Source organism: Gadus morhua, chromosome 16 (assembly GCF_902167405.1).
Source record: "Gadus morhua chromosome 16, gadMor3.0, whole genome shotgun sequence".
Lineage (NCBI taxonomy): Eukaryota > Metazoa > Chordata > Actinopteri > Gadiformes > Gadidae > Gadus > Gadus morhua.
The window spans coordinates 12,847,841-12,918,583 of NC_044063.1; the positions used below are offsets into that span (position 1 = coordinate 12,847,841).

At 46.0% G+C, this 70,743-nt stretch overlaps 6 protein-coding genes across 10 annotated transcripts in view; 3 read left to right on the forward strand and 3 right to left on the reverse strand.

Annotated features, from left to right (window-relative positions):
• The first annotated feature begins 15,655 nt into the window (after positions 1-15,655).
• esamb (endothelial cell adhesion molecule b) lies at positions 15,656-29,367 on the forward strand. Its single transcript, XM_030381802.1, has 8 exons — positions 15,656-15,800; positions 17,237-17,382; positions 19,932-20,155; positions 21,827-21,984; positions 24,152-24,196; positions 26,713-26,835; positions 27,457-27,586; positions 28,067-29,367. Exons 1-8 carry the CDS (start codon positions 15,707-15,709, stop codon positions 28,542-28,544), a joined length of 1,398 nt encoding a protein of 465 aa, XP_030237662.1. The 5' UTR covers positions 15,656-15,706; the 3' UTR covers positions 28,545-29,367.
• Positions 29,368-29,505: 138 nt separating this feature from the next.
• acad8 (acyl-CoA dehydrogenase family, member 8) lies at positions 29,506-37,559 on the reverse strand. The gene is made up of 11 exons (XM_030381801.1): positions 37,403-37,559; positions 36,323-36,423; positions 35,624-35,793; positions 35,050-35,159; positions 34,553-34,629; positions 34,303-34,440; positions 33,905-34,040; positions 32,586-32,683; positions 31,427-31,579; positions 29,965-30,067; positions 29,506-29,863 (listed from the first exon to the last, which is right to left on the reverse strand). The coding sequence occupies exons 1-11, from the start codon at positions 37,512-37,514 to the stop codon at positions 29,808-29,810; spliced, it is 1,254 nt and encodes a 417-aa protein (XP_030237661.1). The 5' UTR covers positions 37,515-37,559; the 3' UTR covers positions 29,506-29,807.
• A 755-nt stretch (positions 37,560-38,314) lies between these two features.
• Positions 38,315-40,857, forward strand: thyn1 (thymocyte nuclear protein 1). The gene is made up of 8 exons (XM_030381412.1): positions 38,315-38,464; positions 38,880-38,942; positions 39,030-39,226; positions 39,313-39,381; positions 39,629-39,721; positions 39,808-39,903; positions 40,374-40,524; positions 40,656-40,857. The coding sequence occupies exons 2-8, from the start codon at positions 38,894-38,896 to the stop codon at positions 40,700-40,702; spliced, it is 702 nt and encodes a 233-aa protein (XP_030237272.1). The 5' UTR covers positions 38,315-38,464; positions 38,880-38,893; the 3' UTR covers positions 40,703-40,857.
• Positions 40,858-40,980: 123 nt separating this feature from the next.
• Positions 40,981-44,984, reverse strand: vps26b (VPS26, retromer complex component B). Its single transcript, XM_030381410.1, has 6 exons — positions 44,271-44,984; positions 43,951-44,107; positions 43,587-43,751; positions 43,185-43,360; positions 42,549-42,691; positions 40,981-42,093 (listed from the first exon to the last, which is right to left on the reverse strand). The coding sequence occupies exons 1-6, from the start codon at positions 44,491-44,493 to the stop codon at positions 41,956-41,958; spliced, it is 1,002 nt and encodes a 333-aa protein (XP_030237270.1). The 5' UTR covers positions 44,494-44,984; the 3' UTR covers positions 40,981-41,955.
• A 543-nt stretch (positions 44,985-45,527) lies between these two features.
• jam3a (junctional adhesion molecule 3a) lies at positions 45,528-56,413 on the reverse strand. Its single transcript, XM_030381411.1, has 9 exons — positions 56,163-56,413; positions 50,943-51,011; positions 50,702-50,815; positions 50,324-50,476; positions 49,694-49,896; positions 48,998-49,097; positions 47,587-47,716; positions 47,137-47,188; positions 45,528-47,027 (listed from the first exon to the last, which is right to left on the reverse strand). The coding sequence occupies exons 1-9, from the start codon at positions 56,278-56,280 to the stop codon at positions 46,992-46,994; spliced, it is 975 nt and encodes a 324-aa protein (XP_030237271.1). The 5' UTR covers positions 56,281-56,413; the 3' UTR covers positions 45,528-46,991.
• A 6,621-nt stretch (positions 56,414-63,034) lies between these two features.
• The window catches only part of igsf9ba (immunoglobulin superfamily, member 9Ba), a 56,750-nt gene continuing 49,041 nt past the window's right edge, over positions 63,035-70,743 (forward strand). For 4 of the 5 annotated variants that reach the window (XM_030382042.1, XM_030382044.1, XM_030382043.1 and 1 more), the window contains exon 1: positions 63,035-63,393. In XM_030382042.1, the coding sequence (XP_030237902.1) occupies positions 63,330-63,393 (64 nt within the window). In that variant the 5' untranslated portion in view covers positions 63,035-63,329. The remainder of the gene's footprint in view (positions 63,394-70,743) is intronic. The other variant, XM_030382046.1, reaches the window with a different exon arrangement.

Genomic DNA, 70,743 nt, shown 5'->3' on the forward strand with positions numbered 1-70,743 from the left:
AATGGCAATCTAAAAACCTGCATAGCGTCTTCCATCATTAAAACATTGCGGATGAAATTTAAATTGACTATTTAGCAGATGCTATCATGCAAAGAGACTTGGCGATTATCATGTCATTAATGAGCGTTTTGGGGTTCGGCTTCTCGCCTTAAAGATGCCTGCAGGTACACGGCTGATGCCGGGAAGCGAACCCAGAGTCGAACCCCATAACCACTAGAATATCCTGCCCTACATTCCCATCATCATTTACCGGAAGCGCAATGCAAAATCATGAAGCTTCTGATATGTACTCCACATTGCTTTCTCATTGCTCCTCAGCAGGCCATATTCCAACTAGCTTACCGTAAGCCTGGCCCTATCTACTAATGCCATTGTCTGCCAAAATCAAACAACACAATGGTGCTATTATTGCATGTTCCTGCGGTCTCCTCCCTGTGTATCCCCGTCTCCTCCCTCGCAAAGCCAGCTTGGTCCGGTAATAAGATTAAGGCGTAGAGAGTCGGCTTAGAGGCCTGGCCCAAGGAAACAGAGAGCGATGTCGAGTGTCCTTTATCTCTGAGAGAGCAGCAGAAAGGAGAGAGGAGGCCAGGGAGATGGCTGGGGGGCTTGGAGGAGAGCGAGTGGGTGTCGGTGCTTGGGAGGTGAAAGGGTTAAAGGCCAATGGTAGCTTCGCTAAACTTTGGCACTGGTGCATCTTGCCGATCTTTGTGATCATGGTTGGTTTACAACCACGTACCCAGAAGCATTACGAGTTACACTGACACACACGTGGATGTAAGCACACGCACAGACGCACGCACACACCATCGCACGCAAACAGACGTAAAATAACATTCAGGACAGCGGTTGTATACTTGCATTCACACACCACCATGGCAAATGATTCTATTTGTGTCACTGTAAGCAGGCACACACTCACACACACTCCATCATCCTCGCCTCGGAAGACACGTTCGCAAACACTGAGCTCCGCCCCCAGGGACCCCTGAGTGGCCCCATGACAGCCCCACATCCATCCCAGCTAATCAATGCATCGTCGCAGAATTAAAGGCTTAGTCCCTTCGCAGCCAACTCTCGACTGAGCTCCACAGAGCTGTACAGGTGCATGGCTGGGTAAAGTAGGGGCACGCAAGCGGCGATTGAGGTTCTTAAAAGGGTTGTGTCACCCGGTAAGCCTTAGGTGAGAGCAGGCTTGATTCGAGAACATGCTGACGCTTTTTTAGGAAGCGTTTGAGGTTAAATCAAAAGCCACCTAACCTCAAACTGTAACGGGGGGGTTAGGCAGAACCCAAGTGCACAGACAGACGACAGTTGTAGGACAGTTTCAAGGATTTATTCTGGTACAGGATCGGGCAGGCAGAGAGCAGAAAGTAAAGTCACCGACAGGTGGGCAGGGAATCGTCGGTGGGTCAGCAGGCGAGGAGTAGGCAACGGGAGGGCAGAAGAGCAGATCGGGAGTCGGGAACTGGAGAGCAGACAGAACGACTGGGACTTGACGTCGGGCGGGAGGTCAGGCAGACGAAGGTTCGATAACAGGAAGTCAGGCAGGTGGATCAGGAGACGGGGACCGAGGAGCAGACAGACCGACAGGGACTGGGCGGCAGGCAGGAGGTCAGACAGGCGAGGGTTCGTTAACAGGCAGAGTGGCTTAGACGAAGTCAATCGGGAGTTGCGGGAAAGCTCTGAATGAAACAAGAGACAATCTGGCAAGGACTGAGTGAAAGGAGAGGACTGTTATAGGGGGAGCACAGATGAAGGTGGTTGGGTTAATTAGGGGAGATCAGGGTGGCAGGCAGGTGAATGGGAAAACCAGGGGCGGACCCTGACACAAAAGGCACCTAGAATTACTTTGTAATCGAACATGGCATTCAGAAGATACACAGGTTTTCATTCGAAACACCTAAAAACTTACGTATTTTGCGTGCCACTTTGTAAACGAACGTGGCCCCAGAAAATATAAAGGTTTTTAGTTTGATAAAAAATCGATCAAAATGTAGTTGAAATACCACTTGTGGATGTCGACTAAAAGAGAGACAAAGAACTAAACTCCTGTTTGTTGTTGTCCAGTCCACACACACTTTCCCCACAGTTGTTTTTCTTACAACCATCTTATCCATTCCAATCCTTTGGTATTTTCCTCTTTCGCTGCAAACCTATAACCTATTGACCTAAAGCCCAAGGTGAAGTTAATAATCAAAGAATAAAACAGATTTTGATTGGCAGCTTGAACAATCCATCTCTTATCTGCTAAGAGGAAATCCCCATGCCTTGATGAATTTAAATGAGTCAGCAAGATGTTGCAGCAATATTTCGATTTATTGGAAAATAAATCACGTAATAGGCAAAGATAACAAATGTAATATTTGTTATCTTATATAACTTCATCTTTATATTTTATTTAAATGAAGAAGTTCTATGCAATGCCGTTTGCTTTGATGTACTATGCAAGGTCTTTATGCCCTAATTCCTTCATTGACAGTGATTAGTGTTCAAATGACATTATTCCTAAGTGTTTTTCAAGTGTTTTTCTCCAAGATTGTACAAACACAATATCTAATTTTAATAGATGAGGCACAAGCTTAGACCACAACTGTTGTTTGTATACTTCAGAATTCACAGGGAAGAATTTGTAAACACGGGGACCCAGGGTTAATACAATCAAAGTCCCAATTCCTCCTCTAAATGACCAGAGTGTGTGTGTGCGTGTGTGTTTATGTGTGTGTGTGTGTGTGTGCGTGCGTGTGTTTGTGTGTGTACGTGGGTGTGTGTGTTTTAATTTGTGTGTGTGTGTGTGTTTGTCTGAGTTTGTTTTGTGTGTGTGTGTGTGTGTCTATGTATTTTTGTGTACGTGCGTGCGTGCATGCGTGTGTGTGTGTGTGGGTCCCTCACATCGACATCAGAGAGGAATGGTTGAGGATGGGGTGAAGTAGGCTGTGTGGAGTTAAGACACTGGAGAGGATTACACAGTAGATGCAAGAAAGAATCAGTTGTTGGAGCTGTGAAGTCGAGCAGGTGAACGTATCCATGCATGTCTCATCCAGGAGGTTGTTTTATAAGAGCCTTAGTCTCGTTGTGGTGGAGTGGTCCGTGTGTGGCGTGCCATGTGCCCCGGAGGCCTCTAATGGCCAGCTCACTAAACGCATCGTGACAGGGTGTGGGAACCATTTAAGCCTTTTACACTTTGACATAAGCCGTGCTGATTGCACTTCTCCACCCACTTTGAATTAGCAATCGCCCACAACAATGAAATGACACTGTAAGCGCCTGTTTTAAGGCTCTCTGTTTGTTTCAATCTTTAAAATGTTAATTATTTCATTATTTTGTTTCTAAACGAAGTCTGTACAGTGCACTTGCCACTTAGTATCGTTTGTTTGAATGAGCATTACAGTAGAACTAAGTATACATGCCTATAGACTATAGACTATAAGCCTATGCAGCTCTATTCTTACAGTTGTGTTGCTCATAAGATTCACTCTACACCACAGACACACAAAAGACCCAACATCCGGGCTATCGAGGGAATGGAATAACACACAAAATACAAGAAACCAGCCAGGTTTATCGGGAGCCAGCCATCAAACGCACTTAGCCCTCGGTCCAAGGACCCTGCAAAGTGTACACGCTGCAGAAACGTCCCTGCGCGGGGAAACGACTGAACCCCTTTAATAACATCAAGGTGACTGCTGCGAGACACGCCCGGCACTCACCACCGCCTTCCCACTGGAAGCCGGCGAACGAGAAACCGTCCCCACAGATCAATTAAAGCGCCGCATTAGCGCGGTGAGGCACCCTCGGAGAACAGGTCAAGAAACGGTTTTACCGGCGAATGAAATGACACGGCTCGCGGTTCCGGGGAGGTCATCTGTCAGCGGAACAATTAAGAGCACTACAGGTCCCTTAACGAGGCCCGGGCGACAAAGGGTTCCTCCTCGCTGAACACTGAGGCCTGTAATGGAGGAGGGACTGCCTGAGGCGGGGGGGGGGGGGGCAAGATAAGGGTAATAATTATATTTTAGATCATGAGTGATGTCTCATCCTGGGACTGAGTGGGAGATTTTTAGATTGGCCTGGCGTCTCACCTTCTCTGAGGTGAACCTGCGTAAGGATCACCAAACGACAGTAATTTAATGCCGTTCATCTTATCGCCGTGTTCCTCACAAAGTGAGGCAGACAATGCACAGAAATGTTCCTTGGATTTGAATGTCGTTTTAGAGCAAGAATATTAATGAAGCCACAATGCCCGACAATAGCTGTACTTATCGTCCCACGTCGAGCGGTTTCTACACTAAACAGCCAGCAGGGCAGTCACAGGTCAGACATCAGAGCTTTCGCAAACCTATCCTCGAGCAATCTGTCAGCAGGAGGAAGACCGCCACCGCTGTCGACTCAACCATCACCATCACAACAACTTAGCCTTGAGGTGGGCTGTGGTTACTGGTGGTGCATTAAACAGGCTGGAGGCTGGTGGATGTAAGGGCCCTTAGGAGCAGCAGCGGCGGTGACCAGGCTAGTCGCAACACGCTGCTGGGCTCAGTTGGGGGCCACACACTTCCTAAGTATTTCCTATGGACTGGGCTCCCCTGTGCACTCCTCTCTGTGAGTGTGTTGGCCTGTGCGTGCGTGTGTGTGAATGTGACTGTGTGTTTGTGTGTGTGTGTTTGTGTTTTTGTGTGTGTTTGTTTGGATACGTGTGTGTGTGTGTGTGTGTGTGTGTGTGTGTGTGAGTGTGTGTCTTTGTGTGTGTGTGTGAGTGTGTGTCTTTGTGTGTGTGTGTGTCTTTGAATATGTGTTTGTCGATTTGTGTGTTTAGGTAGGAAAGTAAGTGCGTGTGTGCGTTAGTGTGTGTGTGTGTCTCCTGGGTGCGTACATGCAGGTATTAGAACTGACTAATGTGTGGGGAGCAATCGCAGGACATTGGCCGTCATCATTGGCCATCTGAGCCCACTAGTGCTCCGAATAATAATACGGCTCTTCTCCATGACTCCATGGCAAAGTGTGTTCTATCCAGGCAAAGCCCAAGCCTTGTTCTACAGTTCTCCACGAACACTAGACACACCAGTCGGACTTGAATGTGTTATTCTTGTTTAGTTAATGGCCTTTAATTGATCATTTGATTGTTCTCAGCCTCACTTGGATAATTGTAAATGTGATTGCGTAAGGGTTTTAATCGCACACAGTTAGAGCCTTCTTTCCTAAAGTGACTTCCTCTGTTGCAGAGCTTGCATTTATACATAACAACTCTGGATCCAGGGAACCATATTAGGATTCTACATTTGAATATTTTAACATGGTTCATATATATCTGTCTATCCGGCTGAATCCCATGTGAGCTAGGCATGTTACATTTTTAATGACCTAATTTCCGTGGTTAAGGTATGGGTCATGGGTTGGATTTTTGGCCTAATTAATATTGTCAGTCATGACTTTGAGGTTCAACTTAAGATACAGAAAAAATACAAAACTTTTTAAACAAAATATGAAGAAAGGAAAATATATTTATATACTATTTATGTATGCATTGGTGGTTTTCCTGTAAAATGTGTGTACATTTCTTGTAACCAAGACCTCCAATGGGGGTCCGCAATATTTAAAAGTCATGGTTTTGAAAACAGCAGCGCAGACTCGTCGTTGTTGTTGATGAACTCAGACCACCGTCAACGGCGGTCCATCCACCCCACGCCCAGGCGCCTCTCTGCTCCGCTCTCTGTCTAATTCAGACCCATGAATGGTGGTGGGGCCGGTCCAGGCCAGTCGAGGCCAGTCCAGGCTCCTCAGCACCTCGACCGCCTCCACAGTCGATCCCTGGTGGGACTCACTCTCCCCCACTGCTTCGGCAGCCGCCCTATCCTCCCCGTCTCTGTCACTCTGTCACCAGCGCTTCCCCTCTTCCTGCACGGAGACAGGCGTCAGATCTTGGAGATAAGGCCGCGTCCGCCCGCGCCCTGCTTCCACACTAATGGTTTATAAATATCCCCTTCAAAGGGCCCAGAGACGGCGTGGCGCGGGGTTGGCGCTCCGTGTTGTGGTGTAACATCGCAGACCCATTTAGGCTCATAGTTTCCCTTTCATTCCCTGCCAGCGCGCCCTGCCACAGGGAGCCCGGCGTTAACCGGGGGGGAGGGGGGGGGGGGCGGTTATGATGGACAGCTGTACTACCGAGGCCTTTGAGCTCCACCAGATTGAGATCAGCGACGGCCTCGCTCACGTGCGCTGCTGCAGCTGTGTGTGATGTCTTCGGTGACAAATAGCACCTGTTTCCCGAACTTTTACACGTGTTGCGGTATTTAAAAATAAAAGCGTGTAGACATTGCTTTTGTCTCCGTCTAACTCTCGCTCTTAGACACACTTCCTCTATGTCGATACTATAAGAAACTACAAGCAACAAAAACAAGATCCAAGCGTCTCTCTCTCTCTGGCACGCTCTGTCTCTCCCGCTCACACTCTCTCGCTCTCTCTCCGTGTCTCTCCCGCTCTCTCACCAACACACACAGAAACACACACAGAAACACACATTCTCGCTCTAACACACACAAACAGACACCTTTCCTCTATGTTTCCGCCTCTCGTGTCTGATGAAAGCATCAGGTATTTCTGACGAGCACATCACGACTCGCCATCAATCAGCCTTTGTTTTCCATCACAAACGATGGGCAATCTGTTGTATTTTCTGTCGCTTCGCCTGCGATCAAAGCCTCAGTGGAGCAGGCCTCCCCCACCTACTCTCCCCTCCCCTCCCCTGCATCTCATCAAAGTGTTTGCTTTGGGTTCTGTGATGCGTTCAGCAAGCCGGTCCACGGAGCTGGCCTCGGTGTTAGAAGTCAACGCGAGCTGTAAACCTGCCAGGCATCTGGCAGCGAGACACAAGCCAGAGAGGCTTCACACACTAGGGTGTTTGTTGTTGCTGCCGATGCATAATGATTCACATCCAGCAGCAACCTGTTAAGAGGAGGCAGCACTTACATCTCTGAGCGGCATAGCGCCCAGTTTAATGAGAATCAGAGCTAAACGGGCACTTTGTAGTCACGGAAAAGCATACCGCACACGAGCGCGCACACAAGCGTCCGTGCATACATATAGCGCAGGACCACATGCAGACATGATTACTTACAGTAGTGCACAGATTAATGTACACACAGACACTCACAAAGAAGCTAATCACACACACATAAATCAATCTCCCCCACTCACAGACACACACACACACACACACACACACCAACCTGCGCACGCCAAACACAAACACACACACCAGAAAGACACACACACACACACACACGCACACACACACACACACACACACACAGCGTATTCATTCACAAACACTGCATGCAACACACACATGCACACACACACACAAATATGTTCACAGTGTCACACACACCACGCACACACACACTTGCTCACCTACCCACCAACACACATGTATGTATGTATGATGCATGAGTGAGGTGCGTGCACTCCTCCCCACCCCTCACCCCCCATCCCATCACGTCACTCCGCCGCCCGTTACCAAGATAAGTGGGGCTGAGACCCACGGCGCAGGACGGTGATCAATGAAAAGATGATTATCAGAGGTTGTATTGTTAATGACCGTGTCACGGGTGATTTAACGGCGATGAGATCACACTGGTTATAAATATCACCACACACAACCCCCCCCACCCCCCTCCCTTTCAGAACAAATTCAAAACGAAGAAGATTCTCTTTTTGAACGTTGACGGGGGGCCCGATCGCGATCCATCACTCCCCCGCGCAGTGCCTTGCTCAAGGCCATATATCTAACTAGAGATGCACCGATCAACCGGCCGCCGATTAAAAAAGCCGGTTTTGTATCCAATCGGCCACAATCGGTGACCTGCCGGTCACTGTCGTAATTTCCGGTTTTCGGCCGATCAAACTCACCCGCATGCGCGGTGCGTAGCAGCTCAAGGCGCCCAGAGCGCGGGAAGAAAAACATGTCGCTGATTTGGACTTATTTCACTGTGTGCCAGGACGACCCAAAACACGCTGTTTGTAATGCTTGCAAGTCAAAAATAAGCCGTGGGGGATCATGTTGCTAGGTACGCGTCCTGCGTCCCTGACGCATTCAAATCTGAAAGGACGCACTAAACTCACTATCCATGCGTCCCGGGGACGCATCTAATTTTCCCCATGAAAAACGATACATTGTGAACATTAAACAACTCGTGTTTAATCACAGTAACTGGCCAAAGAAACCTTCTTGTGAGCAGACCAGACAAGCACTGTTTCAACCCTCTGCGCATCTACTCGGCGCAGACGTGATCCCCTGTTCAAAGTATCGCGACATGCTAATTTAGCCGCTACCAAAACAACTAGCTCGTCACCGCTGATTTCATTTCAACAATTAAAAATACAAACTTCATAGTAAATAAACCCACGTTTCCACTGCTCGATGCTGTGCTCATTCGTGTCGATTATGTTGTAACGTTTAGGGGACGTGCTGTAATGAAATAAATGAAACATAATCCGGTGGTGGTGATGAAAACTACATTGAACGGCAGCCTACATATTGTTATGCCCAAACGGCGCCTGCGCATACATCGCGCTTCCAACGAGATCCCGTTTTTCTCGAGAAACAGGCAGAGAAGAGAGAACGCAAAAATACCACCAAAGAAGAAGATGAAACCTATTGCAGGTCAGCAAACTATTGCAGCTGCATTTTCTGTCCCCACTACCTCTGCACTCCTCCCTGACTCTGATCAGCCTAGAGAGAGTACCTCAACATTGCCTGTACCTACTTCTGCCTCCCCCTCTACTGAGCCTGATGAGCCCACTGCAGAAGAATTGCCTCAACCTTCTACATGTTCCTCCCAAAAAAAGCGAACTTTTCTGAAGCAGTGGCTCACCACATACAAATGGCTGCGCTTTTCAGATGACAATTTCATGTATTGAGTTTAACACTATTAATTTCATTTAAGAAATAGAATAATAATAAAAAAGAAACACATTTTTTAAACTGGGGAGTCGGGACCCATTGAATTTCTCAGGGACCCACCCAACTCGCCACCTGTGGGTCCCGGGGACTCACTACATTGAAAACCTATCAACATATTATATGATTATAATTATTTCTTAGAAAATCGGTATCGGAAAAACCGGTTTTGGCAGGTCAGACCTCCTTAAAAACCGGAAATCGGTATCGGCCAAGAATTTTGCAATCGGTGCATCTCTATATCTAACTCATCGTCGGGGCGCCTGTCTGCGTCAGGGAAGGGCGCTGGTGGATGGGCTGCGGCTGAGGCACCGTGGCCGTCGCTCCACCACGGTGCCTGCGGCCACCGGAGAGGCTTTCTCATTTCCTCGCTGCCTCCGTCAAAGGTGACTTTGAATGGAGGAGTCTCCTCCTCGCGAGTTCATGTCTTTGCGGAACATGAAACAGGCACGGGGAGCATGAGATGTGGGCAACAGGGGCTGGGTCATTGGACGACAATAACGTGAACAGGTGAAGTGAGTTTGAGCTTGAAGTCTGTGTCGGTGGTGTGACGTGCGTCTCCGACGTGTCTTTTTTTACATGTTTTTCCCGTTACTTAATGACCTGCCAACCCTGAACCTGGGGAGGATCTTAAAACCGAAACACTTTTCTACCCCACTACTGCCGTTTGTTTGGAATGAGAACCAAATGATGAGTGGACCTTATTTGTGACAGTATTTGTTTGGCACCACTACATCCACAATGAATCTCTGTAGATTGTCAGTGTCGTGTGTTTAATCCTAAAAGTGATTCATTCCTGTGAATCTTCGTGTGTCTCTTGTTCTCATCCCTGCTCATATGTGAACGCTTGCGCTGATTTCTCTTTAACAAAGCTTAAGTGTCTAAGTCAAATCTTGAATGTGCCCATAGAGAATCAATTAGAAAGCGGTTTAAAGTGAAGGAGACATATAGTACGACGGCGTCACCATGGCTCAGAATAGCTCCTGAATATCTAACACTAATGTATTCCGATTTAAATGACCCATCTCCAAATATTCATTATTGAAGCACCATCTGTTTGAAGCCTTCAGGGTTCAGTCCAATTTGCACTTTTAGCTCCGAGAAGCCTTTGTGTGTGCCCAATACCCTATCACGTCCTGGCTGTCAACAAAACCCAGAGAACACAACCAGCGACATCGTCTTGAACTCATATCCTTTCTTCGTAACCGCTTTGTCCTCCTTTGAAACTGAAATCTGGGTCAGATTTCACATTTCAACCAAGACCACCATTCCCCACTGGGATGCTATACCGTGTTGGCTTACACCCTAGAACAACAATGCAGAATCTGTGGGGCTACACTCCACGTGATGATGCTGCCAGCATGAATATTAACCACAGCAAGGTAAACGAGAGGTATTTAAATAATAAGTCATATTTTATTCATTACATTTCTTTGTGTTCATAATTGTATAGCGTCACGTTTTTCTCCCAGCCCAATCGTCGTTGACAAATATAACGGAATAGAAAAGTGCCGGAATAAGTTGATTTGAAAAAAAGAGCTGATTGAAACTGAGTCGAACACAATCCAGAAGCGACTGAGGTTAACTAAAATAATAATGAACTACGCGGGTAAGAGCCACACCAACCACTTACTTCTTCTACTCCTGTTCTGGATAACACTAGTGGAAACACTGAAAACAGCCAGTAAAGATCTAGTGACTTATACCGTGTTGCACTGTGTTTAAGTGTTTGTCCCTTTGTTTAATACTGAACTGTGAGGCTGCAGCTCTAATGAGCACAGATCCATACAGTAGTCGCTGCTTTTCTCTTGTCTTGGTTTTCCTCGCAGGGCTAATGCTACCACACAGCAGATCATTAAGATAGCAGCTTCTTCTGTCTGTATTAATTATGAACCAAATCACTTCAAAGACCTGAGCGAGCTCCTAATTAAAGTCGACGTTGTGCACCAGAAATGACTGTGTGATGTAAGCGGTATTAAAACATGACATCACATTTAATTAAAAGTACCACGCAAGGAACACAATCTAAGCATTCTGACCAATGACCCGGCACATTTGAATGGAAGTCGCTGCGTTCATATGTTGTGGATAAGCAGCTTAACGAAAGGCGGCATATCCTCTTTGATAAGCAAGCAGGTGTATGTGGGTGTGTGTGTATGTGTCTGTATGTGAGCGTGGGTGTTTGTGTGTGTGTTTGTGTATTTGAGCTTGGGTGTTTTTGTGTGGTTTTTTGTTTGTGCATGTGAGCGTGGATGTTTGTGTGTGTACGCATGTTTGTGTTGACACTTGAGTGTGTGTTTGTGTATGTATGTGGGCGTGCGTGTTTGTGTGCATGTGTGGGTTTGTGCATGTTTGTGTTCCCACTTGCCTGTGTGTGTGTGTGTGTGTGCGTGTGAGTGTGGGAGCACGACGAGGACGAGGTGGTGGTAGACAGACAGCTGACGCGGGTGAGAGGAGATCATGTACAGACAGATACATGACGGTGAACGTGCCTTGTCTCCCCGTACCGCTGTAGGCCCGCCTGTTGAACACAGGAACACCTGTCTCCACCTGGTTACACCGTAGAGGCCACGGCTCATCTGAACCGTCTAATTAAACACGTGAATCCACTGAATCCCGTCTCTGTAGAGGTGAGCGAACAGAGTGAACTCCGATGCTGCTGAGATTTCCCCATTCCCGTTTTCTTATGCCGCTTTTCCACCGCACATGTAGCTCGACTCGACTCGACTCGACTCGACACGACTCGACACGGTAGCAGCACGGGTCATTTTCCACCGCAAATAGTACCTCCGGGACGTGGGCGGGGTCGGTTGCGGTAAAGGGCCGTGACGTATTTTTGTACGCGACGCAAACAACACCTACGCAACCCACACATGGACAGAACCCACATAACAACAATGGAGGACATCGATGCGATGGTATTCGTGTTCGTATTATTAGCTGGCATGTTGAAGAAGTTGAAGAAGTGGAATATGTTGGCTGCGGCGCTGCTATGGCTGTTACCAGCATGGTTGCCATGTCGCTCTCGTGACTTCGTCACACTCTCTGGCCAATCAGTGGCCGGCCGTCTGCCGACGTCACCTTTTAGCATCGGCTCAGATCGTTTGGAACCTAGAGCGAGGCGGTACTAAAAAAAGCAGCCACTTCAGGTACCAGATACCATGTTTTCGCGGTGGAAACGCCAAAAATGCGAGCTGAGTCGAGTCGAGTCGAGTCGAGTCGAGCTGGTACCATGCAGTGGAAAAGCGGCATTAGAATTAGAATATACCATTTAACTATATTCCTTTTTACCTTTGACACTATACTTTGTAATATATAGTTGGTCATTTCAAGTGTATAATAACTTTGAAGAAACGGTTTGTTACCATTTTATATTTTCTTTGCGCCAGGCATACAGTGTGTTAAACTAGTGATTGAGGAATCATGGTCTTGGGTTCAACGCCCACACCTGGGATCCCCCCCCGATATTATGACCCCCTAACCTGGGATCCCTCCCCTCTCATGACCCCACATCTGGGATCCCTCCCATAGTATGAACCCCCACACTTGGCCTGGGATCCCTCCCATAGTAGGACTCCTACACCAGGGATCTCTCCCATTTCATGACCCCACACCTGGGATCTCACAGAGTGTCCTCCCCCTGTCCAAACAGATGTCTTCCCTCCCTATGTCTCCTCTCCTCTCAAAACAAGTATATGTTCCTACTCTCCTGCTTGAAGACACTAAGTGGCTGTGAAGTGATGTGTGTAATGTGTGAATTTGCTGCCCTCTATGGATCCTCTATAACACTACACTCACTGCCCCCCAACGCACCTCTGAGCTCATAATTGAGAACAGGCCCATGTGCATTGTGGGCGTTTAGTGGATGACAACCCCATTGCTTTCAGTGTGTGCTGTGTGCTTTTCTCTTGGAGGACATCAGGTCACTAGGAGATCAAAAAAACGTTACAGACAGAAAACAATGAAAGGAGCTGAACCGTTTACAGACACAATAGTATCATGTCTAAAGCTTAATGAAGTTCACTTCTGTGCGGCCCTTCTGGTGCGGGGCGGGGCTTTTGAGACGCAATCCGTAGAGACGTCTTAAATGGCGTGTCTCTCGTCTTTCTCTGAACCCAGATGGGCAGAAACGGACGGATTAAGGACGATTTTCCCCCTGCGTCTCATAAACAATGGAATGACAGCTCTGGGGGATAAACCCAGGCCGAGACGCGCAGGAACAGCTCTTAAGAGAAGGTGAAGGCAGCCCCCTTACGTGCACATTACTCCTGTTGCATTTACGGCCGTCCACACATCCATCAGACAAACCCAGGTGTGCATTCATAGGGGGCTCCTGTGTTGCGCTGGGGAGCCGTGCGACAGCGTGGAGTCTACATAGCCTTGTGTGTGTGTCACTCTGCCACCATCCCTTTCGATTGATATTCTTGAGTACGCCTTGACTATTCATCTACCGACTGCCGCTGCTCAGAACGCAGACGGCCACGGGGTCATCCACGCTTATTTTCCTCGATTTGTCTGTTTGGATCTTGTTTACTTGTCTCCCTTATTGGGTTTTAAAACACATTTGTCTCCCTTGAATGAAAGAAGGGATTTCTGCAGGTTTTGACTGATGGAAATGTGTGAAGAGGAGTTATGAGGGATTTGACGTCCTCATGACTTGGGGGTCTCGTAGGGAGGACTGGCGGTGCTGGGGACGGCCCCGCTGCTCCTGGGGTGGAGGGGGGTGGTGGTGCTGGTGGTGGCGGTGGGTGGCGGTGGTGGTGGTGGTGGTGATGGAGGGTGGTGGTGGTGGTAGTGGAGGGTGGTGGTGGTGGAGGGTGGTGGTGGTGGTGGTAGTGGAGGGTGGTGGTGGTGGTGGTAGTGGAGGGTGGTGGTGGTGGTGGTAGTGGAGGGTGGTGGTGGTGGTTGTGGTGGTGGTGGCGGTGGTGGTGGCGGTGGCGGTGATGGTGGGGGTGGTGGTGGTGGTGGTATATAGTAGGGATGTACATAGTCATTTTTAATCTTGTGCAGGCATGGCATGGGGGGTATTCCGCCCCGCTTCACCCTAACATAAGCTGGCCCTGGTGCATCAGAGCAGGCTTTGCGATTAGAAAGGATAAGATTTTGTATTTAAAAAACGGGTTGCACACTCATGCATATATACAGACCAACACGCACACACTCACTCACCCACACTCTCACACCACCATACAGCTCATGAGTAAATGTGTTGATTATACAGACTCTGTGTGCTGACTCTGTGAACGCTGTGGGGATGTTCTAGAAAAATGGGATGGTATATTTGTGCAATAAAAAAATATTGTATACAAAATATTAATAATGCGTAGACCATACTATTAGACAGATACAAATCGGTCTAATAGCGAAAGCAAAGTCTGAAAAGTAAAACAGATTTTTGTCAAGCCCAAAATAAAAACCTTTCGAACGTTTGGTTAAATTCAAAGTAAGTCAAAGTAATCCCCTGATGGGTGACGGAGCGGGCGTGGTAGAGTCCGCCACAGCCAGCGGTGCTGACATCATATCCATGTCCAGTGGAGAGGGCTTGGTGGCCGCAAAGTGAGGGGCTGAGTTATGGGATTGAGCCCGCGTTTCTTTAGGGATTAGTCAGCAGGATTTACCAGATTGACGGCAGAGACCCAGGGAACGAGTCGACGCAGGGGGTCACATTGTCCCAGAACCAACTCAAAAGAAAGAAGGCATCCCACTTCTGCCCTCCTCTCGCTCTCTCTCTGTCTCTGTCTCTGTCTCTGTCTCTGTCTCTGTCTCTCTCTCTCTCTCTCTCTCTCTCTCTCTCTCTCTCTCTCTCTCTCTCTCTCTCTCTCTCTCTCTCTCTCTCTCTCTCTCTCTCTCTCTCTCTCTCTCTCTCTCTCTCTCTCTCTCTCTCTCTCTCTCTCCCTCTCTGTCTCTGTCTCTCTCTCCCTGTCTCTCGTCTTTCTCTCTCTCTGTCTCTCTGTCTGTTTCTTTTGTCTCTCTCTCGCTCTCTTTAGCTCTTTGTATCTTCCCTGTCTCTTTGTCTTCCTCTGCTTTGGTTATTTATGTTTCTCTCTGTCCCTCTATCTCTGCCTACCTCTTTCTCCCTATGTTCATATCTTTTACCATGAGCATGTCAAATTTCTCTTTCGTTCTCTATGAGATGCTTATTGTCTCTCTTTCTCTCGCTCTTTCCTATATTTCCATTAACTACGCACCATATGTCAATAGATCACACAACATCCCAATACCATGCCAAACCGCACCATAACATTCCATAACATTCCATAACGCTACAAATTATAGCATCACAAATCCCCCCTCTGTCCCTCCCCTCTCTCACTGCCATCACCGGCCCCGCCCCCTTTCCACCACCACCACCATCAGCATCATAATTCCCCCCCCCTCCCTCCCCGTTCACAAATTTGCCCTCACACCGAGAGAAGGCGAGGAGGAAGGCGTGCCACCACAGAAGCTGTGTGTGTGTGCCGGGGGGGGGGCGGTGGTTCACAGCTGCTCCTGCCCTTCGTATTCACCACTACCAGATGATACCACCTCTCTCTCCATCCTCTTCGTCTTCTTCTCCTTCACCGTGCTTCACCTCCAAGGTTCTGGGGGAGGTTTTCCCGCCCTTTCTCTCATAAAGAGCCTCGCGTCCCGTGCGCTCTGAAGGACCCGGAGCCGGGTGGGGGGCGGGCCGGGGGGGGGCTCGGCCGGGCGCTGGTGGCGGCGTGCGCGGTTAGCTTGTTGCTGTCGTTGGACCCGGCGGGGACCGGCCTCACGATGGCCGCCGCTGCCAGTGCCGCGGACGGGGACCCGGACTGCTGGGACCGGATGATCCAGCTGCAGCTGTCTGCCTCCGGGGACTGGGCGCCCTGTGAGTACGGCCCCCTGCGCCGTCTCTGACTCTCCAGACCCTCCCCCCAGTTCCTCTTCTCTCTTCTTCCCCTCTCACTTCTCTCTCTTCCCTCGCTTTTCACCCCCTTCTGAATCCTCGTTCGTTAGGGTGTCTTGGTCTTCGTTTTGTCCCCAGTGAAACTTTTCCAGGACTTGCCTCTGCTTTCCGTTTCGATGGGGGAAAGCCTCTTGCAACTTTTTCCCAGGAGGGGTGTTTATTCGTGTGATGCAGTGGGAGATTATTTTTTTAAAGCTGTTTTTTAGGTTGCTAGTGAGTGATTTGGGGGACAGGGATGAGTATTGAGTATTCTATTCATCCTACAAGGTCTTCTTGTTTTTCTGATTTCTTGTCAGACAAATCAACAAATATCAATTGGCTTTGGCATCTTGTGAATGCATTCTCTATAGTACGTTTCTACCGTATGTTTATATGTATTGTATAGACTTAATGGGTATTTGATTTAAATTCATTTTACATTGATATTTCATCACCCTCAAACGCTCTCTTGGCCAAGTGAGGACTGTTTTGTGTCATTACCGAAGGCTATAGTCTAAGGTTAAAGATTACATGACCGTCTGAACCTTGTTGCCTTAAGAGCTCAAGATCTGCTTTAATACTACGGAGAAATGGTTTGAGCCCACCGATGGAGGATCCGCCTAGGTTGGGTTTAATCGTGTAATCTTGTTTCGTGTGTCTGCCTGTATGTTGCTTCTGTGTCTTCTTATTGGCATGCTGATGATGCCTCATGTTGTTACATACACGAGTACCTTCCTGGACATACGCACAAAATGATTCCTAACATATAATAATTTGTATTCGTGCATCTTCTTTATCATTTGCCTTATCGTCTAACTTCAGCAATCAAACACGTGCTATTCAAATCCTCGTAAGCCTTGCTATCGAAATGTGTTATCAAATCTTGTTATCAAAATGTGATCCGTCATCACAAAGGTTAACTAATCAACCAAGGATGTTAGAGTTATTCCATCTCATTGACAGTTGGAAAATCCACTCCATTCCTGTATGTTAATCTTACCAACCATTTTCTTACCACCTGTTATGAACGCACTGCTTTCAAACCGGCGTGGACACAGATGAGCTGATGGTGACGGCAGAGAATGAAGATCAAAGGGGAATGCTTTTTAAAGCATAGGGATTCATTTCTACCCTTTTAGGTCCGAACTCAATCACTGTTAAACCATTCTTGTGTGTGTATGTGTGTGTTCGTGTGTGTTTGTGTGTGTGTGTGTGTGTGTGTGTGTGTGTGTGTGTGCGTGTGCGTGTGCGTGTGTGTGTGTACGCGTGTCTGTGCATGTGTGTGTGTGTGTGTGCATACGCGTGTGTGTGTGTGTGTGTGTGTGTGTGTGTGTGTGCGTGCGTGCGTGCGTGCGTGCGTGTGTGTGTGTGTGCAACAGGTGACAGCCACATAGTGGAGTTCCCCCGGCTGGAGATGGAGGTGGTGAAGGGGAGGATGGCGGTGCTGCAAGCCTGGTACAGCCCCACCGCCGACATCGCCAAGAACTCCGTCGTCTGGCTCTTCATGGGCAACGGGTCCAAGCAGGTGAGCACCGCACAAGAGCCAAATTGAACACGATGAGAGACGCACCAGAGCCAGTGCTACAGCGTGGCGGGAACCCATGGATGGACAGGGTTTATTCAGACAGCCGTCTGGTCATCGATGGTATGCTACGTCATGGAGGGAACACATGGATGGACAGGGTTTATTCAGACTGCCGTCTGTTCATCGATGGTATGCTGCAGGATTGGGGGCTGACATTGATGGACAGTTTTTATTCAGACAGGCGTCTGTTCATCGATGGTATGCTGCAGGATTGGGGGAACACATGGATGGACTGTGTTCGTTCAGACGGGCGTCTGTTCCTGTTGAACGATCCTCCCTGGGGATCATAGGGAACAAGATGGTAGAGATGGTCTTCTGTAACGGCCGGTCTCCCACCAGAGTCTAGAGACACCGGCATCTATCTATCTATCTCTCTCTCTCTCTCTCTCTCTCTCTCTCTCTCTCTCTCTCTCTCTCTCCCTCTCTCTCTCTCTCTCCCTCTCTCTCTCTCTCTCTCTCTCTCTCTCTATATATATATATATATATATATATATATATATATATATTGACCCCTACTAAACTGATACCTGAAGTTTCTGCAGCAAATAGATTTTATGTTTGTCACTCAACGACGAGAAACCAACAAACCCAACCCACCATCCAAACACCCGATTGGATGAGCCTGCTTTTACACAAAGTGCGGCCACTGCTCCAACGTACATCCGACCGGCCCATATCCAAACACAAAGTGCCCTGTGTGCAGCAGATTGTTCAACACTGCGACCTCTCCACCTCCACATAACCCAGTCAGCAGCCAAAGCCTTTAGGATTCAGGGCTGCGTGCCAGCCTGCGAAGCAACCTGAGAAAGGCATCCAGTGGGAAGGTAGAACGGAGAGGTGGTTATTACACTATGTATGTACGGGCGATAAACAACGGCAGGAAACCACTAATGAAGGGATGCGTGTCAGTAATGACATTGCAGCAGCCCGACTCTACACAACATTGTGTGTGATTGCGTAAAGCTATAGGGGTATGCATATGAATGAGCGTGTGTGCATCTGCATGGAAGTGTGTGGTCTTTGTGGTGATTATTATAATCCGTGGAGTTTCACTGTCAGTTGCCCTTGATCTGATCTCGACCAGGAAATCAGCCTAAAACTCCACGTCACCATCTGTACATCCCTGACAGGATTATCAGTATGAAGGGCGCAGAATGATCGCTATACGGTCCAATCTAAAACGGTTTGATGTGCCTTTTTGCAGGGACTCTGATGTTTGATGTGGAACGGTAGCCATTAGATGGCCGGATGGATGTAGATGTATCATGGCCGTGAGATGAGACATGCATCCCGACATGTAGATTGCTCAATGTAGAGTCTTTATTTGATATACGGTGCACTCATTTAAGATTTTCTCCCTGCTTATTACAGTGTCAAGATTTAAACAGTTTTGAAAGCATTTGTATATTACAGTGAATAGTCATGCAAAAAAAAACGGACAATACCAACGTAGGGTCCAAAGAATGTACAGTAAAGTATCACTATAAAACTCTTAGCTTCACCTCAATCCCTTCCATAGTGGCGCCAAATCTAGACCTGAGAAATTCGACAAATATTGATTCATTAATTCATAAAATACAAAAAGCTTTTGGTGCCAATGTCGATGATCTTTTTAAATCCTTTTTTGTTCCTCATGAACTTGAAAAGTGTCCGTATCGGCTGTTTTCATGGTGTCCATCTCGCGGTATCTCTGACACTTGGCCCGTGGCAAATATATCGCTATATCTTCCAATAAATCGGAGCAAAATATCCGTTGTTCCAGGGGAGAGGGTTGCTGCAGATAGAAGTTCATCGCTAAACAATACGAAACCAACAAACCAACCACTAGCTCAAACCCTCACTTTTCAACTACCCGATTGAACGAGACCGCGTTAACAGAAAGTACGGCCTCTGTTCCGACGTATATCCGATCAACGCATAGTGCCCTAAATCGGGTTGTTTCCACCACGGCCTTTCCACATCCACATCCCCAGACTTTTCACAGCAATATTATTACATTTTATTGCATGTTTGCTTTAGCTTTCTGCTATTCTTAAACAGTGCAAAAGTGCTAGATAAATAAAGTTGCCTTGCCTTGCCTAAAGTACTGGCAGCAGTTTTGCCAGTAAGCATTATCAATGTATCATCATTCGGCATCTGGTAAAGATGCCCACTGGGCGCCTTCCTTGGGAGGTATTTCAGGCACGTCCAGTGGGGAGGAGACCTCGGGTAAGACCCAGGACTAGGTGGAGAGATTATATCTCAACACTGGCCTGGGAACGCCTCGGGATCCCCCCGTCAGAGTTGGTCAATGTGGCCCGGGAAAGGGAAGTCTGGGGCCCCCTGCTTGAGCTGCTCCCCCCGTGACCCGACCCCGGATAAGCGGACGAAAATGAGAGGGGGAGACATATAAATACAGTAGATTACTGTAAGAATTTCGCTGTCCATTTACATCAAGGTGTTCCAGTGCAGGACAGCAGCTAAACCTCCACCATTTCCCCATGTTCCAGGTGATCAACTTCAGCTCGGGCGAGGTGGGCTACGGGGAGAACGAGTTCACGGGCCGCGTGGGCTTCAGCGCGGGCATGCCCTCGGCAAACCTCTCCATCTTCATCAACAGCACCCAGGAGTCGGACTCCGGCCGCTACCTGTGTAGCGTCATTGTCCCGGGACGGTCCGGCCTCTCGGGACAGATGCACCTCAACGTCAAAGGTACCCTGCGGCAGGGACGTTGGTCCATTATTAATGTAAATGCTGCAGATGACTCAGTAAAGCTAGGAGTTAGGGTTAGGGTTAAGGTTAGCAAGGGGGGGGCGTCGGTACATTATTAATCATACTAGGGGCGTTGGGATGAGTCTGCAGAGCGTACAGGGTAGAGCTAGGAGTTAGGGTTAGCAGGGGGGGGGGGGGGGGGGGGGGGGGGGCATCGGTACATTATTAATCATAGAAGGGGGTTGAGGATGAGTCTGCAGAACGTACAGGGTAGATTTAGGGTTAGGGTTAGGGTTATTATACATAGGCTAAGCCGAAGTTACTCCTTTTTACATACAACGAACAATAGTGCAGATGTACATTCGGTTTTATTTGAACAGGACAGGGTCGCCAACAATGTAACCATATGGTGTCCAGAAAACGAACATAATATGAAACAATAAGGCTAACTATTGAGTCAGTTGAGGGTTTGCATTTCCCTCCTCGCCGCTCGAACGGGAAGCAGCTCCTCCGGAATCCAGAGCTCACATGCTGTTTTTAAATCCAGTAGAAAACAGAAACAGAGACGTAACAGTATTTCAGTACGTATTGTTTTCCCCTTGAACCGTGAAGCACTCGGCCCGGGTCTATTAGTCCACCATATGCCAGCACTTACCTCTGCGCTGCGGGGCCAGGCTCCGGGGCGTGGCTCCCTGGCTCGCAGGCTGCGCTAAAGCTCGGGTTATGTATTGTCATGTAAGCAGCAACAGATGGAAGCAGACAGGTCCATACCGGTGTGTCCTCTTTTCATTAGGCCGCTATGCACACACACACACCCCGCTACGTCTGCGGTTCCTTGTCTCGCCTACCCGGCAGATTAGAGCCGGGCCTGACAAGGCCAGGATAAGGGCATGGCTGATGGGAGGCATCTAGTGTCCCGGCCTGCTTCTGGTCTTGAGTCGGCTGTCTTTGTGCTTTCTTAGTTATTGTGGAGCATCTCAGGATGTGTGCTCTTTGTTGTGCGTAGCGCTTATATTTTCAAGCGCTTTTATTGTTGAGGTCGGAACGCACTTTGTGGAGCTGAATGATCTCTTGAGATGTCACTATGGTCACTAAGACTACAAAGTAAAGGTTTGTCGCTACACTCTTTTATAATCTTGGTTCGGTGCAGCACTTGTACTACTCCAATGCTACAGAATAGAATAACCACACAGAAGTGTTATTGTAAGGGATGGGCGTTTCAAGCAGAAATACTATACAATATCCACTGGAACTATTCGACCATTCTGCAAACATAATTGTCGTAATGGTCTCTTTAGATGTGGTACGGTTGAATGTCTCGGTCACCAATGGCAGCCTGTTGCAACAGCTGCTGCTATTTTAAACTTTCAGAAACTTTTTGTCAGTCTTTTCCTTTGTCCATCGCTCTAGCATCACGCTGGAACATGCCTTTATCCTCTTTCTATTCTTTTGATTGCCAGTAGTTTGTTTGAGAAAAGATTGTGTAACCCGTGTTTAACGGTTATCACTACATTACATGTGTATCATTCGTCTATTGTACATAATTTGTAAATATGTTATTTGTATTTGTATTTTAATCTATTTTAAAGATACTTGCTGCCGCTATTTTCTTCTGTCTTCCTGCTGCTGCTCTCACTCCTATCTCCCCACTGACCTCGGGGATCAATAACGTTATTGACCCCCCTTCCCCCAGTGCCCCCCCCCCCCCCCCAGTGTGCTCCCTGGAAGGCGACCCGGTCCTCAACGGGAACGTGACCCTGGGCTGCCGGTCCAGCCAGGGCAAGCCGGAGCCCCAGTACAAGTGGACCAAGGCGGCCCCCACCTCAGAGATCTTCTTCTCGCCCATGCAGAGTAAGTTCTCCTCAAACCTCTCCTCCTCCTCCTCCCTCTCCTCCTTCTCCTCCTCCTCCTCCTCCATCTCATCCTCCTCCCTCTCCTCCCCCTCCTCCTCCTCCTCCTCCTCCTCCTCCCTCTCCTCCTCTTCCTCCTCCTCCTCCTCCTCCCTCTCCTCCTCCTCCTCCTCCTCCTCCTCCTCCTCCTCCCTCTCCTTCACCTCATCCCTCTCCTCGTCCTCCCCCTCCTCCTCCTCCTCCTCCTGCCTCTCCCGCCTCTCCTCCTCCTACCTCTCCTCCTCCTCCCTCTCCTCCTCCTCCTCCTCCTTCTCCTCCTGCCTCTCCTGCCTCTCCTCCTCCTCCTCCTGCCTCTCCTCCTCCTCCCTCTCCTCCTCCTCCTCCCTCTCCTCCTCTTCCTCCTCCTCCTCACACCGCGTCCGTCCGTGTCAGCGCTGAGCCCCCGGCGTGGACGGCTCAGGGCTGAGATCCCGAAACGCAACGAGGGATTGTGTCGTCGTCATGGCGATGTAGATTGTTGTGTCTGGATGACGACAGCGCTCTTTAAAGCCTGCCGTCCCTGCGCTACCTCCAGTGGTGTAACAAAATGAAACATCATTTGTCCTATAATCGATAAACTAGTCAGTAATATAAGATATTTCTGACTGGTGATATATAATATATACAGAAATCTGAAATATACTTTATTGTGACATATAGGTCCTGCACAGGTCATTCTAGGGTCAGACAAGGTTGTTTAGGTCAACAGTTCCCGTTTCTTAGTGCTATATGAGTTCTGCATTTAAAATACTTGACAGTAGTTTCTTGTTCTGAGGTTCAAAATGAGGCCCATGCACACTGGTTGTAAATTGTGTTACGGTGATACAGATTGTCATGACCGCGATGACGACAGCGCTCTTAAGAAGCCTGCCGACCCGGCACTACCTCCAGCGCTGTAACAGAATGTATCTGGAGTGGGTTCGTGCCTTCTCCCTATCATCAATAAACCACGACCCCACGAGTGAGCTCTTCGGCGCGACGAAGGCGATGACATAATGTTTCCTCTTTGTGCGCGGAGGACCTCCCTGCAAGCCGGAGAACATGTGTCTCCCGGTGAACCCACCCTGTGTTCCCCCCCCCCCCCCCCCCCCCCCCCCCCCGACCCACTTCATGCTCAAACATTTCACACACAGTGAAATCTACTTATCCAGCGGACAGGTTGGAATCATATGCCAGGGCGGGTACTCAAGTTCACCCCCCCCCCCCTCCAGGACTGCCTCCCCCGTATGGAGGGAGAGAGGGGGGAGTGGTGAGCTGTCCTCTTGATTGTGATTAGGGTTGTCTGGCTGTCGGTCCAGGTAGCACGGTTTGGGTCGGTTCAGAGGTCGGCGCTCAGACATGGCTGAGGTAGAGGCACCATCTGCCTGACGACGGGAGGACTTATGCTCGGAGCTGACCTGCACTTGGCACGTCTGCTTTCATCCGCTGCCCTCATCTCGTCCGCAACACAATATAAAAGAGTCTTGCAGGGGGGGGGGAGGAACAGTGTTCTCTTTCGATCTCTGATTAAGCCAGGGTCTTTGTGTTGTGTTGCGTGGTGAACCCTCCGGCTCAAAGCTCCCCATTGCTTCATCCTACATGCTCCTCTGAAATGATCTCTCTCTCTCAATCTCTGACATCTAACACCGTTTGACCTGGCTGTCGACCCCGCAACCTTCCTCACCGGGCTGTTGGTGTGGTGGAGTCTCTGTCTCTGTCTCTCTGTCTGTCTCTCTCTACCTCCCTGACTCTCTGGTTCTTCTGTCTCTCTCCCTACCACTCTGTCTCTCTCTCTCTTTCTGTCTCTCCCTACCACTCTGTCTCTCTCTCTCTTTCTGTCTCTCCCTACCGCTCTGTCTCTCTTTTTCTCTGCATCTATTCTCTCTCCCTCCCCATCTCATCCCACTCTCCCCCTCCTTCTCTCTCCCTCCCCTCTCCATCTCTCTCTCTCTCTCTCTCTCTCTCTCGCGCGTCTCTCTCAGACGCCCACGCGCGACGGACCCAGAACACCACCGCATTTCACTGCTTCTGTCCGCTACGCCTCTGCCTCAACCTCACCCATCCTCACGCTCACATATGCTCTCTCTCTCTCTCACCCCTCGTTCTCCCTCTCTGTCTCTCTCTCATTCTCTCCATTGGAAAAACAACAGAGTGGAGAGCCTGCCCAAAGCCTTTGCTTGTGCTTGGGTTCATGGGTAAGGGGATCCGATCCCATGTTATCCCATCCCAGCCTACTATCCAACCTCACCCAACCCTCCACCATACCCAATAATCTGTGATTCCTCCCTCCTAGAAAGACCATCTGACGTAATGCCCACCGACGTTCCCCAGTCACGTTCGGTCGTGTCTAGAAGGGGTTATTTTAAAGGACAAATCAACTCAGAGCTCAATGAGACGATCAGGCCGTCTTCTATCAATCACGTAATGAGGCCGCCGCCAGTTGCTCATGAGACCTGCGGTAACAAGGCAGTTATGTGAGCTACGGAGGCATGGAATGAGGGATATGCAGGTAAATCGCCCGCATAATTAACAGGCCCCGAAACGGGTAAGCCTGTTGAATCCAGCTGCAGGTAGAACCATGAATGGTGACCTCAAGTGATTTAGTGAGTGAATAAAACATTATACTTAAGTTACGAGGACGTTATTCTGAAGACTTGGGAATGGGTTGATTTATCCCTTTAAATGTATGTGTTAGAGATGTTGTCGTTAGCACTCTGTTTTCACCAGTCAGAAATATAGTATAATTCTGACTGGTGATATACTATATAATATATTCTTCAGAAATATACTTTTCTTTCTCCATGCCTATTGTGACTGACAGGTCCTTTCACAGGTCAGTCTAGGGTCAGAAAAGTTGTTTTTTGTCAACAGTTTCTATTGCTTAGTGCTATTTGAGTTCTGCATTCAATTTACTTGACAGGAGTTTGTTATTCTTAGATTTTGAAATTAGAACTTTGTACATTGTTCAATACATCAATGTGTTTCCTAACCCTGTCCCTCTATTGAAACAGCTATTGGATCATTAAAACATATCCAGTAGACAGCCTATCTAATCACACGCTTGCAGACTTCCACCCCAGACTCTTAGAGACGACCCACACTCCACCACTAGTGCAGTAGTCAAGCCTAGTCCACTTTATTTTACACAACACAAGGCAGACTCAATGTGCTTCACATCAGACCCCCTAGCGGGTCACAGCGGGTTGCCGATGCGTTACAGCCCCCCCCCCCTCGGCCCCTGTCAGACGGCAACCTCTTCACTGCATGGGGCGCACAATGGCCGCCCCGCACGCGCTCAGACGGGTCTCCGCTAATCTGGCACAATTGGGTTTAGTTCTTAACAACTGGCTTTTCAGGCCAGGGATTAATTCATCAAGAGCAGCAGCAGCTCCCAGGCATATTGCCCGCCGTGACCACAATGGGTTCTGTGCTCCCAACATTTGGGCGGAGATGAAAGTGAGAACTATTTATAACCCAGTTATAAAACAAACATGAACGTATTAAGCTGCTTGCCAAGTGTATCCTCCTAATCCCACACTGTTGCTAAAATATTTATCTAGTTTTGGTATAAAAACCCCAGAACCAACAGTGATGACAATGACCTTTGTAATCCACACGCTGTTTCAGGCGATGAATTACTCTTAATAAGAGGCAATTTTGAAGATTTAGACACAGACATGCCACAGAGCAGGTACGATTCCCACAGGTGCACGCTTATTATTGGTTGTTTTATTTTTTTCCATTTTACACTCGTTTTATTTACTCTGTTTTTTAAGTTGCATTCAGTTAACAATTTCTCCAGGCGTAGCGGAAACTTCAAGAGCCTTCTCCGGGTCTAAACGGTTCCTTAGTAAGGTGTTTAACGGCCTAATCCAATCAGACAGAAACAGCAGGGGGTGGCCTTAAAATAGGGCTGTCCAGTCAGGTGGCCTCAGACCACACGGTGTAGCCTCGGCACCTGCCGTCAACGGGACAGCGAAAGGCCCCCGCAGCAGACCTGCTCGCTCAAAGGTGCTCAGGGCATCCAGATGGAGACACAAAGCACGTTCATCAGGAGCTCTCATGTGGATTTCAGAGGATTTGCTTGATAAGTCCATCCGTTTTGTGTGCATTTATTTGTATTCTTAATTTCATCATGACCTATTCTATGAAACAACAACATAGGGGTTATGAAGCTTTAAGAGGAATTTAATATGTACTGTATCATGACCCACCAAAACGCCCTTCATACTGTCCACATCCATGCATTCAAAGAAAATATAATACAATACAGAGAATATAATAGCTACAACAGATTAATATTAAAGTCATACTTACTAAAACGAAGTAGTAGTAGTAAAAGATATTGGCCTTAACCCTCGTATTGGAACCAGGACTACAAACTAGTGTGTTCTTTAATGTGTATCCCTAAATGTCTCACAAATTGTGTGTGTGTATTCCCTACCAACCCATGTTAATAGATTACCTTCATACTTAATATGGGTAATATGTGTTCGTTTAGATAATATTGGTGTGTGTTTGTGTTAACTGTACACACAAACACACACCAAATGGTGTACACCGTACATTAGTATTACGACGTTAGCTTGGGGCTTCTTTCATTCTGTGCACCCCAATGCCCCGGACCCCCCCCCCCCGTGTGTCCCCCTACGTGAACCCCCCCGTTGTCTGCCGCCCCGACGCCCGTCCTCACTCTGCGTCTGGCCTCCAGATGAGCGCCACGGCACCCTGCGGCTCAGCAACCTGACCAAGGGGATGTCGGGGAAGTACGTGTGCCGGGCCAGCAACACGGCGGGCTCCGACAGCTGCTCCGTCAGCCTGGACGTCATCAGCGGTACGTAGCGCCTTCACACTCTACCCCTCTACGCGTCACAAGGACGGGTGTGCACAGGGAGACGCTAAAGAGTTTGATGTCGGACTCCATTGGAAATTGCAAAGGTTTTAGTCACTGATTAAATGTATTATTAATATTGCTTTTAGTATTGTTGAACTTGTACTTTGTCTTGTGTTTTATGTTGCAACTGTGTACTGCTGTCCATCTTGGCCAGGTCTCTCTTGTAAAAGAGATTTTAACCTCAATGAGACTCAACCTGGTTAAGTAAAGGATATGATAAATGCTGAGGTGGCCAGTTTTTGTGAGATTCAAGACAAAAATATACATAAGAAAAAGGCAAGGCAAGGCAGCTTTATTTATATAGCACTTTCCATACACAAGGCTCAAAAGCTTCACATTGAAACATATTCATACAATGAAATAAAATAATAAAATAAATTGGACAAAGAATAATAAGGAAATGTGCTAAATTAATATTCTTATGCGTGTAAACATATTTGTGCAAGATTCATGCACACTATGCAAATAAAAGTTTTACAGAAGCAGAGTCAATTACATAAACGCCAAGACCACTCAAGTGTTCTGTCACTGATTGTGTTTCTGCGTCCGTTTCCCTCAAAGCTTCTAACACGGGCGTGATCGCCGTGGCAACCCTGGGATCGGTCGTGGGATTGGTGGCCTTGGTGCTCTTCCTCATCTTCATCCTCAGAAGGACGCGGGACACGGAGGAGGAGATAGCCAATGAGATCAAGTGAGACAAGTCATTGGTTTATTCATGACATGGATTACTATTTAGTTTTTTTGTGTTCTTATCCGAAGTGACTTACAAGGTTAGGGTTAGGGTTATGGTGAATTACATGGAGTAACGAGTCTTAAGGAGCACGTGTCTTATCTAAAGTGGCTTACAGTGGGTAAGGAGTGTTAAGGAGCATGTATCTTCTCTAAAGTGACTTACAAAGAGTAACAGGTGTTAAGGAGCATGTATCTTATCGAAAGTGACTTAGAGTGAGTAACAAGTCCTAAGGAGCAGGCTTCATATACATAAAAGACTTATAGTGAGTAAAGAGTCTAGGAGGTAAGGTAATGAGCAGGTAGGTTTCGGCGTCTAGCCCAAGGATGGCCACACGTAGTGTCCAGACTACACCCAGCCCCATTTCACCCTTAAGTCAATGCAAGCGTTTCCATTGGACGACAGCGTGGGTCTTAACGGCGGTAACGTCTCCGTCCGCAGGGAGGACGCCCAGGCGCCCAAGCGCGTCTCGTGGGCCAAGAGCAACACGGGCTCCGACGCGGCGTCCAAGAACGGAACGCTGTCCTCCATCGCCACCACGCCGCGGCCCCGGGACCCCCACCCGCCCGCCTTCCACTACCCCTACACCCCGGTGCCTACCTCCGACAGCGGCTCCGTGGTCCACGCCTACACGCTGCGGCCGGGGGACGCCGGCCCCCTGCAGGGCCTCCCGGGGTACAACGGCACCCCGTCGGGCAAGCTGAAGAGGCCGCCGCCGCCGAGAGCCAACGGCGTGCCGCCGCACGCCCCCCGGAGCCCCGCCCCCACCGGGCCTCCGCCCAACGACAGGACGGACAACGGGGCCCAGCCTCAGGTGCCCCACCCGGCCACGCCCACGCCCAAGACCGCCACCCTAACGCGCAAGGGCGGGATCACCGTCACGGTGCCAGTGCAGAGCCAGGCGGGCTCGCTGGTGTAGACAGACAAAGGCACAACATGAGGGATGGGTTGGGTTAGGGTGCGGACGCTGCCTTGGATTGGAGGGGAGAGGAGGGGCGGGGCTTACGGTCTCATCGGGAGGAGCTCGTCTCGCCGTTGGATTCAGTTGCGTTCGACTTCGCAGAGACCGGAAGAACCACCGTTTGCGTCGAGTCGACTTTCAAGGCGTTTCTCATTTGTTTTGTTTGTATGTTTGTTTTGGGACGCCGCACTCAGCTGGAGCTGAGGTATTATTCATTTATAACCTTGTTAAGAGGACCTTCTGAGTTTATTCCAAGCTTCTGCCTGTTGAGGTAAAATTCCAATTGTTACAAGAGTTGTGTTGATTTAAGGTATTCTCCGGTGAGCCATATATACACGATAGTTCTCATGTGACTTACGGTAATTTGATGACGTGTTTTGCCAGAAGTGTAGTGAGATTTTTATACCTATATACATATAAACCAGGTGTGCTGAGTGATGCTCTAATGTTCTCAGGCGAACTGTCTCTTGTTCAGAGTACTTAAATAATGCAGCTGAAACTACAATTCAGGTTTGTTCCATCATGTTGGTCCTCTTTGGAGATCGAGCTACTTTGACTCAGTTTAGGAGAACTACTGTTCCTACCTTACGGTCCCCTTTCTGGAATCATCGTTTCAATTCACGTTGATTGGGTTCCCCCATCGTTAGAGAATATAAAGTCGTTATGCCCATCATGGTTATTGGAATGGAAAGGAGATATTTACATATTGATTATGTTGAGGCTGGTTGGATATTTTGTAAATGCCATTTGGAGCACTGGCCCCGTTTTGTTAATAAAAAAATTATATATATATAGTTATAGTTTCTTTCAATGTTTTACCAAAAGTCATCTTTTGTATATACATTTTCTTCTTTGTCTAACAGATATTCTTTGGAACGGTGGGGAAAATTTGTATTTTTAGGAAAACATCACAAATTCGTATAGTATTCACATATTTATTTTGGAGTGAGGCAACGTTTCAAAAATAAACTATACATAATCTCGAATACTACCTAAAAGTCTGCCTACACCTACAGTAAAATAACATGTAACAGGTTATCTCATAGAAACCCAAACAATGATAACGTTTTTCAAAGTACACTTCAGGAGAGAATTATGTAGGGAAATGTATCCCACAGACAGATTTTCGTGGATATTTTACGATTTTCTGGATAGGTATCAGAGTTGTGCATATGGTTCTGTCAAAACACAGACCATCTTGTAAACCATTATGATTAAAAATCATATTTCGCTCAGCAGATTCCTCGAAACAATCATCCTCATCACCTCGTTCGTCCCTGAAAGAAAAGTAAAAAAAATAACAATTGTGGTTACAATTCGTAATAAGCGAAAAAAAATCCTTTGAAATCCCAGGTATGGGTGGTGTCCGGTCGCTCACCCTCCAGGATCTGATGCACTCGGATGTCGCGGACAAACTGCTGCACGGCGTAGTCCTTCAGGTAACCGTAGCCGCCGTGCATCTGGAGCGCTTGGTTACAGATCTGAAAAAACAACGTTGAGATATCAAACGCCCCCTACAGGTAAGGAAGCGCACATGCAAGCGATATCGGCGCAAACATTGAATGGATAGAAGATAGAAGATATTTACATATTGACACTGTTGAGGTTGGTTGGATCTTTTATAAATGCTGTTTGGAGCATTCAAGGTCAACTTTTGCACATACCTTTATTATATTGAAGCAACGACAGACATTGCTGCAAAAGTGCTGCATGAACCATTTTAAAAGCAACACAACCAAACTGGACAGAGTAGCTATAGGATTCCGTGAATGGTCGTCGTTAAGAGAGGGACAGAGCAAGAGAGACATATAGAGCAAGGGACATAGAACAAGAGAGACATAGAACAAGAGAGACCTATAGAGCGAGAGACAGAGAGCGAGAGAGACAGAACGAAAGAGACATGGAGCGAGAGACATATTACGTAAGAGACCGAGCGAGATAAACATAGAAGAGAGAGACACAGAGCTAGAAAGACAGAGCGAGAGCAACAGAGTGAGAGACATAAAACAATAGAGACATAGAGCGAGAAACATTGAACAAAGGAGACATAGAGCGAGAGACAGAAAGCGAGACACAGAACAAAAGAGACATGGAGCGGGAGAGACATAGTACGTAAGACGTAGAGCGAAATAACCATAGGACGAGAGAGACATAGAACAAGAGAGACAGAACAAGAGAGACAGAAAAAGAAACAAAGTGCGAGAGACAGAACAAGAGAGACTTAAAGAGTGAGAGACAGACAGAAACAGAGGGAGAGACAACGAGAGAGACACATAACTAAAGAGACAGAAAGAGAGACATAGAGCGAGAAACATAGAACAAGAGAGACATAGAGCGAGAGACAGAACAAGAGAGACATTGAGCGAGAGACAGAACAAGAGAGACATTGAGCGAGAGACAGAACAATAGAGACATTGAGCGAGAGACATAGAACAAGAGAGACATTGAGCGAGAGACATAGAACAAGAGAGACACAGCGAGAGACAGAACAAGAAAGACAAAGCGAGAGACATAGAACAAGAGAGCCATAGAGCGAGAGACATAGAACAAGAGAGACAGAGCGAGAGACATAGAACAAGAGAGACATAGAACAAGAGAGACATAGAACAAGAGAGACATTGAGCGAGAGACATAGAACAAGAGAGACACAGCGAGACAGAACAAGAAAGACAAAGCGAGAGACATAGAACAAGAGAGCCATAGAGCGAGAGACATAGAACAAGAGAGACAGAGCGAGAGACATAGAACAAGAGAGACATAGAACAAGAGAGACAAAGCGAGAGTCGTAGAAAGAGAGAGACATAGAAAGAGAGCGAGAGAGTGTGTGTTTGTGTGCGTACGTCAAAGCACTGGTCGGTGGCGAAGAGCTTGGCCATGGCGCAGAGGGCGGCGGCGTCGGCGCGGTCGTCCTGCAGCGCCGCCGCCGCCTCACGCACCAGCAGGCGGGACGCCACCAGCTGGGTGGCCATCTCCGCCAGCTTGAACTGGAGGAACTGAGAACAGCCCACCGCACCAGTCAACACACCCGTTACCACTTAGAGTCACACCGCCACGCAGGGCTCATCGATTATCGGAAAAAGAAAATCAACAAAGGTCTACATTGAAATCAAGATTATTCGTGATTATTTTTGAGTTTGAACAAATTATGCATTTATTCAGCATTTCTCTCTCCAAAAAAACTTTGTAACTGAGAACTTTCCCCTTAAAATAATAAACAATTGTCGAGTCAAAAATGTTCGAAAATAATGTACAAATATGCATCTTTCAACTTGATTACATTAGTTTGGAGATCGATTGACCCGAAAATCGAAATCACGATTAAAATTTGATTAATTGCACAGCCTTACCAACTATTTATAAACCCCTCATTGAGAATTTTAAAAAGTGTGATACGCAAGATTTATGATGGCAAGCGAGTCAAGGCTGACAAAAAAATTATAATAAAAGATTCCCTCTCCTTCCTCTCTCCAAACCCCTCAAAAAGCGAGGTTCGCTTTTTGACATTCAACAGTCGGTTTCTCTACATTGCTGAACAGTCGGAGCGAGTTACTTTTATCTGTGTAGCCTTGAAGTTAGTTTCTGTCAGAGCATATTTCAGGCCAAAAAAGTCCTTCATATTTTACCATTAAAAAGCCCAGGTGCTGCCGTTATTGAAATCGACATATTATACCACCAGGTGTGAGTGTGATTAACCGATTAAGGCCCTTTTGATGATCTGCCTCTTCTGACATCACAAGTGGGCGTGTCCAGCCTAGATGTGTGCTAGATAGATCAGTCTACCAGCCTACCCAGTGGCCTGTAGCAAACGTTGCTCATCTATCCATCACACATCTAGGTTGGACACGCCCACTTGTGATTTCACCAGAGGAAGCTTTAAACAGCAGATCACAATAGCACCTGTTGGTATAATATGTCACCTTTAAGATCGATTTTAAGTTCCTAGATTTTGAATGACACCTCAGACGGGGTCCTGGGTGCTGCTGGATAGAGGCTCCTTACCTGGTTGTTGGAGAGGGTCTCCCCAAACTGCTTGCGGACCAGGAGGTGGTCTCTGGCCAGCTGCACCGAGGCGTGGGCGGCGCCCAGCGAGCAGGAGGCTGAGAGGGGCAGGAGAGACTTGACTAGCAGGGGATGGAGACACCACTCACACACTGAGAGCAGGAGGCGCACACACAAACACACACACACACTGAGAGAAGGAGGCTGAGAGGGACAGCAGAGGCTTGACTAGCAGGGGATGGAGACATCACTCACACACTCAGAGGAGGCTTGAAGGTATCCACACACACACACACACACACACACACACACACACACACACACACACACACACACACACACACACACACACACACACACACACACACACACACACACACACACACACACACACACACACGGTTCCCACTGGAACTAATTAAAAATAAGTGGAAATATGACACTATCCATAGATTGCATATGGATACATGGTAATCCTGCTGTAGTACCATTACCTCCAGGAAATATATCCAATAACAGGGATAAATGTGATTATTTCAGACTCTAAACTCCCATGACGAAATTAGTCTGTGTTTTACGTATGATGTCAAAGAGCTGTATTTTGTTTCTTAAATACTTAATAACACAAAGTGTGTCGATGGCCATACTCGAATAGAATACGATTCCAATACAATAATGGAAAAACCCTGTGCTTATGAATACCAGTCACATTTCAGATCTCATTCTGCATTCTTATGCCAGAGCACGTCAAAACTGTGCAGCGAGGACTCGCTCTCCCCATGTCCCCGGGAACTCATCCGTCTTGTCGATTTTGGGAGGTTGTCCTCAAATCATCTTTCAAACTCATTTCGCAAATCCCAAATGCCCCACATCAGATGTCACTGCAGACTGCTTAAAATGTAAAGTAGACATCAGTGTGAAGATGTCCTAGTAGAATACAAATAGAGTTTCTTTTTTATATATATTTTTGAGGTTGTCTTGAGTCGGTTGAGATTTCTGATAAGGAAATGCTTGGATTTTGTAAGTATTTAAATAAGTAAATGTCATAATAGGCAACTTTTTATCATGCAAAATTGTCCTTAAAAGTTTAACATATGTTGTAAAGGTCAAGTAAGATTGAAGCGGGGAAAAAATGCCCTGTAAATTGTAGCATTTCATGTGTAATTGACATCAATTAAAGAAAAAGTTCAACAGCTAAATTGTTATGACCAAAGATTGTTTTCCTTTGTGTTCATAAAAATGACCAAATTGAGGGCCATGGACAAGAAAAGTACATAAAAGGCCTTTCAAAATGTTTTAAAAATGTCCACTCATCTCACCGATATTGATCCTGCCTCCATTGAGACCTCTCATGGCGATATTGAAACCTTGTCCTTCCAAGCCGAGCAGATTGGCCACTGGAACGGCACAATCCTCAAATATCACGGCTCGGGTTGGCTGAGAATTCCACCCCATCTACAAAATGTAACACAGATGACATTCATTCGATGAGAGGTATAAATTCTAGGTCAACGCAATGGATTCATACTGCCACCTTGTGGATACCTACACATATAGCATACAACTGTGGCAAACAGTAAGAAATATAACACAGATTTTATTGTACATCTTTAAAATTGCAATTATTATAAATACAATTAAAAAATAAACATAGAAAAAAATGATTAACGAACTCTGCATAATACCTCTAAAGTGTGCATACAGTACTTCTACGCACCTTCCTCTCCTTCTTGCCAAAGCTCAGCCCTGGAGTCCCCTTCTCCACCACCACACAGGAGATACCTTTGGGTCCTTTGCCTCCTGTCCGACACATCACTACGTAGACATCGGTGTCCCCGCCCCCGCTGATGAAGGCCTAGAGACCAGAGAGAGAGAGGGGACAGCGGGGACAGCCTTTGAGTCGCGGCCCTGATTGACCCTAGCCTGGTACGCATCTCAGCGAGGCTGAGCGGGAGGGGCAGTGGTACCTTGGAGCCGTTTAGGACGTAGTGGTCACCTTTCAGCACGGCAGAGGTCGCAAGAGACGCCGCATCACTGCCACTGCCTGAGAAATACATATTCACAATAAGTACGATTAAGAAAGGACCATATTCTGGAATAAAAATATATTCTGGAGGAAATCAAGTCATTATTGTGTACCGTCTTTAGTAATTAGTTGTAATTAGATAGATGGTGTAGGACGTGTATATTTGTGAAATCAATTAACTGAGTTTCTATGTTGAGGAAGCCCCCCCTGCTGGCGGGAGAGAAGGTCTGCAGCATGTTAAACACGTGAATAGCATGCAGGAGCTGAAGCTCAGGAACTCTAAACTGGAAAAAAAAACTGGCATTTTGAATTTTCTTTGCATACTTCAACTAAACGCATTAGACAACACAAGTGGAAACTAAATTAGTGGAGCAACACGTGTTTAAACCACAGGGACAGGGTTTCCAGTGCGCTGGAGTCACACATTACAGGACTCACCGGGTTCAGTGAGGCAGTAGGAGGCAAACTTCTCCATCAAACACAGATCCGGACAGAACCTCTCCCTCTGCTCTGCGTTGCCAAACGTGTCGATCATCCAGGCACACATGCTGCGGACCCAAGATTAACACTGATCACAATTTAATAATTATATTATATCATTAATAAGTATATTGTGATAATATCTGCAGGAAAAACACTCCACACTCTGTTATAGCAAAATCACACAGCAATCAAAAAGCTGCCATCAAAGCTTTTGGGATTTTCTTTAAAAAATATCTAAATAATAACATATCTACACTAGTGAATCGCCATGTAAACCAGAGAAGACTTTTAAACAGCGAGATAACAATTCTCTAAAACAGAGAATGAAATCACGGCGCTAAGACACACAGCAACAAACTCAGGAGCCGCTTGCACCGGTCAGCATCACCACTCGTCACAGCCCCGTGTCACAAAATAAATGAAACCTCAGCAACATGCCAAACCGCTACAAAACGACATCCATCAGGCATTACTCTGACCGGCCCTCCCAGCGGGCCCCCAGTGGGCCCCAAGCAGGCGGGCCCCTTACTTGTGGATGCTGATGTAAGCGGTGGTGCTGACGCAGCCCGTGGACAGCGCCTCGAAGATGACCGAGGTGTCCAGGCGGGACAGGCCCGACCCGCCCACGTCGGGCTGGACGTAGATCCCCCCGAAGCCCAGCTGGGCCGCCCGCCGCATCGTGTCCACCGGGAAGATTTCCTTTGCTCACAGAGATCACGTAACCGAGCAAACAAAGTCAAGGCAGCTCGTTTTTGATAGGACGATCTTATCATCTTCCTGAGTAGCTTGATCAATTTCCATTAACATTTTGGGCATTTAGCAGACGCTTTTTATCGAAGTGACATTTTTTCTTCTGACAAGTATGCTTGTCAGAAGAAAGAGAAACAATAATATATCGCTGTGGGTACAGTAAGGGTGTTCATAGAACCAATGCCAAGCACTAACAATCACTAGGGTACCCATTCCCTGTATAAAACAAGATAGCTAGGATAAGATGCTATACGATGCTAAGTACTATTTTTTAAGTACAAGGACATGATACAACATGCAATACGTGCGTAAGAGGGGTCTGGGCTGGGGGGGTGGGGGTATGCTATGCAGAGTCTAGGTGAACTCTGAACAAGGGAGACTTGAGTCATGAAAAGCCGCCTGTATGCTAGCGCCAGAATAAGACTGCGTGACACCATGTGACCTCCGTTGGAAGGCCTGCCTTGCTCCGGCGTCGTACCTTCTGGTCCCACTCGGCCATGTGTGGAGCCATCTCGTTGGCGGCGAAGTCGAAGGCCACCTTCTGGAACTCCTTCTGCTCATCAGTGAGGCCATGAGAGGCTGTCGGGAGAGAGATGACGGAGGATAGATGAACAAATGATGCGTCGTCATTCTTAGAAGGCTCTAGGCTCCAGCACCACCATCTGGGGTAACATGTGGCTCAGGAGGTAGAGCTGGTTGGCTGGTAACCGGGAGGTTACTAGATCGATCCCCGGCTTCTCCTAGTGTGAGAGTGGCGAGGTGAGCCTGAGCGAGACACCTCACCCTAACTGCTCCCAAAGAGCTGGCTGTGGCCCTGCAGTGCTGACACTGCCGTCGTTATGTGTAAATGGTTGCATGAATAGGGTGAATGTTAGGCAATATTGTACAGCGCTTTGAGTGGCCACCACTGCTTAGAGTTAATTTACCATTTGCATCTGCAGTCTACCTGCAACCAGCGTCCAAAACAAAACCTTACTAGTCTTTTGTTAACCTCCTACTGTGAAAATATCTACCAGCAATGCTGTTTTTTGTTATACAAAACCCTGAATTTTAGCTGCCAAATGGTCAGAACTGTCTGCCATTGGATGGTGGCAGGTGTTCATTTTCAACTCTGCCTGCAGACATCCCCTGAGCAGGACTTCCAACCAGTCCACATAGACATTTTATATTCCCCTGCCTGCCAAACCTGTGAATGCCGTCTGACAGATTGACCTGAGCCGAGTCAAACTTGTTTATGCATTTGCAAACCAAGTGTGTGCACAAAGCCTCATTAGAGATGCACTTAGGGGAACTCCAAGGACCAATGAGAATCTGGTATAGTATGACATGGAGGTACTGCTGCACTTCTTCGACGTAATACATTATCATATGGCGATTGTTTACTTTTGACCTGACAATTATGTTTTAGAAACACAATGTACTGCAACACAGTTTAAGTGTATTGGTTACCCTTACCCTTCTGTGTGTGTTATGTGATGTGCCCTTTTCCATGACCCGACCCATCACACACACAACCCATGACAATAACATGAATGACATAGCAAATCGCTGCACTTACGGTCGACGCAGGAAGATATCCCGCGGATGTGAAGGTTCCTTATGAAGCGATGACGGCTCCCGATGCAGGAGCCGAGTCTCGCTGCGTTTGATAACACTCTGGAGGCAGCCATTGTGGATGAAGTTATGTCACAGCGAGGGATGCTGGGAATTGTAGTCCAAATGTCATCAGGTGAAGGTTTGACGTAGAGTCGACTGTTTATTTTATTGTGTCAGCTGGTCTTTTTGAAGACGAAAATGTTGTTACTTGCTTTTTTATGTGATTATGTTGTCATGTTAAAACCATGCAATTATCTTCCAACAAAAGATAAGTGTAAAATCCAACAAAAACAGCAACTAAATGCATAGGGCTACCATAAAATTCAAGAAATGCATTAAAGAAGAAATATACAATAAAACATACAATAATTATTATTGTATGTTTTATTGTATATAAATATGTTATGCATTATACATAACACATTTATTCTCGGTTTATTGCTTTACTGTTCTTCAGTCCAAGTAAAATTTCTATATAGTGTCAGAGAGGCGACTGAGAGGTCATCATGACTAATAAACGTAGTCATGTAATAAAAATTGTATTCTCTAAATGAATAATCTAATAAACTTTTAGATAATATGTATTTAACGAAAATAATGTTTTACATTAGCCTTCACAGAATAAATGACAGGTCGGCTACGCTCCAAATCAATTGCCCTGTAATTCTAAGGGTACAAACATTTTATTGTTTTATGTTAAAACAGGAAAAATTTGTAAAATAATACAGAACATTTCACATTGAAATACATTTTACATTTGTTTTACAGTGCAGGGTCATTTATACTAGACACATATGCGATGCGATTTTTCGCATCGTATTAAGACAGACGAGGTCTTTTTCTGGCATACTAAATAGCATTATGGTAGGGTATCGGAACGCAAGGAGAGTCTCAGCTTTGTTGTTGTATTTTTTAATTGGTCGTGGGAAGCTGAGCAATCATGTGACTTTGTCACGTGACGATATTTCGTTCCACGCGGGATGAAGCTTTGATTGAATCCACATGGACCATCCTTCTCTGCGCGGTATGATCCGGACCAAACACTTGTTATCTAAATCATATTTTGTCAGCTGTATGTATTAAGCACATTTTCGGGCACTCTGTAATGCGAGCTCAACCTCTTAATAGCTCAACTGCAACAATATGAATGTTTTCTGTGTATTGGGGCTTATATTATTTAAGGTTTCCCATATCTATATTGACTGCTTTGTGGGACGGTTGCCGTGTATAATCTCAGTTCAACGACTAGATATCATACCTCAAATGAACGTCAACTCCAAAATATAGAATACGACACTTGGTTTGTTCATAGGTAACTATTCAGAAGTGTACAGTAGGCTGTAATCGTCAAATATGTTTTGAAAACATGTTGATATTCCGACATGGTCATTCATAATTTCGCCCGATTACTAATAGTTAGTTATAGCGTCATGTTTCAGTCTTTTAGACTAAAATGGCCCCGAAGAAAAGCACCAGAGCGAGTACGAGAGCCGCCGACTCCAGTGAGTAAACTCTTGACCCTCATCCGCACTAAACGACCCCGTATGGCGGTCTGTCACAGTGGAGTGATGATGATGCCTCGGCAACAGGTACATTTGACGTCACTCCCAAAGACGACGACAGCCGAGAAGAGGTGGAAGTGAAGAAGCCGATCCGGGGTAAGAGATCGGCCTCTGATAGTTCCGATAAAAAAACAAAGAGCGTACCCCCAAGCATCCCTCTCTTCTCCCATTGGCTGATGAAGTCGGAGCCCGAGACCCGGTTGGAGTACGGGGTTGACGTAAAGGTACAGGATTTGCTCCTGCGTGACCTCACAACCTCTGTGATTGGATTAGTTCTGTTATATGTATTTCTGATTTCATTTCAATGCAGTTCGGGATTGAGGATTTGAAGGCTCTTCCCAATCAGACGGGATGCTGGGATGGTGTCCGCAATTATCAGGTAGTAGATCTACACATGTACCAATAATGATATTGACCTAAAACATGCAGTCACTCCATGACATCCCTATAGCATGACATATTAATCCTAATCCTAATGTTCGCTGGGACGATTGTGGGTTTGGGAGTTGGAGAAAGTTTGGGAGAAATAAGTTAATGTTTGTGGCTTAGTGTATTCGTGTGTATGGTTTATACTCTGGTGGTGTGTGTGTACACTATTGTACATGGCTTCTGTTTATGACCTCTAGGCACGCAACTTCATGAGGGACATGAGAGAGGGGCATGTAGCCTTCTTCTACCACAGCAACTGCAAGGAGCCGGGCATCGCAGGAATCATGGAGGTAAGACCTTGGTCCCCACCACAGTTACCTCCAGACGATTGTAGTTTTTACTGCTTTAACATGGCTTGTGTTTTTTTTGCCTCTAGGTCGTGAAGGTGGCGTATGTGGACCACACTCAGTTTGACAAGAAAGACGTGCACTTCGATGCATCCAGCAAAGCGGACAACCCCAAATGGAGCATGGTGTGTTTCATGATTGTTTTATGTATTTTGCTTTACACCTATATGATCGCATCTTCACAAACCACTTATCCGGGGTCGGGTCGCGGGGGAAGCAGCTCTAGCAAGGGGCCCCACAATTCTCTTTCCCGGGGCCACATTGACCAGCTCTTACGGGGGGGATCCCAAGGCGTTCCCAGGCCATTGTTGAGATATAATCTCTCCACCTTGTCCTGGGTCTTCCCCGAGGTCTCCCATAGGTTAAAAATCCAAATTAATAAATGGACTGCATTTATATAGCGCTTTTCTAACCTATTGGCCACTCGCATTCACCCTTCATACACACCGACGTCAGCCATGCAAGGCGACAGCCAGCTTGTCGGGAGCAGTTAGGGTTAGGTGCCTTGCTCAAGGACAATAAGCTAAGAGGAGCCGGGGATCGAACCAGCTACCTTCAGGTTACCAAGTACTTCCCTTCGTCCTCTTGTTTGTAGGTTGACGTCCGGTATCAACGGATGCTTCAGCGGTTTATTCCTCTGTCTGAGCTGAAGAAGTACCACCTGAAGCACAGTGCAACTGGGGGCCCCCTGAAGAGCATGGCTCTGTTCACCAGCGCCAGGCTCTCCGTCCAACCCCTGACCCCTGGTACGTACCTGCGCGTCCCCCCACTTCTAAACACGTGCGTCGGTTCATGTTCCCTGGGGGTTTAGACGTTTTTCAGGAGTTTTATATTCTATTCTTCGGCAAGTTTCATTCATTGTTTTTTGTTTTTACAGAGGAGTTTCAGTTTGTCTTGGACTTGGAGACTAAAGAGCCAATTTGAGAGTTTGGACCCAAATTCAACACTCCAATAATGTTTGACCTTGCTTCCTTTTTTGTAATGAAGTTTTTATATTGAACATGTGTTTGTAGCCAAGCAAATTTGAATGTTATGATAAATACAATCCAAGAGTGTGAATAAATATCTACCTATTCTTATTTACTCTAACATTTATTAGATCTCTTCCATTATAGAACCACCTCATCAACTACAGTCTAAAACACAGGCAGCACATTCACAGAGGACGGCATCAGGCACATATGTGGAAAAGATGCTCCGAAGTCATTTGGCATCAATTTATTTATAGTTTTGTGGGACAAGGAATACATGATTAGTATTTAGCAAAAGAGAAAGTCGATCTATTGTACACCTTCCGGGTTAAAATACTAAAATATGGTAGCCAAGAGGATTTAATTTGCTAGGTACAATTAGGCACCACTTCAGTAGTTTCTAATGTGGAAGATACAGAACACGAGGCCTTAAATACAAGCACATAGACACCCTCTTCTAATACCGGTGGAATGCTGAGGTAAAGCATGTCGATGGTCATGTTGTGGCACTATGCACTGCAAGGTCAATCACAAGCGATGGACGGGCACTGCTCTTATGTACAAATCATAATCGATAGGATAATACTGAATCCTTTGATTTAAGGACAAGGGGCTGACAGAAACAAATGCGCTCCAGTTAATTTTCGTAGGACACAAAACAATACATAAGAGGAAACAATATATTTAGCAAGAAATAGAAGTGCAAAGTTATTGGTTCTCTTGACCTTAAAACATTAGGAATGACGTTGATTAAATGTGGAATGTCTAAATTTCTTTTGACATTTTTTTACAACTAAATCATTCGGACAAAAGTGTAAGTTTCATACAAATTAATTTACAGAACGGAACGTGTTAGAATGTGACGTGAGATGACAAAAACAAAACAAATCGGTCACTTGAGAGTGAAAAGCAGAATCTCAGACTTCAACCACAGGAAGCTGTAACATGATTAGTTCCCCCCCCCCCCCCCCCCCCCCAAAAAAACTAAACGAACAAGAACAAGACCTGCAACCCAAGCCACGTAAATTGGCTCATCCACTCCGCTTCTCTCAGTTGTTTTCCTCTATTGTGCACATAAAGCCCGGCTTCACCCCCCCCCCCAGCAGCCAAAACATGCCAGACAGCTGGTAACACCTGGTGGTGGGTGGAGGGAACCAGACCGACCCTCAGTCCACCAGACACCTCCGTTCCTCCGGGGGGGGGGGGCTAGCCGCTCTCCTCCCTCGCCGCCTGCTCCAGTGCGCTCTCGGACGCGGCCGAGCCCTCGAACCTCTGGGCCCCGATGACGGCCTGCTGGGACATGCTCTTCCTCACCACGTCGCCCTTCCTCCACAGCGTGATCTCCTGGTGGACAGCGGGGGCGACACAGTCAACCGGTGATCGATAACAAGTCTCCCGTCTGAAAATGGCTAAATCGTATACATAGCTGGAGGGCTTAGCTCAGGAGTTAGGTGGTTGACTTGTAAGTGGAAGGTATCTAGTTCGATCCCCGGCTCCTCCTAGCGGACACCTCACCCGCTCCCGACGAGCTGGCTGTCGCCTTGCATGGTTGACTGCGCAGTCGGTGTGTGAATGTGTGTGTGAACCATCTTCAGTCGCTTTAGATAAAAGTGTCTGTTTAATAAAGTTAATGTAAAATAGCGACGTTTTAGCTCCTACACAACCGGCTTATTCCCAAAACCGTTGTATGGGATTACGTGCGGTCCCCAGTGCTAGGCCGTGACGCGGACGGGGGTTGGTAGTTTAATTCCCACTCTTGGTCTATGTATTACAATGCTGATGTGCCAGAAACTCGGTACCTGCTGTTTGAAGTAGCGCCTCTCCTCCTCGTCGATCAGAACCAAGTTCAGGTAGTAGCGCACCGAGAACTTCTTGTTGATGTCTCTCATGGTCGGTGTCATCTCGTAGCCGGCCAGAAACAACCGGATTGGGATGGACTCCCCTGTGATCGGTGATAGTTTCAAGAGAGAGCCACAGTCTATTACAGAGCAGATACAATGAAAAATAAACTATCCTAAAATACAAAAATAGCTTCCATGAATTTAAAGGTTCTGTAAGATTTAAGGCAACTTTATTTATATAGCACTTCTCATACACAAGGCAGACTCAAAGTGCTTCACATAAAAACATCGTCCTACAATAAAATGAAATAATTAATTGAAGAGCTATAAGTAATTTATGTATTCAAGTGTAAAAACAGTTATCGGTTGTGGAGCTGACTGCGCCTGCCTCTGAGTCGATCTATATTGATCTCTAAAATCCATACACTCGCTGCTCATTTCTGACGTTTGTTTCATTTTAAAATCTTTCTCTATCATGCACTCGCTCTACAGCTCTTCAATCTTACCTACCAGCACCATGAATCATGAATAAACAAGTCAAGTCTCATTTCCGACACGACTGACGAAGAACTAACTGGTTTCTGTGCCACTCACCTCTTACTGGCGCCCCGTCCATGATCTCGTACTTGGCGATGGTGTCGTTTTCGTGGTACACGCTCGGTCCTGTGCCAGTGGTCTCGCGCTTTATAATGTCAATCTCCATATGCTTGATCTTGATCCTCACCAGTAGGAAGTAGATCTTCCCCACGATCACATCTTTCAGATGATACCTGTGACGGTGCAGAATCAAAATTAGATGCATGGAAATCTCAAGGGTCTTCCAAATGTTTATACAATATATAGTAGTGATCATTATTATTAGACACATTGAAGCTGACACTCAAATATTGTTAGAAATGCTGGGCATTATGGTCTGCAAGTATCAATCTAATCTTAAATCGTCAATAATTATCTTATCTTTCTAATCTATCTAATCTTTTTTTTCTTGAGACTCACTTGGATTTGTTGTACTCAAATTCAATGTGGAGGCAGTCTTCAATCCCCACTTCCATCTTAATAGACGAGTTTAGCTCTGGGTAGGTGCTCAGAGTGTGGACCACGATGTCCATCTCTTTACTGATGTCGTTCATTCTTCTGCTGACCGTCGCTCGTAGGAAGTACCTGTAAATAAAACCAAACACATTCATGTCTAGAAGTCCCCACACAAAAAAAACATTTGACTAGGTGGACTTTGGATAAACCGCCTCTCTCTTGTCAAGGCACCATGGTGAATAGTGAAATATAGTTACCAAGTGTCAGATTAAGTGAAGGATGTTAATGTTTGAATACAACAGTGAATGTTTTGCTTCCTTCTCAGTACCTGAGCTTGACGTTCTGGCCGGTGTAGGACTCGTATGGCTTCTCAACATGAGTGAACTCAAAGTCAAAGGTCTGGGACTGGGTGATCTCACCGGGTCTGGCCAAGTCTTTGACCAGAGACACAAACTCATGATGGTTCCCTCTGTCGTAGTACAGCTCTGTGGATACAAGCAAATATCATAAATCAAATCTTGGTTTTCCAACATCCTGCTGTTGACTATGCAGGCAACAGGGGTACGAGCTCAGAGAACAATGCCGACAAACAAGAAACGTCAGGGGTAAAGGAAAGGTGCAAAACGCATGATCAACCTACACACACACCTATCTGGCCCACAAACTCGATCTTGATCCCCTGGTGTTCCAGCCTCTTCCCGGGGTTCTTCAGAGTGACGTTCACCTTCCCACTCACCGTCTCCCCATCGTAGAACAGAAAGTACTTGTCCTTCTTCCCATCTTCTGTCTTGTGTTCAGCCTTCTTCCTCGTCTCGGCGTCATTCAACACCACATCGATTTCTGCACTTTGACCAAAACTAAAGAAACTCATCGTCCTCCCTGGCGGTTCACCCTGTACACACGTCGGTATGAACCTCTTATGGCCTCTAACTAGCCAGTCTGGATGGACTTGTTTGCAAAAGTATCTATCGCAGCTCTATGACCTTACTCCTGAAGAACGAGAGGACAACATAGACTAGCATAGACCTGTAGATGTAGAAGCTACCCCTGGGTACCGGACCAGACGTGCACTCAGCGGTCAACCAGGAGGAGATCAAGAGTCAAATCAGAAGAACATCTTCCCTACTTCCATGGTGGTGTCTCGGATGTCTCGGATGGGGGAGACTAGCGTCGACAGACAGAGGCGTGCGGATCCGGACGCCGTGGGTCCATCAGAAGGTCGACGACCCCGGTGGTTACATCGGTCAGGATGGGGAACTCTCTTGGCAGATTGACGCGATCTGTCGTGCGTTGAAATTACATCTACAGAGTAAATGTTGTCAAATGGTCAGGAAGTAGCAATGTCTGTTGAAGCGAGTACTTCCGGGGGATCCTTTCAAAATAAAAGCACAGGTGCTTCGGCGCGGATCGTGATTTACATAATGTCGCGACGATTCTCTCCAATAATGCATTTGTAGAATTCACATCCTTGTGTACTATCCACATCCATGGTATCATCCACATCCATGTGTAACATTCACAATCCTTGTGTATCTTCCACATCCAGGTGTAGCATACTAGAATCCACATCCAGGTGTAGCATCCACATCCACGGTAGCATCCACATCCATATTAGCAATCACATCCACTGTCGCATCCACATCCACAGAACATCTATCCTGGCATTATAATGTCTTTAGTCTGAAATTTGAATTGAATTGTCTTCATTCTCTTCGTCTTTTCTGTCATGAAAAGGTTTTTCGGAAAAATGTATTAATATTATGTATGATCGCATTAACTGCGGATGTAGTCATTTTGGTACTCATTATAAATGTGGAGCTCTATACCAAAATAGGATATTAACCATTCAATCTCATGTTAACTTTGGGTTCCCACAATATGTTAAAAAGCTGAGCAAAGCAATTCTCCAATTAAAAATGTATTTAATAGTAACAAATCAAAACATTTTACAATAATATCAAATGAACAACAGTTCCTGAGTTATTACACAAATCATTCTAGAAGACTTCCAACACTGACACCTATTGTTTCAGAAGATGAACTGTAACCGATGAATGACAAGTTTAATACTGCAGATACACACAGATTAATACGTTTTGTAACTCTATGTTCAACAAACAGTTTTTATTGCCATATGTACATAAGTATGCTGCCAATGCATGAAAAAAATAACAACAAGAAATGTCTTTGTACATTTAATATTGATTCAAAAACTGGACAATATGTCCAATATTCACAAAATAATTAGTAAAGCACAGAAGGTCACTTATACACAAAAACAGCACTCTTTACCATGTTCATAGTACGTAGTGAGCTGCAGCATTGTGGTATATGTAGTCAAATGCATTGTAGTTGTTACACTCAGACATACCTACAACTTATCAATCAATACATCGGCCAATAAATTGGCCTATATTATGCTACTAATTACCTGCGTAGTAACAATATACAAGAACCGTTAACCTTTCAAACCACATAAACAGATGATGTGTTACATTTGTGAAATGTTATAGAAAATAAAACTTTTTTTGGAAAACAATTTCAGGAGTATAAAGTTGTTGAGATAAAAAAGAGGATTTGTTCAAAACCTTCCTGAAGAAAAATAACTCACTGTTTCTTCCATGGTCAGACTGTTGCCCCGACAGAAAAAGGTCACAGCTTTAAAAGGAAGCTAGTAAGTTGTGCAATAAAACGTTCTCTTGCAAAGTAAGAAAAGCTAAATGAAACAAAATGCATTGTAGTTGTGAAATCAACTAATATTACTTTGGCAACGTTTTGATGTGTTTGTATCTCTGTGCTCTGGAGAAGTGTGTGCTGATGATGCGGCTCTAATGTCCTGCCGGGACGGACCGGTCGCTGCCGTCGTACCGTTGGCTCATTTTCATTTAGTGGCCAAGTCACGCCTCTTCCGGTAGAGCCCATGGGACCGATGAGATAGAAAAATATGAATGGGTTTCAATGGAGAGAAAGTAATTATTGAAACCCATTCATGTTTTTCGATCTCATAGGTCCCACCATGGGCTCAATCGGAAGGGGCGTGACTTCGCCACTCTATTCTGCTTCCTTCACACGCCCCCCCTCGTTGTTAAATGTTGAAAGACGACTTTCGTTTTTTTTAGAATTGATATAACGTTTTGAGTTGTAGCATACTGGGATAAATGGTATTACAAAGATTCAAAGTTATTATGTACTCAGTAATACTTGTATATTTGTAGATATATATAACGAAGGCCAGTAAGTTGTGCCTAAGGAGCCCTAGCTCATGTGCCATAATACTTCATATTTGATAATGCGGACCACTTCCCCCCCACCCGATTGATATAGATTTGTCTTGTTTGTCGTACACACTCGGATGAATACTGTGGCCCCTCATATGACGAATGACGACTTGTGTCGAAAATGTCCCTGTGTCGAAAAACAAAGACAATGTAATTAGCATAAATCGTAATTATACTGCAACAATCTAAAAGCTGTTTGTATATGAAACATTGAGATAGTGAAGGTCAATCTGTACCTCGTCTGGATCGCCGTAAACCACCCCATGCTCGTGGCCGGGTGTTTTATAGCTGAAATGACAGAGGTCGAGTTTTACTTAGACTTATGTTGGAATAAGAAGCCAGCCTTTATCCTACTTCTAGTTAGCTAGGACTGCAATTACTTCCTATCGTGCTCTGAAACAGATGTGTGAACTAAACATATGAGTTGAAAAGGCTGATTTGAAAGTTGATAATATGATCATGAATATAACCGAACACTGTTTGGTTAACAAGAGGATCTACATTAACAAGTGTCTTCTGACTATCGGTTCAAATTCCGACATTTTTTCTTGATGTAAAATAATGTCCATTGTGTGTTTAGAGAAGACTGGATGTCCCTTAAAAGCAGCTACTTCGTTAGCCAGTGACCAATCTCTTGGTATAAGAGTTTACTGATATATATTTGGTGATTTGAATGCGTCACTTACTTATTATCACTGTGATCTTTGCTGGAGAAACATCCATGTTTGTGGGCATGACAAATGCCAACAGTTATACAGATGAACGCAACAAATGCAGCCAATGACTTCAGGAATATCCCAACGATGTCAATATCATCTAGAATAGTACGAAAAAATATGTGTCAGATAAAACAAAACATTTTAATACATTTGCTTAAGTTAAAATGATTCAAATGGTTGCATGATCAAGTAAAGTATGAAAGGCTTGAACATTATACTTTACGTTCTGTTAGGAATTCAAATTATTTTTAGTTTAAAATCTTTTCTTCTTTTTGATTGGCAGTTGAGGAATCGTTCAAAGGCATTCAGCCAATCTAAAGTCTCAGGCTCTAAGCTTATATTTTGCGGAGGCTACAAGTGAGCTTGTGTTTAGTTCCACTAAGGTGACTGTGTGTATTTATAGTTGGTCTGGCATGGATTATATGGATTATAGTTATTCCCACTGTGAGGCTGTATCTCCAAATGATTATCACTCCCCTTTATTCCCTATGGTCATTATACGATTAGAGGACATGTTGATTTAAGAATCACTTCATTCTTCACTATTGCATGTTTTTCTACAGGCACGTTGTGGAGTAATTGAATTTAAAATTAATTTGGGACTTGGATGCAATTTTTATGAAGAATTTGTACATCTTGAATGTACGATACGTGCAAAGAGACCATACTTAACTAAGAAGCATTATTTAATGGCATATGGATTTGCATCTTATTATTGTACACATCTATTCAAACTAGTAAAGCGTTTAATGGATATATGTGTAAATGTATCAGGCTAAGTGTTATGATGTCATTACATAACACACTGTTAGTGCCAGTAATGTTATTAAGAGCTGGCTGAGCCCAGTGCTTGCGCTCACGAGTGAAGCAAGACGCACCTTCTGAACCAGACTCGGCGACCTGGAAGCAGTTCACTCCCCAGCACTCACACGTACCCCTTTTTCCACCAGCGCAGTTCCAGTGCTGGTTCGGAGCCAGTGCCAATCTCAAACCTGTTCTTTGCTTTTCCACATATATAATCCTGGCTCCCGGCCAGAAGAACAAGTTCCAACTCAGTACCAACTCCAAGCTGGTCCAGAAACGAGAACCAGTGAAGTCTAGTATTGGGTCAGCGTAATTTTAATGCGTTCATTAGGGCGTTAATTTTAACGTCCTGATGCGGTGCTAGGACAACAGCGTCGTATGCTGACGCATAGACGTGGCTCTACTCTAGCCCTAAAGTCTGGGAAAAACCAAGCTGGTTCTTGGGGAGGCTGGTGTGTAGAACCTACACTGAACCAGCACAAGCACCAGCACACCGGGTTTGCGTTGGTGGAAAGGAGGTAACTGAGGATCACCAAGTCCTGACACCAAGGGGAATGGGTGTGGGACCACTCACAGACTTCCATCTTCTGCGGAGGGCACTGGGCGTGGCCAGCGTCGTTCTTGGCCTGGCAGTAGTATTCTCCCGCATCGTCCTTCTTCACCCGACGGAATTTCTGCCAAGAGGACATTTTCCCACAATAACATAACTTGTTTTATGTTCCATTGACTGGCTCTTATTGCAGGGGATGCACACCAGAGTATAGAAACAATGAACATTTCACAGTGTAGTGCAGTCGCTAGGTGGTTCAACTCCCGCCTGAAATACAATAGTAACTAGATATTGAATACTGTGTCTGGGGCAACCCAGTGGTTCAGTGGGTAGAGCGCGTGCAATTAAGGCCCAGTCCATACCGAAGTGACGGGGGTTTGATCCCTGCCGTGGTCCTTTGCTACATGTCCTCCCCTATCTCTCCCATACCTTCCTGTGTATCTCACTCTACCCTAAAAAGATAAAACCTTCGAAAATAAAAGAGAATACTGTATCTAGCAAGTAATAAGTACTAATGTAATAATACTATAATTCATAATTGTATTATATTAATTGTATTAAACCTCACTAATAACTAAAGACAAAACCCTTTTCGACAGCCTGCAGACGTTGGGGATCAAACCCAGTTTCCTGTTCGGCTTGGAGCCAAACCACAGAGCCAAAACGCTACTCCGCTCACGAAGGCGCCTCCATTAGTCTGGTTCCCCCCCCAGCACCCACCAGGCTGCCGGTGTCCTGGTTGATGGTGTAGGAGGAGTTGATGAGCCGGGGGCTGGTCTTGGGGTCCAGGGGCAGCTCCTCGTTGTTGTGGAACCAGCGGTACTGCGCGGCGGGGAAGCCCTCATTCTCCAGGCAGCGCAGCTCCGAGGACGTTCCCACGGTGACGGCGTCCGGGACGCTGCAGCGCGGCACCACCGGCCTCACTGCGGGGAGGGAACGCCTTTACTCACCCTGAAGCCTGACCACCCTTCACTGGACAGCATCAGCCAGCCTTTACCTGCACTCTTCACTTTATGAACCTGCACATTTAAATGTATGCACCTACAGCTAATATATAACATTTTATTTTACTATAAAATTCTTTACTAGCTTATTTTTTTATGCAGTCATCATAACTCCTTTTTGTCTTATTTTGCCTTAATATCATAAGAACTTCACTGTACAGAATGTCCATGTTATACTGCCTATCTGACAGCAGTAGGGCCCTGTACTCTGGCTGTACAAAAGGTTGCAAGGACCCTCAATGTTTCATCCAACGTGCACCACAGTACAGTACAGTGCAGTGCACCGCAGTGCAGTGCAGTACAGTACAGCACACTGCAGTGCAGTACAGTACTATGGTAACAGTACCTCTCACGGCGAGGTTGATGAGGATCTCGTCAAAGTGTCTCTGGTCGTCGATGGCCGCCACCTCGCAGCGGTACTCGGCGGTGTCGGTGCGGGTGGCGTTGAAGATCAGGATGTTTGCCGGTTCTCTGAGCTGTGCCCTGTGCTCCAAGTCGCCTGGGGGGGGGGGGGGACAAGGAACAAAACCACTCATTGAAATACACAGCGTGTCCCCGCGACGGATCAACGGGGGAATTCACTGCCCACTGCTCCATCACAATGTGGGCCTGAGAAGGGGGCGCCTCAGCTCAGAACAGCAGTGCCAAGAGGTTTCCTGTGATGCTGCTGACTGAGGGATTCATCTTTTTGTGAAAAGAAACGTTTCAAACAAGTGCCTCCTACCAGATATCCGATTCTGGAAGTACACATAACTGGGAATGCCGTTCTTGATCTTCTTCCATTCGATCCGGGGATTGTTGGTGGAGATGGATTCTATTAAGCAGGTCAGCTCAATGGCTGTGGAAGCGGGGAGAGAGAGAGGAAAGGAAAGACAAAAGATATCAGCAAACCAACCGGTAGGCCCAGGAACAACAAAAGCTACTTTGGGCAGGAGGGGAACGGACGGATTGTTCCAGAAGCTTACGCTCAAACTCATTTGCCCACACAATCTTGTCTGTCGTCCGGAGAATAACAGCGAGAGATGGCACGTGGCCTGCGAATAGAAAGACAAAAACACAGGAAGATGGTTATGGCTCCATATGGCAGACAGCTGTCAGTCTATCCAGAGGAATTAACAGATCAGATTTGTTGAATTAAAGTACTGAGTGACTGACAACAGAAGATCTGTTGAGTTAGGGCCCTGAGATGTGATTTATGTAACCAGTGCCCATTAATCACGTTCCAATTGTATCCCAAGATAATAACACCTGGGGCTGGATGGGTAAATGGTGCAGTCATGAAACACTAAATGCCCACAAATAGTCCCAGGCTCTGTACCCTAAAAATAACACAAAATGCAGCAGCTTTTCATTGTCTGTGGCGGTTAAGAATGATGTAAAAATGTGTATGGAAGCATGTTTTTTGTTAATTGTAACAAATGTACACACCGCTTTATACCCTCATGAAAGAATCATCATGGAGGAGCCTTGCAGACTGTGTGCCGATGTACTCCTGGCTGATGAATTAAACAAGGGACCTTACAGATCTATTACGGGGTTTGGAATATAATTACTGCCATGTTTTGTTTGTTTTCTATTTTTCTCCCCGAGTCAGCTCAAAAAGTATTGTTTGTCGACCAGGATAACTTGGCTGGACAACGGTACTGTTTTTAGTTTCAGCATATTAGTGTCTTCCTTTCAACGGAGGGATTATTTGCCGGTTCGAAGCGATCAAATTAATTCTTTATTCAGCAATTCCGGTTCAGTACGGAGGCTTGCGTGAAAGAGAGGGGGAATTTATGACGCAACGCACAGTGAGCGAGGATGCATGTAAATGAACTGCTTAGCAAAAAAACATGGGCCCAAAACAGAACAATCACATTTATGTTAATCTGCTTTCCTGTTTTCCCCTAAAGGCCTGGAATTAAAAGGCACCCAAACCTAGACCTAGATCCTAGTTGTTGTTGTTAAGTAACCTATTTAGTTGATGCTTCAGTTCCAAAGGCACTCCTTGTGGCAAGGTTTGTTTCTTAAAAGCCAGATCTAAAAGGCCTCATGGTAGATAAATTAAGCCGGCTCAATCAAAATGCCTTAACGATCCAGATGGATTAGCATAAAATAAAAAGCCAATGGCAATCAAGCCCAGATCCTAAGCATACATGAATTCCTCCTAACTCAATGTATTGCCATTCTTTTTAAACAGAGCTGTCCGCTGTACGCTTTTCGTGTGCCTTTCACTTAGTTTGTGCATACCTTTCAGCGACATTACGCAGAAACAATACAGTCTCTGCTCACAATCTAATACCATAAACACGGTAATCAGCGGGTTCACATCCATGTGAAAACAAGCATGCAGAGCAGGCCCAACCGGGTCCCTTCTCTGTCGGACAACACAGAACGCTACAAAATGAGGGGCTGGATTAGACGATAATAAGCAGTGTGGCTTCCTAATTGGTCGAAACATCCGCCACAGCTTATTTTGGAGGCTCTGTGATAGTAACCCTCCCAGACGATGTCGTGACTGCATTTTTTTTCTGCACTCGGAAAAAGACTATCCCACCACCCCCTCACCCCCCCCACCCGCCTCAAACATCATCACCTCAGCAGCACTGCGCATAACGCCTCCTCGCATCCACGTAGCTCTGGTACCCCCCCCCCCCCCCCCCCCCCCCCCGCGCAAAGTGGGACTAGCCTAGTGGGGGCCAAGTGCTCATTGTTGACAGTGGGGACAACCCGCATACTGCCACCGCATACTGTGAGCACAGCTGCGGTGGCTGTGGCGAGGAAAAGTGACTCCGAGGTCTCAGCTTCCGTCTCCGTTGCGCTGACTTTCCCACTCGGTGCACGGAGAGGGCTATTTTTATCCCAACAGTGACTGGACATCCTGGGAGACACATAGCTTATCCAGCAGACACAGCCCCCCAGTATACAGATGAGATTTGTTCTGGTCTGTAAGCACGGAAACAACCAGGCATGGTGGCTGAAGAACCAGCCCTGAGGTTTTCTTGTGCTGAAGAGCGCTTCAAAAATAGAGATTGGCTTCAGGCTTTATTAGTGTTGTTTAGAGTTGAATGTTTGATTTGAGGAGATAGTGACGTACTGCTGGGATTTGTTCAATCTGTCAGCATGGACACATTCAATGGGGACTCAAACCATCGTATAACAAGCAGTCAAGAAGAGAGATAACAGATCAAGCAGAGATCATACAGACTTTATAGGACGACTGCAGAAGAAGCCTCCAGCAAAGTTCTGCCTTTCAGTGTTTTAGTGATTCATTAAAGCTGGGGAAGGGGATTTATTTTTACAAGCATTATTTACATGTTTGTTGAACAGCTATCAATCGATCAAATACTCTTATTCAAAATATCCTTTATCTGTGGCTGTCGCAAGCCTGTAATAAACCAGTGAATAATTTAATCCGGCCCAAATGAAATGATTGGCTTGCCTGCCCGTCTGTCTACCTACCCGGCGGCTACCTGTGCACACTCTGCCCTGCACCCATTGGCCACGACCGGGGTCTTCCACAAGGCTAGGCTGAGGTACTGCTGAAGCTAACGAGCTTGTCATGTGCTTTGAGGGAGTGGCCTTGGAGACAGGCCTGAAGGGAGGGGGAGGGATTCTTTCAGAATTGCCAACCCCAGCTTTAAGTAAGTTGTATGACTCACAAATGTTGTATTTGTTTTTGTTAGTTTAAGAGGCTAGGGATCATAGATTAAAGGTCGTAAATTATATGAAAACAAGAAAAATTGAAGCCTTGGGAGTTTATTGATAATTCTTTCAAAATGTGGGTCTTGAAAAGATCATTAGGAGGTCTGTAAACGGAGCCCTACAGTGTGTGGCCTTCTGACGCCCTGGATCTCGTTAACACACCCCTGACCCTGTGTCCCCGATTGTAAGACAGTAAAACAATAAAACAATACATTCAAGGCCGTGGGAAAGAATGATTCAGTAAACAATGGCTATAAATAGGTTAAATGCTAATATTTCCTATAAAACCAAAAGCATTCATACACACAATAGTGACCCTGACAACACAATCAGGTCTAAAGATGAATCTGTATCTGTTCTAGTACATAAAAAATAATCCATGCAGGAAAGCCAGCCCACGCAAGCCCTTTTTTTTTATTAATCTCCTGGTTGTGGTAATGCATAGATAAAGTACCAGGCCTGTTTGGAGTGAAATGTTCTATCAAATAGACACATTTTGCCATCGTCTAAGGCACTAAAAACATGCAAACAACTGGGCTTCCCATTCTCAATACAAAGTGGTGATCCAGTAGTCTATAAAAAGCCTTTTTCCAGACATTCCAACACAGCCATTTAAAAAATGCAATGGCTTCTGGTCTCAGTCTTATTTGAATTTCCGGAATCAGTAAATGAGCCATCGAGAGACTGCATGGAGACTAGAGTAGGACCACACATCCAACGGGCTGTGTAATATATGATGTGTTAACACAACATATTTGTTAAACTTTCCCATATTATAGCATGCTGTAAAAGGAAGGACGATAAACATTTTAGATATGTTATGACTATAGGATAATATGAAAGAATAATATCAATAATGAATAAATTCCACTTTTTCCTTATGCATGCACACCCTACAAAATGAAACACCTAATGCAACAACATTTCACGATGCATATTCGAACAAATTCAAAGCAATATTCTAATAAGTAGATGAACACGTCCAGTAACCCTGATCTGAAATCCCCCTGGCAGGTGCTGTGTATCTAACAAATTATACTTTGGACTTGGATCTACCTCGACCCGGCTCACATTGGCAATCACTTCAGCGCTGCCGGTATCGCAGTGTATTACATACCCCCGGTAGTCAGTAAATAAATCTGGTGTCATCTCATTCCAGCTTCGGAACTGCAGAGCTATACGAGAAGAGCATTATGAGCGAGAAAGCTTTGCCTGCTATAGCTTTATCACTTTAGCACTGAAACACTCACAACTAAAGGCTCAGGCCGCACAGACACAGGCCTGGAATCAGTCGGGTACCACTTTATGTGGGGATGTATGGGCTGACTATTACGGCATAAGCGTAGCAGATGGTCACAGTGGCCGCTGGCGAAAGGCAGTCACACTCCTGTTTACTCAGCCTGCAAACTTGTCTTCCAAACTCTGGTCATGCGATGGCTGTTCATACATGCTTAATGAGCAATGAGTCATTTGCAAAAAACAAACGCAGTCACGTTGGGGGTATTTGTACTTCAGAAACGAGTCACGCCAATTTGGAAATATCACAGAGCATTAGCCAACTTGAAGGGGGACTTACATTCACCCCATTAAACTCGCTGGCCCCAGCTTGCCCTGCCAGGGGTGGGGCAGAACAACAACATTACGGAACCGATTGAACCTGCTGCTGGCCACCTCCTCCTTCGGGGCAAGCCATCCCTCACTCCAGTCTGTCCTTGACCTGAGAGCCTCTGAGACCATTTGTAAAGCCTTCATTAACCGTGTGTCACTGTGTCAGGCTCGGCTCATACAGAAGTTAAGAGACAGCAGACAAATGCATTCTCCACCACATGGACACATCCAGCTGTGGAGAGGAAAGGAGAATGAAATAACGGTACGCCAACGGGGCTACACCTGTTAACACACGGAGGCACACCGATGTGCAGAACAGTACTCCAGCATGCTATTAAAGGAGCATTGTCTCCTGGTAGAAGTGTATGATTACTGCCAACGAAACGCGGTGTACAAAGGGGTGATTCAGTTTAAAGCAAAGCACAATTAATAACCTAGATATTACCGAATTATCGTCAGTTGGTTCACGTGTCAACGTGATGAGATACGATTTGCATGCATTGCAAAACATCGCTATGCTTATGAGTAGCTTCACATTTCCACTAGAGCGCTGTCAGGATAAGGCATTAATGAAAGGCATGCATCGGGACGCTGGGCAGCATCACAGCCCGGGTGTCGGATACCCACCGTGTTAATATTTAATGTCGCGGAGTTAAATCAATTGCCCTTCGTGAGAAGAAAAGCCCAAAAAGACCCTCGACACGTCCCCCCACCACCACAAAAGGAAGATCCACCTCAACATGAGTACAGACAGAGAGCCTAACGTCAGCTTACAGCTCCAGCAGAGGAGAAGCTAGGGCTCTGATTTACAACTACAACCACACGGACCGCACACTGCACAGCCACTAACCCCCCTGCAGCGCGTCGCTATCCAGGAGAAAATTACTCACATATGCTCGAACAGAAGAGAATGAAAGCGATGATTCGCGCTATCGCCATCTTGTAGCTTTCCATGTATCGGTCACAACACTTGCACATACACGTACACACACACACACACACACACATGCGCGGGGCTGAGCTCTGTGAGAGTCAGCACCTCTGTGAGGTATGGGAGGAGGATGGGGTCCGCCGCGAGACTGCTGGATGATGTTGCCATGGAGGAGTTTCCATAGCTACAAGGGCATCGCGGCGGAACAGGGTTCATCGACCACCGGAAATAGCTGTACCATACTCACCATACAATTGCTATAGTATTTTATAAATCCAAACAATGCATTTTGTTTTTATACCAGTGTGTCTTTTTCAGGTAAATGCTCCATGCACGTATGTGACATTGTTCAGAACATAATTGAGGAATTATGACACATTTTCTTCACAAAATATGTATTAAGTATATATAAACTATATTATGTTTCAAATAAATATTTTAATTAGGGCACCTGCCTGTTAATTTAGGTCTATAGCCTATCAGACTACGTATGATCAATTTCAATAATTGAAACGGTTGAAACCATTTAACATTATTTATTATCATTATAAATGTATTTTTATTTCAGAGGGAAGTGGCTGCAGCAGGTTCACCGAATTAGACTGCAGGTGGCAGTGTGCAATCAAATATCCCCTCGGAGGGTCCACGTCACTGGATAATCACTGCATTTCATTCAACTGACCTGACGTTTTCCTTTATAACCTATGTAAGCCTCGTACATATGTGCCAAGTGCCATGTGGTTAGCACAACGTGTTATAGCTACATGTAGTTGTTTATACCCATATAAATAGAGTATTGATCATATTTGAATTATTATGAAATTTCTAGAAGACACATATTAGTCCTATATTATATTAGGCCTACACCTCACTCAAAAGGGACTACATAGCAAGCCTACAAAAAAATAGGTGCACTAAATTTAACAGTATAAAAAAAAGTATCTGGCTTTCACAGGCTCATCCTGTTGTTTCATTCGACCCAAATTAAATATTTTGAAGGCTTACATTAACTGTCTGTCTACCTTTCTACCGGGCTACCTGCGAGGAGTAATGCCCATGCACTCATTTCTCATGACCAGAGTCTTCCACAAGGCTGAGCTATTGCTAAAGCTAGCGAGCTAGTCACATATTTTGGGGGTGTGGCTTTGGAGGAAGGCCTGAAGAGAAGGGTTGGCTTTTTTCTTTTTACCATTGGATACTTTCGAAAGGTTGTTTTCCCTGGCAGGTTTCTCCAAAATGCCTGCCCTAGCTTTAACGCTAATAAACAATCAAATGTGTATGGCTATTGCTGTCATATTCTAGGCTACGTTCTCTTTATCTGCCAAGACCTGAATAGTTAGGGTTGATATTAACAATCTTACTTATTATAGTTATTAAGCTTCCCCATCTAAGAACCAAAAAGTAAAACCACAAACTGTTATTTTGGGTCCAGAATTGATCAACTCTGCCCTGGAGTGAGAAAAAGGTAGCCCTGATTATCATCCTAGGCAGGCAATGGAACTTGCGTCATTACCTTCCATTGATGGCAAAAAAAATATGTGTGAGGAAATAATGATCTCAGATCTCTGAGGACTGAAATACACGAGGTTAAGAATCAGTGACATGAGTCATATCGTTACGTAACAGATTGAGTCAGTCAAGGTACTGGGGTATATGCCTCCTCCGAGGAACCATTAGGTGGAGAAGGTGGTGCCAATCTTTTGTACGCTTCCACAATTCTATTCAATATGCCTGCTGTAATTAATATCCACACAGGTTTGAAAAATGATTTCAGCTGGATCTCAAGTTCGGTGGTGAAACCGGATACCGGCATATCCATTGGCACATGAGCGCCGTAGTTTGTAACCTATTGAAAAAACTATACAACAATGCTGTTTTTGTTAAAAACATGACAATATTAAATATCAACGGCTTCTCCAGCTCAACACGTAATACCAAGAGCTTGTGACATTAGGCTTCCTCCCCGGTCTCCAAAAGCAAAGTTGAGTTCTGGTGATCCCTGCCAGCTCTTAGGGGCTGGGCCACGTCCAGCACTCAGAGCTTCATAGCTTTATTCTGAGCGTTTGACCCTCGGTCAGAATGTTCTGGGTTCGATCCCTAATGTCCCCAGCCTAACTGAAAGCATCCTTAAGCCAGATGCTTAACCCCAGCCTGAACCTTATGGATCTGTCCCTGTATCAATATAAGGCACTTTGAATCAAATGTCCCAAATGAACCATCGCCGCCACCAGCCTGCCCGATGGAAGTGGGTCATTACAGCGGGATTAGTGAGACACGCACAGTAGCTAATGTCCAGAGCACCATAGTGGTTTCTCCTGCTTTCTAGGCTTTACAAAGCCTACTTGTCCAGTGTCACTTAATAGTGTCGTAAGCCTAAAGTAGCCCTTGAGAATTGATGCTACTTCATTGGCCAGGTTTTAATTATATATTCATTAATGCTTTTGCTATTTTGTGTAGCAATATGCTACAATGTATGCCATATATATTACTAGTATATAGAATATTGCTAAGTTAACACTGATGCCTCAATCACACACATAATCTCCATATAAAGACATATCTTAGTTAGCTCTCGCTGCCATGACACCTGCCTAAACCTTCAAGATCTTTATGCAGCTGCCAGCTCCCTCCTTGCAGCTATAATTAGAGTATGCTTGCAAAACAACACACTTAATTACCTCATCATATTTCTGCTGTTAATAAATCCTGCATCCCAATATCATGTTTTCTTACCATATCTATCATTTTTTGCCAGATCTACTGTCAAATCAACGCTGAGATCCTGTTTCGGCTTTGAACACACAGATTAATTACATTTTGGTATTCATGTAGCTATAACGAATGATAAGAACATAATGACAACACAAGGATTCAAAACACTGCAAACATTATTGATAACAAATGTGCAGCACTGTCAACGATACAGACCGAGCTTGTATGTTTGCCACTAACATGGCGGACAAGTTAATGGAAGAAACTTCAATTTTTTTTTAAATCAAATTGTTAAGAAAATGCTTGTTCTTTGTCGATCATCTATGCCGGTGGTGCAAGTACAGCCTACATGTAAAAATATCATGGTATAATATCATTATACTACGACATGTGGTTTGTTTAAATGACCAGAGTGACCGTGTAAGTATTCTAAATGGTTCAAATCCCCATTGTTCAAAAATATATACAACCTAGCCAATAAATTGTGACTTCCATCTCTTACTAATGTATTGCTGTCATAAAACTACTAAACGGAGCCAGTTTATTGTTCATATCCAATATGACACTGTGCTGACAAGACATTTAATTTGAGAGACAAAAGCTCAACGACTGAAGAGCTGATGAGGGCGTTTCATTGCCAGGATCCTGACCTACTGCTTAAAACTTCAGAAACACTCATCAAGACGTATGCTAAACACCCCACAGGCCATTTGCCTTCTGCAACACCTCTCTCACTAGAGGCTAAACAAACGCTTTGAATCAGGAGCTAACAAATCAAAGCCAACAGATCGGATACGATAATAACACATAAATCGCCACATAATAGCTATTTTATTTAGTATGCACACGACAATGCTGCAGGTCATCTGTGCTATCAGACACTGGCCAACAGAGGGGAGCACCACAGCACAGGACTTAAAAGGACGTATTCCAATATTGGGCTAGAAAATAAAAGCACAGGTTATTGAGGTTTTTCTTCAGATAAAATTGAAAGAATCAGCATGTTTAACTTGGAGTCCTGTCATCATCATAATCCTCCTCATGACTAAGAAACTGCATATCTAACTGAATGGATCTGACGTTAGAGAGAGGGGCTGTGGCTCTGTGTTCACTCCTTAACACGTTGGATAGTGAAAGGAGGCAGATCTGAACATTGGCTTCAATTAACACTGGGTATTTATAGCCTTCTCAACTCCAATGAGCGGCAGGTGAAGCATCAAGACTTGCAACAGAGATGTGCGTTAAGGTTTCATCGGTTTCAAAGTAAAAGTCTCGAAAAATGTAATTCCATGTTCTCTAAATGTAATCGTGCACTTTCAGTTTTGCAAAGCAAGAAGAATTAGGTTTGTTTAATTCAAATCTGTTTAGTACTACATGGGAGTGGTAGTTTTCTATCCATGTTTATCTAATTTGTAGAATATGAAAAAGGAAAATATTTAAGAGGCTTAGTCGTAGCAATGTACAGACGTCAGACTACTGTACAATGGAGATAGATGAAACCATGGCAACTCTACATACATGTAAGTGTGTGTGTGTGTGTGTGTGTGTGTGTGTGTGAGTGTGGTTGTATGTGTGTGTGTGCGTGTGTGTGTGTGTGTGTATGTGCGTGTGTGTGACCCAGGCTACACATGACGCAAAGAAGTCAGAACTGACTCCTACACATTTCTTTCAACAAAGTTCTCACACAATACTATTCTAGAATGCCATATACCAAACCGCACCACACCATACTATATTATACTTTTTCACTCAAATCTATTCGACAGCTTTTTTAAACACTATTATGACAAATTCTGGCATTCTGTGGTCTGTTATTTCTGAAAGCAGACCTCTTCTATTGAATAACAGGCTATGCTATGAAAGCAGCTCTAGCCATAAAATCTAACAGCCTAAGAAAATAATTTGAAAATCAATAAAAAACATTTTTGTTGTTTTATATTGTTTCAAATTATTGATTTTTTTCGCGCCAGGATCATCACCGTCCTGATACTATACTATACTATGAGCTATACTAAATACCATAGCATACTTTATCAAACCATATTGCTATACTATTCTATAATATACTATACAATATAAATACTATGCCATACAATACCATAGTTTACTATATTCAGCTGTATACTATACTAAACATACTATGCTACACTACTATACTAGACTAGGCTGTGCTATGTGATGTTATACTATATTATGTTATAATATAGTATCCTATACTGAATGTTGCAATATTGAGTTAGTCGTTTATTATTTTTTGATTAATGCCACAGTGTTCACGTAATGTTTCTGAATATGACCGGTGAATATGTGACAATGGATGCTTTTTACATACACACATACACATGCACGGACACACACAGGTCCACACAAACACACACACAGGCGCACACCTATTTTACATAAGAGATTATTTCAGCTCTCCTTATCTATTCTCCGCAACAGTCTGTCACCCTTTTCTGGAAGACATCACACACAGACACAGAAAAAACAGAAAACACAAAAGGCACCACCACCCTACCCCAAATCTTTCTATTTCTGTGCCTGGAGCAGCCAGCCAAAGCCATTACGTAATGTTAGTGTCACCGTGGAAACCGAATGTGTACCTTACACAACGGCTCACAGAGGGTCGTCAGACAGGGCTCTGCTGGGCTGTCATCCTCTCTGTATGTTTAAGCTGTGTTCCACCGATGGACGGTTGGGCCGGGGGGCCGGGCTCGGGGCCGGGCAGGGGTGTGTGTGCACAGCGACCTTGTTTGGCCATGCAGCAGTCAACCCCCCCGTCCCAGGCCATCCACCACTGACAGTGGTTATTGGCATCCAGGGGCCTCAAAGTGTGACTCTGCCCTCCAAACGCCATTGAGGTGGAGAATGACAACGGGGCCCAGAGCCAGAGGAATATGGTTGTGCGAACGCCTGATGCTATAGATCCCCCCGAAGGAAAGACCCTCAGATCACTCAGACACTTGGTTCCGTCGCTAAGGACTTGCTGTGTAGAATTCAATGCCGGTTCGAGCCGCTTAGGAATCCTGAAACTGCAGAGAGATGTGTGCAAAGGTTTATGTAAAAACGATGATAATAGTCCTAAGAGACGAATGCTGAAAGTCTGCTGGAAATTGAGGAGGCATCATGTGAACAAATATATGTGTTTAATTTGATCCTCATTTCTGCTCATCACCTTAGCGCAAGCACTCACACACGCACTCATACAAAGGCACATGTGCACACACACGTAAAAACACACACGCACATAAACACACACACACACACATTTTGGTTAAATACATATTTTAAAAACATTTTTAATTTGTTGAAATGTCACATTTTAAATTGGGTCCCCTTGGTCTCTGACACTATTTGCCACTTTTAAAAACGTAAATGACCATCGTTTATTGAAGAGAAACACAAAACTGGGGCAGATAACACATGGACGGAGAAGGATCCCAAACTAGTGGTAATTGCATGTTTTCTGCGGCCGTGCATGTTTAAATCGAGAAGGAGCGTCTTTGAGCGCCTTAGCGAGGTAAGCGTGTGTGCGCAGTGGGAAGCAGCAGCAGCAGCGTGATTAAGCAGCAGCAGCAGCTTTGCGCTTCCAGTCGTCGAGGAAACGGCAGAACCAAATTGCATCCGTCGCCACACCCATGACACTCGCCAGACGAGGCGCCGAGGCAGGAGAAAACGAGCGTTTGGTGTCGGCGATGGGGAATATAACAACACCCCGAGGGTACACATGAACGACAGACGACACACAACCACAGCCATGGTTTCATCCGCCCTCCCAATAAACACATGCGTCTTTAAACATTATCCGGGGTGGAGAATTGAAAGGACGGATTCAGCCAACGAAGCGTTATTCATTTCAGTATGAACAAATAATAATACTAAGCGGCGCGGTGGTCCACATGGCGGCTCTGGGAGAGAGAGGGGGGTGTTTAGAGGAGCAGGCTCCCCGTCAGTGCGCATGATACTGCGGTGGTTCCACTACTACGGCACGCTCCAACTCACCTTGAATCGCTCCATGACTGCTCTGCTGCTGTCATCCGGGCACGGGGGGGCGGGGGCGTATGGATAACCAATACACGCCCCAAAGCCTCGATCGGTAACCAATCGAAGGACAGGAGAGGCGGACCTGTGGCTTAACATTCTCCCACTGCTGGGTTCCACTATGCGCTCGTAAAACGCTCGGCCGTCTACTCCGAGGAGCGCGACGGTGCAGGTGCTCTGTCTCTTCGGGAGGAGAGGATGCGGACGGAAGGACGGGGGAGGGAAGGGATGAAGGGAATCGCCAAGAGGAAAGCATCTAGGATATGAAAAAGGAGGGTTTTTAAAGGAGAACGCACCGGTGCAAGGTCGAATATGAAAGACTGTTCGAACGGGGTGACACTTTGCTTGGTGATAGCTGGTCGGCACTAGTACTATGATTTGGTATGTGGCCACTCTGATAGCAAGTGTATTCAGCACCAGAGGAACGACCGCTCAAGGTGAGTTGAAGTGCAATAGATCCAGTGCGGCGCGTATAATAGGATGTTCTGGGTGTGCATGGTGTGTGTGTGCATTGTGTGGTGGTTGTTCTGCAGCATGCGATGTGTGTGTTTCTGATGATGGCTCACACGACGTGTCTGTGGCTGCTTCATTGTAACAAATGGCTGCATATCTCACGTGACGTGCAAAGTTCTGCCCTGGCTGATTCCCTTTTAGAAATGGCTCATTCATTTGCAGAGCCTCACACCGTGGGTGGATTTATTCGTTTATTGTGAATATTCACACGTTGGATCGTTGTTATGATGCTAATGCTGGTTGGTCCGAAATGTGGCCCGTTTCAAACGATTGGTTCGGATCCCACTGATGAACTGCATGGGTGCCACACACTGGGCCTAACCAAGGCTGTCTCACACTGAACCGTTTGGGCAATGGGGATGGTAAACATGGTGAATAATGCCATAATCGTGAGTGAATATGCATGGACTACTACGACCAGCAAGCGGTTCCATTTGAGCTCTTCAGAAAGGGGTGTGACATCCCCCCAATCCTGAAAAATGTGATGAATATGATCGCGTCCATGGCTGGTTCAGTGTGGTCCTCCCGATGCTGGCAAGAGATCCGTTCGGGGACGGTGTCTGAGTGTCTGACTGCTGCCTGTTTGGCCGACTACTGCGTCGCTGCTCGCCGACCGCGATCCATCGATGACGAATATCTCATGAAATATATCAAAAAATACCGTTCTTAAATTTTTTTCCTGATCATCTCCTATTGACTTATGCACTTACTTAACCTTGCTTTCCCGCGGATGACCAGACGAGGGAGACGTGGCCCGTGCTGTCGCTGTGCAACCGATCTCAATGACCCCTCATGACTATGGAGAGTAGCCAGCACACTCGGCCTGGCCACCGGCCGCGTTCCTGTGTTTTATTACTCATAAGTATAGTTCAGGCTTTCATATTTGCATTTTTTGGAAGGGGTTACACAAGCATTCGGTTGCAAACCACTGTGTGTGAGTTTGAGTTTGTGTGCGTGTGTATGTGTGTGTTTGTGTGTCCTTGTGTCCGTGTGTCCGTGTGTGCGTGTGTGCGTGTGTGCGTGTGTGCGTGTGTGTGTGTGTGTGTGTGTCATGCTAGGCATCATTGATGTATGTGGACTACAGACTTGTAGTTGGCCACTGACAGACCCTAGATCCTAGAGGTTGTACACAACAGACCCCTCTCAGACTGCTCCTTCTGTCCCAGGCTGGTGATTTAGATGCTCAGTTCAACGAGGCTGTGTAGAGGAGGACTTCTCATGAGACCATCTGCACCCATACTCTGTGCATCCATTCAAATGTCTTAAAGGGAGCTTAATACTACACACGCGCCATTCTTAGTTGGAATAAGGAGCTCTGTGAGGGTGAGATGGGTCTAAGATGGTGGGAGAAGCTACCATGATAACGTACATTTTGCTACGCTGATGTCTGTGGTTAATGTACTTTTGGTCCGAGCGCTATTAGCATAATGTGGCCTGTTTCTGAATCCCCTGCTGTCCTGTTTAAGGTGGCAATTAAAGATTTTAAGCGTAAACATATAAATAAATGAAGAGGTTTGATTTATTGTAATAAGATCGTTTTTCTTAATCTCACACATTCAATATTACAGAATGCACATGCCAGTTCAAAGTTTCTCCATACCATTGGCCTTTTCTCATAAAAAACAGTCATTCAATTATAATGAATTATGTACTGTATAACCTCAACACGAAAAATAGATATTAACAACCTTTAGCACAAACTAAAGGGAAAGGACTTGCATACACTGGCTATAGGAGTTTATCTCACAGGCTGATTAAGGCAGTGATTGAATGCCACATCATTATATAAGGCGGCTGGTTTCCTGTCTCCTGTACTTACAGTGACCAGGCTGGGTTCTGAATTACCACAGTGTGGGACTATCTTCAGGAAAGATGGGTTTAAACATGGGTCTCCATTTTTAACTCATGTTCTTCATTGGGCGAGTGTCTTCCTTAGTTCTTTAAACAGCCTATCAGAGCAACTCCAAACGGATAATAATAATCTCAATCGCCGTTTGAATACGGTCTTGATGTGAACGACGATGAATCCACTGGATGCGCTCACTCAGTTTCAGACAGGAAATTACACAGGAAGTAACATGGGTTTGATTGACGGGACAGGTAAACGCGCCGGTTAGACTGCACTCCACAACATATTGTCGGGTAGACAAGCAGCAGGCCTGAGAAGGTGCGCTAAAGTGAACCGCGGCAGCGGCAGACATGACAGTTCCTCGCCTTTGTCTTTGGGACTTGGATATGCTGACACAAATTCTGCAGCCATCACTCTAGGAAGGAAGCCAGGGTGCGATGAGCGCTATGCGAGGGAGCAATTTAAAGGAACCACGTGAGACTAGTGCATGGGAAGGCCGGAGAGTGGGATTGTGTAGAGCGCCTCAGAGTCATAATTCAGCAGAAAGAGGACTGCGTGGCTGTGCTGTGTGGAACAGAATGCATGACAACCATTCCATACGGGATATGGCGGGCCAGTGGTTTTATTACTGCTGTTCAAAAATGACCGTGGCTGGTCTAGAAAGCTCACATTCAGTGGGATTTCGCAAATATCATATTTTGGCATAATGATGATTTTTGTCTGTATTCGATTTAAAGTTCAGATGTGTGTCATTCAGAGGACATTAAGGAAAAGAGAGCCGGCAGGGGTTAGGCGTCAGTCTCAAGGAAGCCTACAGGTAGTCTGCTGGAAACGGGGATCGAACACAGAACGTTCTGTCCTCTAGTCAAACGCCCAGGCAAGCTGCTCCCTTATCTCACAGAGACTGAATCGTGTATCACCACGCAGGAAGCACTATTGGAAGGGACTCTGGGAGTACGTCTGGGAGTGCTGCTGGCCGTCGCTTCGGTAACGATAATAGAAGGAATCCAGGTCAGCGGCGGGGAGTGTGGGAGCGAGACGCCGCCGGTGGCAGTCTCTGCGCGCTGAGCCACCGCCGCTGCCACGCCTGAGTCACACGACTGCTGCTAAATCAGAACGTGTTTCTGACAGCCGCACGTCGAGCCCTGCGTCTCACCTGACGTTTCGTTCCGCATCTCTAATTCCCTTCCTGTAAAAGTGAAAGCGTCCCTTCGGTAGTCAAGAGACACCGGAGCCTTCCTCCCCCCCCCCCTCGCGACGTGGGCCTGTGTTTTGGCTCGCCGTGCTTTATGTTGTTCTGCGGTCTTTGGACGGGCCGTTCTTCAAAGCAAGAGATGAGAGAGTACACGGCGGTGGACATTGTTCATAGAGGTGTCATAGCTGTCACGGGCCGGTTTGAAGACCCCCGTTAGTGCTGAGGGGGGCTCTGATCCCTTTCAGCCGCTGACATAGGTGGGCAATTTGTCTGGGCCGGGGCTGTCTTTGGTTGTGGCCTGTCTGATAAAACGGTGTAACAGTCCAAAGCCGCCCTGCGATGTGTCCGACCGTGTGCCCTCGTCCCCGGGAGGCATTTGAAGTTGGGCGAATATGATCTGCGTTTGATCTGCTGGGTGTTGAGGTTCTGTAGGGGATAAGGATAGTAAATGTATTGGTATTCTACGTGTGGATTTGTTGACCCTCGACAGAAGACCATACCGTCTATGAATGCTTTGACGGACACACAGGCGTTTGTATCTTGAATTCGTCTATACATCTAATGTTATTCTCAAACTTGCTGGAATATGATAGCAAATATCCTGCCATGTTTGAGTGTTTGAGAGCCCGTGTTGAACAGAAAGAAATCCTCTTTCGCTTTCAGCTGTATGAAGGTGACCCAAGGGTTTCATTGATGCTACAAAAGATTCATAGAACACTTCTTTCTTATCCTTCTGGTTGAATTACCCTGAAAAGTTGATTTAGCACTCAAGCGCCACAAAGCCAACGCTGGGTTCAACCGGGTTTAGAACTCAATACTTGAATGGCTCTATACCTATTGCCGTACAATCAGTAATAAAATATAATCCTCACACCCAACCTGTGTGTGTGTGTGTGTGTGTGTGTGTGTGTGTGTGTGTGTGTGTGTGTGTGTGTGTGTGTGTGTGTGTGTGTGTGTGTGTGTGTGTGTGTGTGTGTGTGTGTGTGTGCGTTTTTGTGTGGGAGTATGTTTGCGGGGGGGTGTGTGTGTGTGTGTGTGTGTGTGTGTGTGTGTGTGTGTGTGTGTGTGTGTGGGGTTGTGTGTGTGTGTGTTTGAAATCGCCACAACACTAAATGTTGCAAATAATTCAAGTCAGGCAAAATATGTGAAGAGGAAATAGAAAATATAATTGAATCTCCTGGATGGACAGATAAAATACATTTTGATTAATCGTTCTATTTAGTACCTGTACTGTTTAGTCATTACTTGAGGCGCTCCTGAGTGCACAATACATTCTCAACATAGGTTGGGATTGTTTTTGGCCATTATGGTGAAAGAACGTTGTTTGAAATACGTTCACGACGTTGGCGCCAATGATGGCACTGATAATGTGTCAGTGTTTAAAACAATTATCCTAAAATATACATTTTTATTAGATTCATTGATTAAAACACAAAACTGAAAGCGATAGCACATTAAGGGCGACTGTCCATTTTGATTTCAGTCGGAATCCGCCATCCTGCACTTCATTTACACCACAAGAAGCTTATCTCATCAAATTATCAGCCCTTTGCAATTAAAAGTAGACTTTTGGCCGACATTTAATATTTTTGTGAGTCGGACATAATGCCTTACATCCTCGCTCCCAATCATTAGTAAAGCTATATACAAAACCCCCAGAAAAAAACGATCTTAGAAAATCCCTACGCCCAAGCTGTGGATGACAGACGTCTGCCAACACAGCACTGGGCACGGGCCAACTCTTCCTGCTAATTCCACCCCCCAAACACTCACACACACACACACACACACACACAGGGACACACACACACACACACACACACACACACACACACACACACACACACACACACACACACACACACACACACACACACACACACACACACACACACACACACACACACACACGCGCACACACCAATAGACATACACACACACACACGCAAATAGACATACACGTACACACACAAAAGCACGCATACACAAAGACACACACAAGGACACCAACACACATTCACACAAACACACACACACACAAACACACACAGACGCACACACACATTCCCAAAGGCACACTCATGCACACACACATTCACACAAACTCACAAACATACAAACACAAGCAAAAGCACACACTCACGCACACACACATTCACACAAACACACAAACAGACAAACACAAGCACAAGCACACACTCACGCACACACACATTCATACAGGCACACGCACACACACTCATACACATACACACACAAACACACAAGCAAATACTCACGCACACACACTTTCACTCACTCACGCTCAAACACACACAACTTCACACAAACACACACACATACCACACTCAAACACACACACACACACACGGACACACACACACACACACACACACACACACACACACACACACACACACACACACACACACACACACACGCGCGCGCACACCAATAGACATACACACACACACACGCACACACACCCTGTTCCGCTGTCATTTCCTAACTAGTACAGTCCAAGTTGTGTCTTGCTCTGACAGGGTGTAGCACACTGCCCGATTCCAGCTTTCATCTCTGTCAGAGTCTACTCTATCTGAAGCATGGAGGCGAATGCACCCCCGAAAAAAGTATTGACGGGCAGTTGTTGGTCAAAGCTGCATTACGCGTTGAAATCAGATGAGAAATTAAGTAAATGTAGGAGTTGGAAAGGCAGGTTTCACGAAGGACGTATTTAGGCTAGTCCTTGATTTCATGTGTTTTCCTAGAGAAATAATGAAAGTGCTCTGTGGTTGTCATGGAGCTCTGTTCTTTATTCACATATTGCTCCCGAGTTGTACTGAGTGATGGCTCCATGTTGAATGACGACCATTTTCCATAACTAGCTGTAATTGGACAGCTCATACCAAATGGCTGATAAGCACTAATAACAGCAACTTCAAATGCCTTATAGGTCAAGGCTCTGGAATTTATTGGTTCGCTGAAAATTGTAAAGAGAAACTCTAAGCATGACTGAATCATTGCAGGCATAATGACCTGAAAATGCTGCCATGGATACCTTCAGTAATGGGCAACTGGCCCTGGTCGGGTTTGTGAGTGAAGTCCTTTCCTTTCTATTTTACAGCTTGTGTCTGTATCTTTCTTCCTCATCTCCTGTCTCCTAATAACTCTCTTGCTCTGTCTCTATCCTTCCATCTCTCTCTCTAACTCTCTATCTATCACTATATTTCTCACTCTCCCCCTTCTGTCCAGGAAGTGTCCATCATTAGAACATGTGAGGTCATCGCTTGCCTAATCAGGGCTTTTCTGATTTGAGCGGGAAACACTTCAGCATTAAGGCCAGTTCCACAGTGATGGGAGATGGGACCGACTGCTAATCTAGGCTACACTACTCAGACCCCAGAATCTTTTGTAGAACATTGGACCCTTTATAATGTAGTAGACTATACTAGTCAGACCACAGACTCTTATCTAGAACATTCAACCCAATGCTACGCTAGGCTACACTAATCAGACCCCAGACTCTTTTCCAGAGAATTAAACAAACAATATGACCCTGAGGTGGCTGCCTCCTCAGACTCTTAAGAAGACAGCCACCTCGAGGTCATACAACGTTTCGTTGATCTAAGGCGGAGAAGAACGCAATCGAGAGCATCTCCACCAGAGTAGTAGTCCACTGCCTTCTCTCGATCCGAAGGCAGAAGACACCCGCTCCCCACGGTTCTGTGTGCGCTGGGTTTAATCACGTCAAATGAGGCGGGATGGGCCCACGTAGTAAACAAGGCCGCCGCCACCGCCCCCTTCGCCATCGTCGGCGGCGGGGAGACGTTGAATGCACAGTCAGCCCCGTGTTTGTAGAGCGGCCAGCGGGAAAAGGCCGGCCGAGGGCTCCATCGTCTGCCGACGCTCCCCAGGCTACTTATGAGTTATCGTAAGGAGAGAGAGAGAGAGAGAGAGAGAGAGAGAGAGAGAGAGAGAGAGAGAGAGAGAGAGAGAGAGAGAGAGAGAGAGAGAGAGAGATGGAAATAGAAGAAAAAGCCAGAATACTGTGGAAAGACTTAAGCAAAGGAAGATTGCCACGGAGAAATCCAAAGGAGAGAGAGAGAGAGAGAGAGAGAGAGAGAGAGAGAGAGAGAGAGAGAGAGAGAGAGAGAGAGAGAGAGAGAGACCCTTTGCTAAGGAGTAGGTACGACGGCCGCTGGAGAGATGAAGAGATAAGAGGGAGAAAGG

Coding starts and splice junctions, on each gene's coding strand:
- esamb (XM_030381802.1), top strand. CDS start 15,707: ATGGCCGCCGCTGCCAGTGCCGCGGACGGGGACCCGGACTGCTGGGAC. Junction 15,801..17,236: donor CTCCGGGGACTGGGCGCCCT/GTGAGTACGGCC, acceptor TGTGTGCAACAG/GTGACAGCCACATAGTGGAG. Junction 26,836..27,456: donor CAGCCTGGACGTCATCAGCG/GTACGTAGCGCC, acceptor TTTCCCTCAAAG/CTTCTAACACGGGCGTGATC.
- acad8 (XM_030381801.1), bottom strand. CDS start 37,514: ATGGCTGCCTCCAGAGTGTTATCAAACGCAGCGAGACTCGGCTCCTGC. Junction 35,160..35,623: donor GCTTACATCAGCATCCACAA/GTAAGGGGCCCG, acceptor TTGGGTCCGCAG/CATGTGTGCCTGGATGATCG. Junction 31,580..32,585: donor AGACCCTCTCCAACAACCAG/GTAAGGAGCCTC, acceptor GGCTGTTCTCAG/TTCCTCCAGTTCAAGCTGGC.
- thyn1 (XM_030381412.1), top strand. CDS start 38,894: ATGGCCCCGAAGAAAAGCACCAGAGCGAGTACGAGAGCCGCCGACTCC. Junction 38,943..39,029: donor TACGAGAGCCGCCGACTCCA/GTGAGTAAACTC, acceptor CCTCGGCAACAG/GTACATTTGACGTCACTCCC. Junction 39,722..39,807: donor GCATCGCAGGAATCATGGAG/GTAAGACCTTGG, acceptor TTTTGCCTCTAG/GTCGTGAAGGTGGCGTATGT.
- vps26b (XM_030381410.1), bottom strand. CDS start 44,493: ATGAGTTTCTTTAGTTTTGGTCAAAGTGCAGAAATCGATGTGGTGTTG. Junction 44,108..44,270: donor CGAGTTTGTGGGCCAGATAG/GTGTGTGTGTAG, acceptor TTGTATCCACAG/AGCTGTACTACGACAGAGGG. Junction 43,361..43,586: donor TTTGAGTACAACAAATCCAA/GTGAGTCTCAAG, acceptor GCACCGTCACAG/GTATCATCTGAAAGATGTGA.
- jam3a (XM_030381411.1), bottom strand. CDS start 56,280: ATGTGTGTGTGTGTGTGTGTGTGTACGTGTATGTGCAAGTGTTGTGAC. Junction 50,477..50,701: donor CTTCCAGAATCGGATATCTG/GTAGGAGGCACT, acceptor CCCCCCCCCCAG/GCGACTTGGAGCACAGGGCA. Junction 47,189..47,586: donor AAAGATCACAGTGATAATAA/GTAAGTGACGCA, acceptor CTGTCATTTCAG/CTATAAAACACCCGGCCACG.